Here is a 63,078-nt window from a genome sequence, read left to right as displayed (position 1 = left end):
AAAACTCTTCACAGAGAAAGTATGCCTATCTGTTCGGTAGATTGCTCACCTGGCTTACCCTATCTACCATGCATCATCAATATATTTGGTTTTTGATAAAATCGAAACCAAACCAAGTTTATGATTTTTATTAAATACCAAATCAAATTAATTAAACCAAATTTTATTTGAGATGACATAATTTAGGCATAACAGAATATATGATAAGATCTTAATTTTACTTGGCAGGGCGGGTTCCGGGTTTGGCCAAACTTGCCACGAACCCAACCCATTGTCATCCCTAGAGACAACACTAATAATAAGACACTCAACTCCACAGGCTCATAAGCATAACAACCTCGAACTATTGGCACCCAAGTAGGTGCAACCCTCATGTACACACATGGTTTAGGATGGGCAATGCATTGTCATATATATAAGGACAAAGTTGTGCTTTAACTAACATATATAGTTTATGACCTAGTGGTCAGCGGTCGATCATATATTTAGGTGTGGTTTAATTTGGTTTGGTCTTTTATTTGTACCATTAGGATTAAGCCCATTAAGTTAGAAGATTTGACGGTTTGAGATGAAGAAGTTGAGCAATGATCAACGATGAAGAAGTTGAGCCATGAAAAAGTGATTGTGGAAGATGAAAGTTGATATATGATTCACGACCAGTGATCGTGGACTATGATCAATCTACTCAGAAAAATGCGAACAAAAGCAAGTAGCGTGATAAGAAAGAGGGCTACACACCTCATCAAACAACAACTCAAACAAAATGTTCTCTGAAAATTTCATAACTTCTAGTTAAGTTCAGTTTGATTATTTTCAGTTTTGTGATGTTGATTTCCTTAGTTTCTAGGATATTACTTCAGATTTTATTTTCAATTCTAATTGTAAAAGATGATAATCTTAATTCTTATTAGCACAATGGATTTAGTTGTTGTTCATGAATTTTTTTCTTTCAGTTTCATAAGTTCAATTCCTAGTTTTTTTTTTGGCTTACAAATAGAAATATGACCGATTCGGAATTCACATTACTTGTTTTTTAAAAGTCTGATTTCACATTTGGCATGATTTTGTGCATGTCATGCCTACACAATTTATGGGAAAACAGATTTTGGTATGCTTAGTTAGATCAAGGATGCCACCAAAATGTACTGAGAAATATAAAGGGATTCCCCATCACAAGGGAAAGACTGTTGTTTAAAAGGAGAAGAGACCTATGAATCAACATTATCCTCAAGGATATTCTTATTTAAGACTGTGGCCATCCTAGAGATTATCACCAACCACAAGTGTAGCGTCCTATGGAAGAAATAAATATGGGAAATGAATATCAAAATTAATAGGCATGAGAACAATTTTTGTTGGAAAAAAATATTGCTGAGTATGATTATTTAGTCACTTTAATATATAGATGATATGGTGGCCAAATTATGGCCTTAATCCTTTGGTTTGTGTGTTTAATTTTGAATTTATTGTGTTTGATTGAGGTGGAGATAAATTTAATGCATTATAGTGTTTGAAATGTGATTTACATGTCATAAATTGCTACCGAAGATACTATATCATTTTAAAGATATCCTCATGATTTTGTTGTGGTTTAAATATAGGGATCAAGAGTAAGATGATTCAATAGGTTTGAATTTTTGAGTGGAGAAAATACGAGGTTTTACTGTTGGCCAATATTGTATGAAGTATGCTAACAACAATTTTGATTATTTTTGTCATTTTTGGTATATAAAATTTGATGGTGTATCAAAAAAGTCTATAAGAATGTGAAGAATAGGCGTGATAGGTCCTTCCTTATAAAATTTAATTGTAAATGATTATTAAGCACGTGTGAATAAATAAAATAGTTTTTATGTAATTTTTTGTTGTTATTGAATCTTGAGGGTGTATTTGGGTTTTTATTAGCCAAATTAGTGATATAAATGAGCATTGGTTGATGCAAGCTGTGAAACATCAGTAACTATTGTTAAATAATGTTGTGCGTGCTTGATAGTTTGTTGGGAAAATTATATAGTTTGTTTCATAGAATATTTACGTTTTTGATAGTGGTTGTGTAAGATAGTGTAAAATAGAATTTTAGGTCATTTTTAAGAAAATTTTGGTAGAGTTTCCTTTGAAATTGGTACATCTCGTAACATCAAAGCACAAGATATATCAAGAAGAAAACAAAATATTGACAACACAATTCAAAACATATTTCATAACAAAGCAGGCCTAAGGCCGCTATTATTCATTCACACGACCAATATGCTTGTACAAGAATACCAAATGAAATCTAACACCATTTAGAAGCTAACCCAACTAGTTTGCCCGCGGGCAAGGCCAAATTCTCTCTCAAAAAACACCATCAAAACTAGTTTGAGGATATAAAGAAAAACAAAAGATTGTGTATTAGCACAAATACTGTTCATAATCTAGGTTTTTAATTATTCCGAATGTGAGTGACACTGCTTAGGTATGTGCTCAGCCACTGACAAAGGTTCTATCTAGGATTAATAATTTCTTTGAAATTGGTTAGTGACAATTCTATGAGATAAGCTTATTCAATCTCATTGGTCTTCAAGGTATTTTTTTCAGCATTGACCTTTGATATGCTCAAGTCATTCCAGCAAAATAAATGAAAATAAGGGAATGACAACACATAGGCTCAAATATAGTGAAGCATACAAAAGTTAAAGAGAGACGACTATCAAGAAAGATGTAAGATACGTGAACCACTAAATGTGAAAAAAAATGAAGCATGGCCAAATAATGGCCTTTGAACTTCCAATATGTTTGGACAACTTACAAGTTCCCAACACTAGAGTTGAGAGGCTCTTGAGAGAAAGAAGAAAATACAGATTTCCATATATAACAGATATCAATGGAGGGATTGAGGTCTTTGATGAATTTGTTGGGTTGTGTTAATGTACTTGATGAGGTTGGGTAGACAACTCTTACTAAAGCCCTAGCTGAGAATAAGTGTATCCATGTTTTCTTGGATAAAATGACTGTTCACCAGTACTACAGTGGCTATTGCAACAACATATTATATCCTATGTTTCAACATTTTGGACGTCCATAAGAAGACCGTCTTGCAAAAACTCCGAGTTTTTAGTCGCAGTTTGCTGCATACAAGAAGGTAATCAAATGTTCTCTGATGTTGTTAACCAACACTATGAAAAAAGAGATATTGTTTGGTGCCACAATTGCCATCTCATGTTCATCCCAAAATGACTAAAATAACATAATAGCAAAATTAAAGTTAGGTGGTACCTACATACCCAATTTTCATCTTCTGAAATCCACCGGACTCTTCCATCCCGATCATAGCTACTTCATGCAATGCTAGCTGCTGATTTGGTTGGTTTCCATACATATGATTATGCTAGACATTTCGTTAGGGCTTGTATTCATATTCTTGGACTTGAAACTATTACAAAAGGTGTAGAAGATCGAGGAAGAGTAGCTCGAATGGTTGCATTCTCCATAGGCATTGATTCTGAATCAAAGGTTCATTTCTGCTTGTAAAGTTCCTAAAGTTCAGGATAAAATTAAAGAATTGAAATAAATATTTTAGGGAGAAAGTAATGCTTGGTGTGGATCACTTTGACATGATCGAATAAATCCCTAAAAATTTCTAGAATTTGAAATTTTTTCCCAAAAAAAACCATTTTGGAGGCACGAAGTAGTTTTGTTGCAAATTGTAGTGCCAACAAGAATGATGTTCCAAAATATTAAAATTTTACAATCCAAGTTCATGAGATAGTCAGGCGGATACATGATAGATTTGGAACTTTGATTGTCGTTCCAATTCATCATCTGTGTCACGCCCCGGGATGGGGGTTGGTTGACACCGGCGTTACTCTCAAATTTACATTCGAAAACAACAAGCCTCACAAGTACAAAATTCAGAAACCAGTCTTTTTATTCATAATACGAAATAATTCATTTTCTGATACAAACTCGAATCACTAATATTTTACAGCGGAAATGTAAAACAAACATAACATTGCTTCTACAGATGCAGCGGAAAAACATAATTTAAAACTGAGAATAACAGTCTTCTTCTTCACCATCCCCAAAACTGATTCTGCTCTTTTTCTTCTAACCTTTCTTCATCGTTCTTATCTGAGATGTTATGGTGGGTGAGTGATATGGTTGTCACTCAGTAAGAGGGGGGGAATAACTCCCAGTTTTCAAAACCATTTTTAACAGAAACAGTAATACGAATAATATACAAAATTCTTATTTTCAGAACGGAAATCGGTATTCAATATTCAGTAATCAGTAATCAATATTCAGTAATCAGAAATTTGACAAGTAAGCACTGAGCACGTTCGTGAATTTCATGGCTAAACTGATATCAGTCCCCTATATGTTCTTTTCTCTAAGGGGTGAGGCCAGAAATCAGTAATCAGTAATCAGTAATATTCAGAATATATATTCCTACCATTAGTTCACTAAGTTTCAGTGCTTCAAAATCAGATATCAGAAATCAGAATATACTTTGCTTTAAAACAGAAATCATCAAACGGGTTTCAAGATATTTATACATAAGCCCACTTACAAAAATTTGCTAGAGTTTCGGTTGAAGTCTACTGGAAATCTGGTTGCTCTCGCTACTGGATTTTATATCTCGAACAAGGCACTCTCTTAGCTCGAAAATTTAAGTAATAGTCTCACGATTTGTGTAACACCAATTCAGAGACTTGAGGGTATTATTTATAGGCAAAATTTTGACTGTTAGCCTCCCAATTAATGGCTATGATCTGCCATTAACAGCCTTTATTCCGTGTTAAATGCTTCAGTTACAAGTCATGGGCTGAATTAGTAACTATCTGCTGGAATTTCGTGCTGCTGCTGCTGGATTTTATCTGTTGTTTGTTGCTGGATTCTAATCTGCTGGAAAAATACCAGCTTCTGAAATATTAGCTTCTGCTGGAATTTTGCATTGCTGCTGGAATGCTGGAAATTCGGATTCTCACAATCTGGATCGATCACTTGACTTCTATGCTTTGTGTATGCTATATGATGTCACTAATGTGGCACTTGTCACTTCTTTGCGGATGAAATTAATCAATTTACTTATGAGTTTATGGCTTGCCGAAATTCCAGAAAAGTGTCCTCAACCTTAGTGAATTTGCTGGAGCTGCACAATCCCTTGGTGTTGGTGCAATTCTTATGAACACATGAAACATCTTAGAAGTTGCACAAGCTATAGGTTAAGCTCTGGATATGTATGCCGAGGAAGCCACTCCGTTGAGGTGCAAGAAGTGCGTATTACAAAAAGAGCCTCTATTGACAGAATACTGGGAGAGATTGTTCATAGTAAACCATTAAGAGATATGTGATATGCATGCTTCATTTGCACTCAGAAAAACCATCAAACACCTTAAATGCAAATGTAAGTGGAGTTTATCAAATTCCTGGAGTATATGAGGGAGATCAAATCTGGATATATGGAGAAGGCAATATCGCTTCACAACGAGTATGAGAAGTTTGATTCTTGCTGGACTTGTAGGTGAAACCATCATCGATTAATCAACAACTTTACAAGAGTGTGATGAAGAAAGATGGGCACTTGGGTTGAGAATAAAAAAAGTGCAAACATGAGATTTCTTGAAATAAAAAGGGAGTGAGTTTGAAAATAGGAGCAATTGGGAAATGAGACATGTGATGAAGAGTACATAACCAATCTTTCCATTTTGGATCTCTTTATAAATTGGAGAATACCTATTGACCAAATTGATTAGGGTATTTTTCAGGCCTAAATTATGTCACCCAAAATAAAATTAGGGCTCATTAGGATAAAGCCCATTAAATTAGAAGATTCGATGGTTTTAGAAGTCAGACCTCAACGCACGACGAAGAAGTCGAGCCATGACCCACGATGAAGAAAGTTGAGCCATGAATAAGTGCACGTGGAAGATTGAAGTTTAGCCAAGATCCACGATCAGTGATCGTGGAAGATAGGCCAAACTACTCAGAAAAATACGAACAAAAGCAAGCAGAGTGATCAGAGGTCTACACAACTCATCAATCAACAAATCAAGCAAAATGTTCAATGCAAATTTTAACAGTTTTTGTTAATTTTAATTCGCTTATATCCAGTTTTATGATCTTAATTCCCTTAGTTTTTAATATATTTCTATAGCTTTTATTTTAAATTATAGTTGCAAAAGATAATGATTTCAATTCATAATAGCACAATTGATTTGATTGTTGTTCATGGATTTTTTATTTCAATTTCTTAAGTGAAATCCTTAGTTTTTGTAGCTTACAAATGAAGTTATATAACTAATGAGTGATTCGGGATTTACATTGTTTGCTTGATTTAGAATTCGGATTTCATATTTAGAACGACTCCATACTTGTACGCCTACATATTTTTTGTATAAACATAGATTTAAACTCTAAGACCAATTTTTTCGATTTAGTTGAGTGTATAATTGTTCCAACCGGTCATAAACTAAGAACCGATTCGGTCAGTTTGGTTTGATGTGGATTGATTTATGATATGTTAGATTTGGGTTAGTTTCTTCTATTCCCGATCATATCGTTCGTATATGTAATTAGACCGAAACTGTGGGGTCCGTTGCAATTTACAAATAGGCGCCTCCGACATTGACTTCTATTTCTACTTCTAGAAGGGCGGTGACAGTTTCAAAAGAATTCTGGTGCTGCTCTCATTCGCCCACGCGCGCGCTGTACTCCAACTCCTCTGTTTTCAATTAAAAAGGGGCAGATCTACAAACTCTGCCTAAAACTCTCCGGAGGTATTGAAACGGAGAGATCATATGACGGCGGCGGCTGCGTCGGGGTCGCAGAGGACATGGGATTGCGTCTTGGACTTGACGAAGGCGGCTCAGGAGAGGGGCACAGACCCATTGATATGGGTCATGCAGCTGTCGTCGACTCTTAATGCCGCCGGCACGTCCTTGCCCTCTATCGAAGTGGCGGAGCTCCTTGTCTCTCACATTTGCTGGTCAAACAACGTCCCCATAGCATGGAAGTTCCTCGAGAAGGCTTTAACTATTCGTGTTGTTCCTCCCATGCTGGTTCTCGCCCTTCTCTCCACTAGGTATGAATTAATCTTGTTGATTGTTCACCCTCCACGGCTGTATGTCTCGCACTCACATGAATGCATGTTCACACCATGGTTAAATGCAGAATTGGGCCTGATTTTCTTGTTTTTGTATGGTTATCATACACATGGATGACTGCCACGTGCAGAAAATGCGTGTCTGTGCTATTCTTAAATCTTAACAAAGTCTAAAGTCTGAGCTCTGACTGTGTGCTACGAACATAGAAGCACAATTGAACCTAATATTTTCCTTGTACTTTGTGCAACATCTGTGATGTTCAATATCTTATTATGCAGGGTAATTCCGGGTAGGAGGTGGCATCCAGTCGCATATAGATTGTATATGGAGCTTCTTAAAAGATATTCTTTTTCACTGCCGTCCCTAATTAATGGTCCCAATTATCACAAGTATGAATCTGTTGATCTTCCCTTTATCTCGCTTTAAGTTCTCTCTCGTTGGGTCTTGATGTTCTGGAGATATGAGCTTTGTAAATTGCAACGCAAGTGTCAGACAGTTATCATGTTTTGTATGTTCCTTTACTGAATGGTGATATGTTGGTGTAAGAAAATCATGTTTTCTATGATGGATTTTCACTTAAAAATTATTGTTTTGAGTGGGTGGTGATTATATGGCATGTTGCCCAATATGATTGCACAATTTCCTGTCGTTCTGGAGTCTGGGCATTTAGTCAAGAACTGGGGTTTTTTTCCATTTCAATTATTCGACATTGCTATATAAGATGAACACCATCCACTTTGGCGTTAGAACAACTTTTCATTTTAGTAACAAAAATAACGTGAATGCATTATCCAATTTCAGGGTTATGGAATCCATAAACGAGGTCCTCCAATTTTATCAGATGTTTGGAGTGCAGTCATCTGAACCAGGGCTTCTTGTTGTTGAGTTTATATTTGCACTTGTATGGGAGCTTCTTGATGCATCTCTTGATGATGAAGGTCTGTTAGAACTCACTCCTGAAAAGAAATCTAGGTGGCCAATCAAGAGTCGAGATATGGAAATAGACTATGTTGATAGTTTTGATGGGAAGAGAAGGGAAAGTCAGGCAGCATTAAGTAAAATTAATACTGTTATGGCTGTTAAAATAATTGCTGACTTTTTTCGGAACAAAGTGACTTCCCAAATCCTTTTTTTGGCTCGTCGAAACATGTAAGAGTCTGTTTCTATATGCATTCTATGATGACGTTTCATTTCCCCGTGCCAAAGAAATTTGAGGTGTTGGACTGTTGATGGTTTTACTAAGCATTCATTCATATGTTTTCTTTTAGGCCAATGCATTGGGGATGCTTCGTTCAACATTTGAGACTGCTTGCTGCAAATTCATCGTCCTTAAGAAATTCAAAGATTATCTCTCCAGAGTCACTCCTGCAGTTAACATCTGATACACGTCAAATCTTGCTTCGTGAATGCCGAACAAACTCACGACAAAAGTTTCACACAGTTATGGCTAGGTCACCTTTGTGTTCTGCTAGCCTATCCCGTGGTACTGTTCAATCAGAACAGTGGCTTCCAATAGATCTTTATTTAGAAGATGCAATGGATGGAATTAAAGTGTTGACAACTAGTGCTGCTGAAACTCTTGCAGGTACATATTTCAAATCACGGTTCTAAACCTATTTACACAAGTATAGATCTGCTGACGTTTGGTATGACAGATTTAGTCAAGTCTCTCCAGGCTGTGAATCAGACCAGTTGGCAGGATACATTTCTGGGTTTATGGGTTGCGGCTTTACGGCTTGTTCAGAGAGTAAGAATTTAATGAAAATAGATGAAACATACAAGATGCCTTGTTCGAATCCGGAGTTTGGTCTATTTGTCTTTTGTTTATCGGCTCTAGCCAAGTAAAACTCTGTTGAATGATGCAAATATAAGTCCTGGAAATTCTTATGGTCACCGATCCCAGATTCTTGCTGTATTGCACAAAGTTGGCCGATACTTATTCACAAAATATTTATAGTGTCATCTTTTCTGATTTTGAGTGCAAGCGAGACATTATTTTGAAATGAATTATGATTTCCAGCCAAGTCTTGGGCAAAGAATCGGGATTCTATTTTAGTCTGTGAAGTAGTTATGGACATCCTTTTTCCCCCTAGTACACTATATTGTTGATCGATTTTTATGCTATTTGAAGACATTGTGTGAAGATTCTTGGGAATTTACCTTTTAATGAAAGTAATTTTAATTCATTGAAATGACTCAATTTTTGTGAGCATTGCTCGAGAAATTGTTTAGTATTTTGACATATCTCCTTTGGATCTGTTCAGGAGAGGAATCCAAGTGAGGGTCCTGTTCCTCGCCTTGACTCTTGTTTATGTATGCTATTGTCTGTCGTGGTACTTGCAGTTGTTCATATTGTTAAAGAGGATGAGATTATATTGGTTAGTGAGACTCAGCAAAGCTCCTACAATAAAAAAAAAGATGTACCGCCTGTGGGAAAGTATCATCAAGACTTGGTTTCCAGCCTTCAACGGTTGGATGATTTTGAAGGATTGTTGAGTCCTCCACCACTTATTAGTTCACTAGCTAATCAAGCTGCTGCAAAAGCATTGGTGTTCCTTTCTGGCCTTACAGTTGGCAGTGCAAATGTTGATTGCATTAGCTTGAATGACATTCCCTTGAATTTCCGTGAGTAATTTTTATTCTATCTACTCTTTCGTTACTTTATTTAACATCTTAACTTCGTAGCATTGCATGACGATCATCTTGAATTTACTTTTTGAAATATTTTTTACATTTATAAACGGAACTTTTTTTGATTCATTAATTCTTTTGTTTTCTCTCAACTGAGATAATTGAAATTGAATGAGATTATTGTGTGCAATTGATTTAACTCTTAGGAGCCTATAAATGATTGATACTTCATCAGTTATTGCTAAACGAGCATTCTTTTTCTTGCTTTTAAGCTGAGAAAATGAAAGTAATTACTCTCTCCCCTTCATTCCTTGTTATGCTTGTCCTTGTGTCCTTAGATTCCTCGTATTTTTTGTCCGTTGAAAGATGAGAAAGGGTTTTGGAGAGCACGAGGGATCTGTGGTGCAATGATGTACTTTATATAGTTGTCATCTGTCCTAGTTTATGTTTGTCATTTACGCCATGATGGTCCATCTGGTTTCTTTTAACTCCTCGCGATTGTTGCAGCTGGAGACCTTCGGCACCTCATTGTTGAGTCTTGCATTGCTAGAAATGTTTTGGACACATCAGCATACTTATGGCCTGGATATGTAAAAGGTCCTTGCAACCAAACTCCTCGAAGCGTTGCTGGTCAAATGCCTGCTTGGTCCTCATTAATGAAAGGGTCACCTTTAACTCCTATTATCGTAAACACATTGGTATCAACTCCTGCTACAAGGTTAGATGGCAGTTTTTTTAAAATCTGTTCTTTAATTTGGAGTCAAAATAACCTCAGAAGAGTTAGGCTCTTGTAGTTTCTAGCTTCAGCCAGATCTACTTGTTTAGATCATGGTCACATCAAGGCCCTTTTTCGATGAAAGTTGAAATTTATAGAACAAGGAATGCAAATAGCAAGGCACCAAAAGAAATCTTTATAAATATGGCTGTGGCAACCCTATTTGTTGCTTATTTTCTTTCTGGATTCTTTTGGTTGGGGGAAGGGAAAAATGAATTGGTAATGTGTGCAAATATTATAATTTGTTGAGGCCACAATTCATCACTTGTTATTGTTAAGATCATGGACATAGACCTAACTCCAACCCAAAAATTAGTTCAAGGAGGGAGTATTTTCGAAGTCCATGTATATAAATCCCAAGAACTTAATTCTGCTGGTGTGAGACATCTAACACTCCCCTCACGTCCGTGAATGAACAATTGAAGTGTGAAGTTTGAAAAACATTAGTGGCTGACCCATATAGGTAGTCTAACACATAACGATGAGTTTGAGATCATATACCATATCAAGATCTTGGACTTGAGCATAACTTACACCAAAAGCTAGCTTATTGGGAGGCGATTTTCTAATTCGTATGTACATCTCCCAAAAACTTAATCCAGCGTGGGACATCTAACAATCATCAATTTAGCTCAGGGTTGTCAGTCCACCAAAGCTCTAGTAAGTGTTTCCTGAGAATCAAAATCTGGATGATATAGCATCCAGTATAACCCTAAACTTTATTCTTTTATTATGGTAGTAGGACATTGCAGTCTCAGCAGTTGAATGATATCCCCTTTTGAATTTCACCATTGATAAGGCCACTGAATTAGAGTTTCTACGTTAACTAGTTCCTTCCAGTAGAGTTAAGTAAACTGAAATCAAGCTTATATTTTATATTAATTAAAGTAGTGGTACTAGCTCTTCCTTTTTATATATCCCAGTGGAAACTCAACTGATTTTGGGCTATTGGATATTATGGAAGCTTAGTAGAGCTTGAGAGATTGTACGAGATTGCTGTCAGCAGTTCAGATGACCAGAAGATTTCTGCTGCAAAAATATTCTGTGGGGCTTCCCTTAGTCGAGGTTGGAATGTACAGGTGATGGATTTGAAAGTTTGTGCTAAATTTGAACATATGTTTGTGCCTATTGTGTTAATCTTACTTGGATGTCCATTATTCATTTCACATTACAATCAACAAATGGACAATGACATGGGCCAGAAAAGGAGTTCGACGAGACAAGATATTCTTACATGTTTTTGTTCACAACTTTATGCACTTTTTCACTTACTTTTTTAACAATATTTACAGGAGCATACTGCCACTTTCATCACCAGATTGCTTTCACCTGCTGCTCCTACAGATTTTTCTGGAAGTGAGAGCGATTTGATAGGCTATGCTCCATTTCTGAACGTTCTTCTTGTAGGAATATCTTCTATCGATAGTGTCCAGATATTTTCCTTGCACGGCTTGGTAGGTCCAGTTCCATTTGTTAACTCTTCCTCTGTATACTTAATTTTCATAAAAATTTGACAAATTCAAAACCGTGAAACTTTACCATATAAACTCAACCCTTTTTGTTACATAAAGGATAGAGTTGGGACTGCTATTAAAGAACATTAGCACCTGTTTAGTAACTGCATTCTTATAATATTGTCGCTTGTGTTTTCTTTAATCGAGACTTTAAGATAAATATTGAATAGTATAAAGGTTCAATACAGTTAACTTATTGAAAGGAAAGGAAGAGAAATGTCAATTTGGTTCAGGTTCTTTGGGAACACGTTAAACTGAAATTTATATTTTAAGCACCTGTGCCCTTAAAATAAATATATCTCAACTTTTTCACAGGCTCCTCAGCTTGCTGCTTCGTTGATGCCAATCTGTGAGGTCTTTGGTTCATGTGCACCCAATATGTTGTGGACTCTAAATGCCGGCGAGGAAATTTCTTCCCATGCTGTATTTTCAAATGCATTTGCTCTGCTGTTGAGGTTGTGGAGATTTGATAGACCACCTCTGGATAATGTGATGGGAGATTTCACCCCAGTCAGATCCCATTTAAATCCCGAATATCTCTTATTGGTTCGCAATTCCCAGTTAGCATCATCGGAGAATCCACCGAATAATCATAATAAAACCAGTGGACTGTCAAGATTGTCATGTCCATCTTTGACCGAGCCCATAGTCATGGATTCTTTTCCAAAATTAAAGTGTTGGTACAGGCAGCATCAGGAATGTATTGCTTCTATTCTTTCTGCTCTGGTTCCTGGAAATTATGTTCATCAGATTGCTGAGGCTCTCTTAAACATGATGTTTAGAAAAATGTACAGAGGTGGTCAGCCACTTACTCCTCCAACTTCTGGAAGTAGCAGCTCATCTGCATCTGGAACTGATGATTCTTCTTTTTGTCTTAAATTACCTGCGTGGGATATTCTTGAGGCAGTTCCTTTTGTACTTGATGCCGCCCTTACTGCTTGTGCCCATCGGCAACTCTCCCCGCGTGACCTGACCACTGGTTTACAAAAATGCTTACTATTTAAATAATGTTTGCTTTTCTTTGTTCCTTGTTAAAGATATATGTCGACTTTTGGAAATATACTATTGTCTGCTTATCAACCCATCTACTTCCACGTGAAATGACATTTGTTTTGCTCACATGACTTCATTTTGTACCTCATGAAGATATAAATAAACAAGATCTCGTTGGCATAGCTATGTGTATTCTGGTTATAATTGAACGTATTCTTTTTTAGTTGAGAGATTGGCTGCTTCTAAATAGTTATCTACCTTCTATTTTACTCTAATTTGATGTAACTGAATATCTCATGTTTTTTTTCAGAAACTTCACATAAGATATCTATTGGAAACTGAATGTCTGTGCTTTTATGGCACACTTACTTTTGGTTATGATGTTATTTGTTCTTATCCAAATTATCGGTTTATTTTGGTATGTAGAACTAACCATCATATATCCATCTCAGGGCTCAAAGATCTTGCTGATTTTCTTCCTGCTTCTTTGGCGACAATCGTAAGTTACTTTTCAGCGGAAGTGACTCGGGGTCTTTGGAAGCCCGCTTTCATGAATGGATCAGACTGGCCGAGCCCTGCTGCAAATTTATCCATAATTGAAGAACGGATAAACAGAACTTTAGCTGCTACTGGAGTTAATGTCTCATGTCTTTCTGTAGGTGCGCATTTATTTGTTTGCAAATATCAAGTCCTTAAAGAAAGTCTCCTTGTGCATTTCTTGTGCACATGGTTTTGAGACTTTCGCTACTGTTTGAATTCTTCGGTTCTGTGATAAAGGTGGCTTTTCCCCACAATTTTCCTCCTAATTATCTCTTGTTTGCAGAGGAGAAGATTCTCTCAAATGGAATGATGATTGTTCTTTTTTAATTAAATATGATGCTGATTAGAGTTTTTCTTTAGGAGGAAGCTCTGCAGTGACTATTCCATTACCCCTGGCAGCACTCGTTAGCCTCACGATAACCTATAAACTTGACAAATCTACCGATCGTTTTCTAAACTTGGTTGGCCCAGCCTTGAACAATCTTGGCATATGTTGTCCGTGGCCATGTATGTCAATAATAGCTGCTTTATGGACTCAAAAAGTAAAGCGTTGGGCCGACTTTCTCGTCTTCTCTGCCTCAAAAGCTGTGTTCCACCACAATAGTGATGCTGCGGTTCAACTCCTAAAAGTCTGCTTCACAACTGCAGTTGGACTAAAGTCTTCACCTGTGGTGAGCAATGGTGGGGTTGGTGCTCTTCTGGGCCATGGCTTCGGTTCCCATGTTATCGGTGGCTTATCTGCTGTTGCCCCTGGATTACTCTACTTACGAGTTCATCCAGCTGTTAGAAATGTTATGTTTATGACAGAAGAAATTGTATGTATTCTGATGCACACAGTCGGAGACATTGCGAATAGTGGGGTCTCGGCAGAGAAAATGGAGGATCTGAAGAAAACCAAATACAGTATGAAATACGGCCAGGTATCTCTTGCTTCTGCAATGACAAAGATTAAAATCGCAGCTTCCCTGGCTGCTTCTTTGGTTTGGATTACAGGTGGTCTAAATTTGGTTCAATTGTTAATAAAAGAAATTCTTCCTTCTTGGTTGATATCATCAATCCACTCGTCTGAAAAGAGTGACAAGGAACAAGGAGGAGTGGTTGCGATGATGTGTGGTTATGCTCTTGCATACTTCACCTTATTCATTGGAACGTTTGCTTGGGGCGTGGATTTGGCATCACCTGCATCTAAGCGACGACCCAAGGTTCTTGAAAAACACCTGGAATTCCTAGCAAGTGCCCTGGATGGTAAAATATCTGTTGGCTGTAACAAAGCAACATGGAGGGCGTATGTAACAGGATACATAAGTTTGATGGTGTGCTGTACCCCTGCTTGGATGCTGGAAATTGATGTGGAAGTTTTGAAGAGAGTTAGCCAGGGACTTAAACAGTGGAAAGAGGAGGAACTGGCTGTGGCCCTTCTGGTAATCAGCGGGCCTCGTGCTATGGCTGCCGCTGCTGAAATGATCATAGAAACTGGATTCTGAAATCTGATAGAAAAACTTGTTCATCTGGTTTTTTTTTTCATTGACCGCGTTTAGTTTAGGTAGCGTATTGATTACGTATGGCATAGAGTCTGCAGATTACTCTTTTACCTCAACATTTTATAGTTTCTAATTCAAAGTTATTTTTTTCCCGTTGGAGGTAATAATGATAATTTTCACGTGTAGATTTCTCTAAAATTCGAATTGGTCGCCCAGTATATATCCATTGATCCTCATCCCAGCTTGTTATCTAATCCCCAAGCAGTCGGTGGATGGATATTCTTGTAAGCATCTGTTTGGCAAAGAAACAAAAAAGAAAGTTGGATCCATCGGTTCGGGAGTGTTTGCAGATGATAAGTGATTTTTTTTCCAGTGTTTAAATTAACAGATTATGAAAAAAGCGAAATAAAAAATAGAAGTAATTAATGCTTGAAAATTAAATTTTTTAAATGAGTGTATTTTGTAAAATACATTGAAGATGTGTTTGATCATGTATTATGACACACAACAAATATACCGCAATATGACAAAAATTTATGTGAGACGGTCTCACAGGTTATATTTTGTGAGACAGATCTCTTATTTGGGTCATCTATAAAAAAATATTACATTTTATGCTAAGAGTATTATTTTTTATTGTGAATATCGGTAGAGTTGACTTATCTCACAGAAAAAAATTTGTGAGACCGTCTCACAAAATTTTTTTTTCTTCCTCCAAAAATCACACTCATTTACCATGTTCGTATTTAAGAAATAAGAAATAAAAATAATTAATTTTAAAAATTAGTAAAATACACAAACCAAACCGTATTATATTTAATTAATTAATTATTCCCAAAAAGGATCAATCCTAAAACCCATCCAGCAAAAACCCTCAACGACCGATCACTCCACCGGCCGACCATTTCCCTGCCTTCTTACACTATATCCATCGCTTGGAACATCAAAATTCAGATTTTCGTGTGGAATTATCCGTCTTATAATCAATTTTATATCGTTTAATTATTTTTATTCGATCTCTTTTCCAGAGAAATGAATTCACCGTCTCCAGTCCACGATGAAGATCAGGGAGAAGAGGTTTTTATTGATGAAAGCGATATCATCAACGAGTATGATGTTGATGAAGAAGGTATGCTGTGAAAATTTCCTGTCGCGATTGACTTTTTACCAACTGATGGCTGTTCTAATATTTTCATGTTCTGACGAAATTTTTAGGTATGGGTGTTAAAAATTCCTTTGGTTTTAAATTATTTTTTTAAAAAAGGTTTATTTTTTAAGTGGGTGAATAATTTTCATATACAAACTGTGGATGTTGAATAGACATTTTTTTAAATTATCATATGTTGCCTTTTCTTTGAGGGCATCTTTTTTTTTTTTAGTACAGTATCACCTGTTCATCATGCCATCATGTGATTGTTCCTAAATTTGTACGTTATTTTGTGTGTAATTTGATTTCTTGCGATTTCAGAACTTCCAGATGCCGATGATGGAGGAGGCTCTGATGGAGAAGAAGGTTCTGGTGTGTAACTTTGGTTGCTAATGTTTACCTTGATTTGTTCGCAAAATGCATGCAAGATTTTAGTTATCTGTTAACGTGAACTTGTTTTTTAATTTATTGAGTGAATGAATGAGAACATTAGGTGGAATTAGAATTAGAAATATTGAAGAACTGTGTCTTTCCTACTTACGATGTCAATTCAATGATAATCAGTTTCAAACACTCGAAATTATAAAAAAACTGTAGAAATTTCTAGTGGGACTATAAAATCATTTGGTAAAACCACTTAACTTTAAATATTTCTGGTAAATAATGTGAAGGCACGAGACCACTCTTTGTTACAGTTATAGAGGTTTTTTCATAAATGAGTTTATATCTCAAAAATATTTCTATTATTTTGTACCTTACCCGTTTGTGAAATTCTGGTTGCAGATATTGTTGATGATTCAATACACATATTTACTGGCCATACAGGTGCACCATGCCTTTTCCTGTTTACCAATTATGTTCCATATTTCTTTTATTAGTTCTACATATTTACTTGTCATGCAGATGCATTTTGTTTTCTCGTTTTGAATACCATTTCGGTTAATGAAGCCAATGCAATATGTTAGTTTCTTTGTATTAATACTTCTAAGAAAGCTTAAATGATTGTTCTCTTGCTCTAGGTGAATTATACGTCGTTGCATGCAGTCCAACAGATCCTACATTGGTTGCAACTGGTGGCGGTGATGATAAAGGATTTTTCTGGAAAATCAATCAAGGAGACTGGACTTCCGCATTAGAAGGTAAGAAATCGAGAGTTTCTGAAATGAAGAAAGTAAAATAATGTTATGCCTCAGAACAGTAATATGCAATTATAATATAGAAGGAAGATCAATCACAAAGAAACGTAATATGTATTAAACTGAAATATGTGACCCAGAGTATAATTGCTCTGTACAATCTCTCCCTTGCAGAATGGCAGTAACTGACTCAACAAGAAATATAACTGAATGCCTTCTCTATGCGGTCCCTTTCATATTTTATTTCCTCCCTTCACCTGTTTTCCCCTTCCCCTTCCTAACATACACGTTTATAATCTTGGGCTTGGGCCTTTCATTCTGAATCTGGAATGACTGGACCCAATGGGTCTGGGTTCATAACACGTCTTGCCTCTTCAAAATCGCCTTGTCCTAAAGGTGAAAATCCGGAAACTGGGCTGCAAAATCTTCCGTGTTGTCCCAAGTAGCATCTTCCTTTGTTCTTTTCCAACACACAAGCAACTGTTTACGTGGATTCCCTTTTATCTGTTTAATGCGCCCTGCCAAAATGAAATCTGGTTCAAAAGTAAAAATAAATCAGCATCCAATTCACTAGGCAATTTTGTCTCAGCATAGTTTTGCACGCTGCTCATTTCAAACATGATACATGAAATACTGGGTGCACCATAGACCTCTCGGGCAACTGTACCCTATAAGTAATCTTCCCCACTTTCTTTAAAACTTTGAAAGATCCATAGTACTTGGCTGCAAGATTCTGAAATACCCTTGTACAAACTGAGTTTTGGGGTGTGGCCGCAACTTTAAATACACCATATCCCCCCTATTGGAAATGAACCTCGTTGCGACTTTTGTTAGCATACTTAATCATCTGCAGTTGAGCCCGCTCAAGATTTACTCGAGTTCGCTCAAAAGTTCATCTCTATCCAACAAGGTTTGCGAGACCACTGACACCACTGTTTCCCCAGATTAAGGTAGGCGGTTTTTTGCCAATACACCACCTCAAAAGGTGACATCCCCCCAGAAGTTTGATAGAAGGTGTTGTAACCAGTACTCGGCCCAATGTAGCCACTGGGCCCAATTTTTAGGTTGCTTATAACAGAAACAACGGAAATATGTCTCGACACACTTGTTCAAGGCTTCACTTTGGCCATCCGTTTCAGGTGGTGTGCTGCACTCATTTTTAGTCGGGTACCCTGCAGCCTAAAAAGTTCAGACCAGCAAAAACTCATAAACACATTATCTCTATCATTTATGATCTTCTTAGGAATTCCATGCAATTTAACCACATTTCTTGTAAAGGTTTCAGCCACTGAACTGGCTGTGTAAGGGTGTTTAAGTAGAAGGAAGTGCCCATATTTGGACAATATATCGATCACCGCTAAGATAACATCACAACCTTTCGACTTTGGCAGCCAGGTAATAAACTCCATAGCCAAATGTTCCCAAACTGCTGCTGGAATAGCAAATGGCTGCAGCAATCCCGCTGGTGCGGCAGCTTCGTACTTTTGTTTTTGACACGCTACACACTCAGCCACAAACTTAAACACATCTCTCTACATTCCCGCTTGCAAGCCTTTTATATGTCCTAAGAGCTCCCGAGTGTCCCCTCGCTGGAGTAGCATGAAATTCAATCAACTTTGAGATCCATGGCGATGCCCGAGGAACTACCAACCTTCCTTTATACAGAAAACACCCATTGACTAAAGAGTAACGATTGATCTTGCCATAAGTCATATCCAGTTTTTGTCTGACTTTTCGCAGCTCTGGATCATTATACACAGCCTCACTGATTTCGTCTATTTCCATCCACTCAGCTTTTGTTAATGCATTCAATCCTCCAGTTTTCTCCCTTTGTGATAACGTATTAGCCGTCCCCTTATCTGTCCCCGCCTTGTGTTTTATCTCAAATTCATAACCAAGTAATTTGCCAACCAATGTTGCTGGTCCGGAGTGGATATTCATTGTTGCAACAAATTCCTTAAGGGCTTGTGGTCAGTTATCACCAGAAACTTACGTCCCAAAAGGTAATGTCGCCAATGTTGGACTGCTAACACCACTGCCATTAACTCCCTTACATAAGTAGACTTGGCTAACGCTCGGTCGGCCAGTTCCTTACTATAATAAGCAATAGGCCTACCATCTTGGGATAACACTGCCCTAAGCCCACCCCTGATGCGTCACATTCTACCACAAATTCTTTGCCGAAGTCGGGCATTTCCAGAACTAGTGCAGTGCTAACTGCTAAGAGCTCGCTTTAACACCTCAAACGCCTCTTGGGCCTAAACATTCCAAGCAAAATTATTATTCTTCAGTTGTTCTGTTAAAGGAGGGCTATCTTGCCAAAGTCCTTAATAAATTCTCTATAACACCCTATCAACCCAAGGAACCCCCTCAACCCTTTTGTGTTTTGTGGCTGCGGCCAATGGACCACACTTTCAAATTTTATTGGATCTACTTCCACACCCTGAGCTGTAATAATATGTACCAAATATTCAACCTGGCCCAATCCAAACTGGCAGTTTTTCTTATTCAAGAGCAGCCTGTTAATCTGCAATATTTCCAACACCATTTCCACATGCATCACATGTTCCTCCCAAACCTTACCATAAATCAGAATATCGTAAAAGAACTTGAACAAATTTCCAAAAATAAAGGCGAAATACCCCATTCATTGTCGCTTGAAAAGTGGCAGGGACGTTTTAGCCCAAAAGGCATGACCAAGAACTGGCAGTGACCTTCATGCGTCCTGAACGTTGTTTTATGTATTTCATTGGCTTGGACTCGAATTTGGTGATATCCCGATTTAAAATCCAACTTGGTAAAATGTGTAGCCTCCTGCAACTCATCAAATAACTCGTTGACCACCGGAAATTGGATACTTATCTAAAACTGTAACGTCATTCAACGCTCGTACTCTACACAAAAAGCCAACTACCATATTTCTTTTTAACTAGTATAACAAGGCTTGAGTATGGGCTATTGTTGGCCTGTATCACATCGGATTTGAGCATTTCTTGTACGATACGTTCAATCTCATCTTTCTGATGGTTGGCGTAGCGATATGGCCTTACCGACACCAGGCCACATCCTTCTCTGATAATTATAGCATGATCTTGTCTCCTACTTGGGAGTAATTAACGAGGTTCTGGAAATATTCCCTCGTATTTGACAAGAATTCTTTTCATTGCCTCATCATGGTTCATTTTTATTACTTTTGACTTCTCTTCACTGTTATTCCACTTCAACAAAATAGCCCCACGAAATTCCACCTTACTCGCTTTAGCAATTGACTTGAGAGATACCGTTGACTTGCTAAGGGATGGATCCCTCGGTAAGATCACAGTTCGGCTCATTCCAACTAAATTTCATATGCATTTTTGCCCAATTCATTAATATGTCTCCCTAAGTACGAAGCCAATCAACCGCTAAAATGAGATCAATTCCGCCTAGCTCCAACAAATAACCCTCAATCTGAATTTGACATTGGCCCAAATCCACCTTCAACTCCTTGCACACTCCTGACACGATATGTGACACCCATCCCCAAGACTTACCCCAAAACACACACTCTCATCAATCATCTGTCCTAACTCGACTGACAAGCTTTTCGACACAAAATTGTGGCTTGCACCACTATCAACCATCGCCACTACCTCATGACTAGCCACCCTCGCCCCCACCTTCAAGGTTTGCGGTTGATTAATGCCACTAACAAGATACTCCGGCAGCTCTAGGGTGTCATATTCGGTTGCCACCAACTCTTTGGCTATGTTTACCGCCTACTTTATTTCATCATCCACTTTCACCGGTTCTCACTCGCCTCCTTCTTCGTCCTCCGTTAAAATTGTGATTTGAGACTTTCGTTGGCGCATCGGATGATATGGTTCCCCGCATTCAAAGCATAATCCCTTCTCCCGCCTGTGGTAAAAGTCTCGGTGAGAGACAATTCTAATATCTCGATTCTTTTTATTTGGAACCCTAGCCACTTCACCGCTCCTGTCTCCCCCATCACCTTCGTCTGGGTTAACTCCGACCTTCCACCGTAGGATATCAGTGTAAATGGTTTACAAATCGCTTGCTCCCCTGGACTCACTTCTTTTCGCACTAACATTTGATTGTAGGTAAATTTTGCTATGACCCAACCCCCACATTTGTGACGACTTTCTATTTAAAATTTAATTCCAACCTTGCTTTGTTTATACCCCGTTCCATCACCTTCCCATGCAACTCTATATCCAATCCCCACGCTAACATCATCGCTTGATCGTTCGGAGGCTATGTACGATCATCTTCTGGCGTATTTCTTCCCTCAATCCACTCATAAAATAAACCCAACACTAATCCTGCTGAAAATCTCCAATGTGCAACCAACATCTCAAAGTGTTCGATGTAGGCATCAATCGATTGCTTCAACGAAGCCATCAACTCAAATGGATTTGCATCTTACCCACTGTATCGCTTAATTAGCTCCTCAGCAAATGTATCCCAATTCATTTAAGAGACCTCACCTTCATCCATCGAAACCAATGTACAACGTACACGTATGTGATCATTTTTATTTTTTTATAAGAAACAATATTATATTGATTAATAGAAGTAGTTACAGAAAGCGAACCAGAGGTCCACATTAAACGAAATGAGATCCATAGTCAAAATAGAGTAACATAATACTGGACCCCAATTCCCACACAAACTGAGATCAAGAACGATTTGAACTCTACAATTCTCGAGCTCCAGCATGAAACCCTGAATTTAATCTTATCCTAGCACTCATCAATTGAATCTCTTGATCTTCAAAGATCTTCCTATTCATCTCCATCCACACGGACCTGCTCAAACAGTGAACCACCAAATTCCCAAAAATTCTGCCCCTCCTTCCCAAATCCCTGTCCGAGATCCGCATTGAATAAATCTGGAGTTGATCTTGGAGATACCCAAATCAAGCCGAACTCTGCCAAAGCTTTAAACCAAAGACTACGTGAAAAAAGACAATGGATGTTTAAATGGTCCTGAGTCTACACCTCTTGCCGACATAATCCACACCAATTTGGACAAATAGAACAACTGAATTTTTTTTTGCAATATCGCAATGGTAATTTTCCAAGCACTGCAATCCCGAGAATACTTGCACCTTGGATTGAATAGGCGCTTTCCAAATTGTTTGATAAAGAGAAAAAGAAGTATAACTAGATTACTATAATTTGAAAAAATGACTCGAAGAAAGATTTCACTTTAAACTTCCTTGAAAAATCCCAAACTCTTTACACCTCGATCAATCTGACTTCCTCAAAAGTCTCGATCAAAGAACCTAACTCAATTGGCTCCTTATCCTTGAGATCCCGTCGAAAATAAAAATTCTAAGAGAGAGTAGAAGGGTTGGACGAAGAATTGAATTGTGCAAAATAAGAAATATGATGATCATGGATTGTTGAAATCTGAAATGAAAGACGGGTAAAGATCCTGAAAGAGGAATTCCGCCACCATCTATCTTCACAAAACCTAATCTCATGTCCTCTCTTGACCACCACTTTCACCGACGGAAGAAAAACCAGTTAGATTCTGGATGTAAACTTCCCTGGACTTCTGAAGGTGACACTTCTTGCAATACCCGTGTCCGATCAGTTATTCTGTGTCCCCTATTTAATGACCACAATCTTTTTTTCCATAACAAATCTCATACAGTAGAAAATCTCAACCAACATTTCCCTAGTAAAGCTTTGTTTCTCATACAATTATTACCAATACACAAACCCCATAGCTCATTTGGTCTACAAACTTGATCCCAAGCCACCCCGTGACCGTGGTGATCCCCATCTGCTCCATCCCACAAAAAATCTCTCATAATCCCCATGTGTTAATTACAACTGCTCCATTTTGACCCTTGATCAACTGCTCCATCAACTTTTTCAAGTCTAATAAGTTCTCCACATACTATCGTTTCCTATAAAAAAAAAAAAAGTTCTCCAAGACTTATCTATCTTGTCCAGTCTGCCTTGCACGTGCACCATGTTTTCCTGCAACCACTAACAGATTTTTTCCGTGATATCCATCTTAGTTTCTGATCGTGTGTTGGTCATCGTATTCCGCCGTTCCTCGGATCTGGTAGGTCGGACCAAGTTTATGCCACAAAACAATAATATGCAATTAAAATATAGAAGGAAGATCAATCCTGAAGAAACGCAATATTGTGTTAAACTGAAATATGAAACCCATAGTATAATTGTTCTGAATAAGCTCACTCTCCCTAGCAGAATGGTAGCAACTCCTCTCATATTTTATATCCTCCCCTCACGTGTTTTTCCCTTCCCCTTCCTAACATACACGTCTATAATCTTGGACTTGGGCCTTTCGTTGTCATTAGTAATTGGGCCCACTGAACTAGATTGACTGAACCCAATGCGTCTGGGTTCATAACAAAGTATTCTTCATCATTTCTTGGTTCATGTTATCTTTCTAAAGTTGTTTGGGGTGTCAAACAATCTAACAAATGACTTCTTTTGAATTTCAAGGATTTGCAGTTTATCACTAAAAAATCCTTTGTTTGCAATTTGGAGTCTGATGAAGGCTTATGATAAACAGAACATTGAATGGAAAAACATGAGTAAGATTACCGTTTCTTGTAATATGAATGCAACAACTTCATTAGTGAAGAAGTTATAAAACTTAGAATCGAGAATGTAAACATCCTCTGTAGCATCAATCTTACTACATCTTTTAGCTCAACCCATCAATGCTAGCATGTTGACGATAAAAGAATAGAGTTCTAGTTTTAGTTCACAAGATGTGTTTTTCTCTAAAAAAATTCACGTATAGTAAGAAACTAAATTTGACGCCTTTCCTTCTCAACTTTTTTTGCTGTACATATGAGTTCATCGGTTATCATGACACCTATCAGTTGATGCCATCGTAATTACTTCTCTTTGATTTTTGAGATTCCCAAACGTCCTTGTGCAGGTCACCAGGATTCTGTATCTAGTTTGGCTTTCAGTGTGGATGGACATTTGCTTGCATCTGGAGGCTTGGATGGAGTTGTCAAAATATGGGACACAGCTAGCGGAGACTTAAAATGCACACTTGAAGGTCCTACAGGGAACATTGAGGTGATACTAATACTTATGCTTGTGAATTATATCCTGGTTTCTGTTGTCTAAACTGGAAATTGCAGTGGGTCAGGTGGCATCCAAAAGGACATCTGATCTTAGCTGGTTCTGATGATTCTTCTGTCTGGATGTGGAATGCTGACAAAGCTGCTTATCTGAACATTTTTACCGGTCATGGGAGTAGTGTAACCTGCGGTGATTTTACTCCTGATGGTACTGATCTTTAGAGGAAATTTTGAGTGTTTTCTTTTGGTGATTATTATTCTTGCAGAATCATTATTTATAACCGACTCTTAACTTTCTGAAGGTAAAATAATATGTAGCGGTTCTGACGATGCAACTATGAGAATATGGAACCCTAAAACAGGTGAAATCATCCATGTCGTCAGAGGTATGACGTGGAGTTTTTCTGTGCATATATTTCTATTATTATGTTTTATGCTGGTTACACATTGATTGAGCTTCATGCATGTTATAGTCACGATTTTATTCTTCCTTGATGTGTAATATTGCAAAAGGATCTGTGCATCACATTGAAATCATTTTGTTTTAGCTTGAAGCAAAATCTTAGTTTGCTTGGATTGATCAGTGAGGATGAGGTTTTTCAACTTGACATAGGTTTTTCAACTTGACATAACTCATTCTTGAATATTCCAAAAGTACTATACATAAGAATTCTGATTATAATGGCACTCTATTTCTGCTGTAGTCTCTCTCTTGTACAAATAATGTATCATAGAGCACTGAAACTAACATTGAAGTGTCAATTGCCAAAAAAAATTTGTTTATGCAAAGCCATGTCAAAATTAATCACTGCAGTTTTTTGTCTTTTTACTAGTAAAAATAAGAGAGGTGGCTTTTACGCACATGCGACTGATTTTTATGTTAAAGCAGCTACCAAACGACCTTTTGTGAGTTCCAACTTTTATCACATCATACCTTTTGTTCGTAAATGCTAAAAGAAATATAATGGAGAATAAAATTAAGCTGGTAGAGGACGATGCATAATTTTGCTTCAATAATGATGCTAACTCACAATGAGCACCGTGGCTAGAGGATTTGAGAAGAATGGGTGATCCCACACCTACATTGGGAGAATTTAGATTTCCTTATATTTCGAGCTTGCCTGCCACTCTACGTACTTCTCACTCTATCCGGCTAAACTTTGTGCTCCAACAATGATGATTAGTATTAGAAATTACAGCTAATCACATCCCTGCAATACAAAAGTCTAAATGTCATGCTCCTCTATCATTGCATTGCGTTGTTATGTTTATTAGTTTTGTCCTTGGATGTGTTTTGGCCTCAGTATTTGTTGGTAATACTGATTAATGTATATTGTATTGTGAAGGTCATCCTTATCACACTGAAGGACTCACATGCTTGACGATCAACTCTGACTCTAGTCTTGTCCTCACGGGTTCAACCGATGGTTCAGTTCATCTTGTCAACATATCAACTGGGAAGGTGATTTTGCTTTGTTTTGTTTCATTTCAATTTTCAATGCTACCATTATGCTATGGAGTTGTTCCAGTGCTAACAATTGGCAGTTTTTGGCTTATTTTATTGATTGATCTTGCAATTTCCAAATCATCAGGTGGTAAGTTCTTTAAGTGCTCATTCTGAATCAATCGAGTGTGCGGCATTCGAAGTGAGGTGTGATTTGCTATTTTGTCCTCTTCATCCTGTATAATTAGAAGAAATAGAAATAGATACTTATATCTAACTTAATTAAACTGTACTGGGCATTTGTGAATTTTGTTATGTGATGTTTTGTGTGGCAGAATGTATATGTTTTAAATTTCTTTCACCAGAAATGATTCCTTAAAAACTTTTTGGCATAAATTTACTTGAAGCTCTCGGGGAGCTTATTCAATGGTTGCGACAGGAGGCATGGATAGAAAGCTTGTGATCTGGGATCTACGACATTCATCACCTAGGTGCACATGTGAGCATGAGGTTTGTTGAATTCCTTTCTTTTCATGAGATTTTCTTAATTATTTTTAGTTGGTTGTGGGAGAGAGAAACATCAACATTGGAGGATGGAGGATGTAGTTTGGGCTTAAAATCCAAATAGCTTAAGAAGTTTCAATTCTTAAAGGCCATAGTTGTCAAAAGTGCAAGCTTCTATGCACTTTTTGCGCCACTGAGAGAAAATAACTTTTTTTAAAAAAAAAACTGACTGAGAAGAATGTCATTTCTCTTCTGTTTATTAAACAAAAAGAGCAGAGGAAACCCTAACATCACATTACCTTTATGGCGCGTCGCCTCTGCGCTTTGGCCTCGCATTTTAATATTTGATATTTGGAAAATGAAGATGATTTCAGTTATGGATATCTCAAGTTTGTATTTTTAAAAAAATTGTTTTTATTTATTTATATTATGTTGGAAATTTAGACTTAATGAATTGAAATTAAGCAAAGATGACAAATAAAACTCGAAATGTAAGCACAGGAGGAAAAACCCGCGCTCCAAAAGTTACCTGAGAACTTTCAAAGCATCAGGAGAGGCGCTGGGGTGTCCCAAGAGCTGCCTGGAAATTCCAAGCAGTAGAGAGTGCCCCAACCCGCGCTCCAAAAGTTACCTGAGAACTTCCCAAGCATCAGGAGAGGCGCTGGGGTGTCCCAAGAGCTGCCTGGATATTCCAGGCAGTAGAGAGGGCGTTGGGGCACCCAAAAGGAGGTGCCTCAGCGCTGGTGGAGGCGCTCGGAAAGTGGCGCCTAGGCGTCTGCAATGCTGTTTTGTGAACTATTGTGGACTTTCTACGATTTTTTCTGCTACCATTTCATCCAAATGATGTCTTTTGGTGTTGTCTTAAGATCTTTGAATCAAGAGACACCTCATATATTGAAACATTTCCCTACAAAAAAACAACATTAAAATAGGATATCAAATATCATTTTTTAATATTATATTCATATTTTGACATTCATATTTTGCATTCATATCGAGCGTCTTCTTCTTCCTTCAAACAAAGAATTTATATCATTTATGCTTGTGGAATTGTATGATAAATTGTGTTATTTTCATAAGTTAAAGTTATTGTATTTTGGGAAAAGATTGTCGGTTTCCGTCAACACCAAGAGTGAGACAATATATTCTTAATGAAATAATATTCAACACTAGCCTCAAATTTACTGTTCTTCTTCATTGTCATCTTCAAATCTTCTTCAAATTCCATACCAACAATCTTCGGAAGATTTTTTGAAAATTTTGAAGATGACTTCCTCATCAACAAGTAATACTTTATTGGCACAAGGAGAAACATCGGAAAAGTTCAATGGTTTGCACTTCAAAAGATGACAACAAAAACGTTGTTCTATCTAAGAACTCTGAGACTGGAAAGGTTTCTGAAAGAAGATCATCCCCCATACCCAAAGGTGAAGTTGATCCTCGCAGGAGAGGGCTGCAGTGGATGCATGGAATCAAAGTGACTTCCTATGCAAAAACTACATTCTAAATGGATCTGCATTATACAATGTATATTATCAAGTCAGAACCACAAAAGATCTACGGAACTTGCTTGTAAAGAAGTACAAGGCGGAAGATGCAGACCTTAAAAAAATTCATAGTTAGAGGTTATTGGATTTCAAAATGGTAGACTCCAAATCCGTGGTGAGTCAAGTGCAAGAAATACAAGTGCTATTGCACGAGATTCAGGCGAAATGGATGAATCTAAGCGTGTTATTTCAAGTTGCTGCTTTGATCGAGAAATTCTTTCTTTTGTGGAAAGATTTCAAAAATTACTTGAAGCACAAGAGGAAGGAAATGAGACTCAAGATTTGATTGTGAGACTGATGATCGAAGAAAAAAACTGTGATACGGAGGTCAAAACAAATAAGATAGCTACAAAAGTAAACGTTTTGGAATCCAACAATAAAGACAAGAAAATAAAAATCATCGGTGAAGAACAACAAAAGATTCTGAAAATTTTCAAAGGAAATACTACAACTGCGGGAAACCGAACCACATGGCAAAATGCTTCAAACGCCTAAAGAAAGATAATGAACAAGCAAACATGATTCAACAAAGGTCGGTACTTTTTGATTTTTCTGAACTTGATTTAACTGCAATTGTTTTTACAACAAACATGGTGGACAACCCAAATGAATGGTGGGTTGATACGGGTGCTACCCGACACATATGCTCCGACAAAGAGATGTTCTCCACATTTAAGTGACTCTTGTTGATGTGCTTCATGTTCCTGAAATAAGGAAGAATTTGGTGTCTTGGTTGTCGTTGGTGAAACATGGGTTTAGGCTTGTATTGAGTTTAACAAATTTGTATTGACAAAGAATGATCATCTTGTTGGGAAGACGTATCTTGATGAGAGTCTCTTCAATTTAAATGTAACAACGGTTCATGGCGAAATTGATAATAAAATTAACAATTTTATTTCGTTGCTTGATTGTTTTGATTTATGACATGTTCGTTTAGAGCATGTGACATTTATTGAATTTAGATTTATTGACTAATTATAATATTGATCAAGTACATAAATGCAAGATACGTGTTAAAAAAAAAATGACCAAAACGTCTTTACATTCTATTGAAAGATGTACAACTCTTCTAAAGCTAATTCACACTGATATTGGTGATTTTGCACAAAGAGCAGGGAATAAGTATTGTGGGGACACGGACGCTAATCATGTTCTTAATCATCATTTGGACTAATTAATCAATTATAAAACAAGGTCTAAATTTTTTTTTTTAAATGCGGAACGTGGTGAAATAAAACGTATATACATCTCAGTATAAAAGTACAAGTCCTGTACCACATACATTTATTCAACTAAGGTTTAACAGCTAATATCATGTGTCTAACCCTATCTCTAATCCAAGTCCGGAGCCTCCACTCTAATCACAATCTCTTCATCTTCTCAACCCTGAACCTGTCCCACCTGTTGTCATGCACACATACAAAACAAGACAACAGCCGGATAACTCCGGTGAGAATAAATCCCAGTATAAACAATGTAAACATGCAATCATATAAAAACGTATACAAAAGCATATAACAAATATCATTCACATGCAGCCAATCAACAAACATGTATGATATCAAAACTATAAATCAACTAGTCATCACAGACTCGACTCAAACAACGCGTCGTCTCAGACTCGACTCAACTCTAACCTAGGGATCCCAATGTCTGGATATTGATAATTATATCGAATCTCAGTCGATAGGAATGAATCAACCCTAAACGGCATCGATATAATTCATATATCCAGTGTCTGGGCGAAACAGCCGCAGAATTGACGAATCAGTCAAGAATTAAGCGAATCAACCAATAACTAGACGAATCAGCCAGTGATTAAGCGAATCAGCCAAAATTTAGACGAATCAGTCGATAACTAGACGAATCAGCCAATAACCAGACGAATCAGCCGGTGACTAGGCGAATCAGCCAATGACTAAACAATCAGTAGTCAATACATGCAGTGGCTATAAATCAATAGACTACAAACATCAATCTCATCAATTACAAATATCAATGCAATAAACTAAGTATGTGATTTAGGGAAACTCGAGTCAAACTTCACTCGAGTTGTGCAATCCCAACTCAACATTAATTTATACCTTTCTTTCTGATACTCTGACTCTGTCGAAGTCTCGAACTCAAAGCCTGTCAATACTCAGTCTGACAATAACAATATCGAGGGTACGGTATCAATACACCACTCAAACAACACTGGATATAATCAGAATTCAATCAAATTCTGTTTCAACAATATAACGTCATAGTCTCAATATATCCAGTAATATCGTCTCAGTCAGATATCAATTCTAACATCTCATAATCGGTAATAATTCAATTCTGATATCAAATCGATTCCAAAACAACCCCGAAAATCATAACAATTCCATATGGTATTTATTCTTCAGTCCGGTTTCGATTATACGATGTCTAACATGACAAGAACATCATATAAGAATCATATCAGATTCTGACACTACCATAATTTCAAATCATATCAAAATGTAGCAAAACTTACGTCCAGTTGTAGCCTACGTCGATAGGAACACAGTACTGAAGTCGGATTCAAAATCAGATAGACGGATTGCTCACAAAAGGCGTAAGGATTTTCTACAACCTTACTAAAAATTTTCTCGATTCCTTCGTTTCCTTTTCCTCTCTTCTGAAGAAATATGCATGTTTATATATATATATATATATATACCACGCATGCAGCAAGGCAAGTGGCTTACTACCTCGAGTAACACGTTTGGCACATATGCGCGAGACCTTAAGTCTCGGCGCGTGTCTTCCCAACTGCTGGCGCATATGCGCGACAATCGCGCATATGCGCCCAACTCTCTGGACTCGGCATTCCTGAATACACCTGCTCGCGCATATGCGTGTCATGTCTCGCGCATATGCGCGAGACTTACTGTCTCGGCAATCACCCCAAATACTTGCCTCGCGCATATGCGCGCCCCTTCTCGCGCATATGCGCGAGGTGTTCTGTCCTCGCGAAGGATCTTTCGCTTGTACAGGCTCGCGTATATGCGCGACTCACTTCGCGCATATGCGCGAGATCCTCTGCCCACGTCGCGCATATGCGCGCATCTGTGCCGCGCATATGCGCGAGGGCTACTGTTCCTTGCACATTTTCATGCATTATCTCGTCTTTCCCGGTCCGATCCTTTCCGTCTAAAATCATATCAATTATCCCCAAATCATTTCAGATTAATAGGATAAAATTCTCGGGCCTTACAAGTATCATGTACAAAGTACTGTTATGTATATCTTTTGAGAAGTAAAGATAAAACACTTGAAGCGATCAAAAAATACAAAACTGCAGTTGAAAATCAACTGGTAAGCTTATAAAAAGTATTTGCAGTGATAGATGAGAAGAATATGGGTCACCATTTGATGAGTTTTGTCGTCTTTGGGTATTATATATCAAATTGCTCCATACTTGCATCAATCAAAAGGGATTGCCGAAAAGAAAAATCTAACTGCGAAATAAATGATGAACATCATGTTGATAAGTTTGGGCTTACCTCAAAACTTGTGGGAGGAAGCTATGTTATCGGCTTACCACATATTAAACAAGATTCCTCACAAGAAAATGATAAAACGTTATATAAATTGTGGAAATGTCATAAACCTTCCTACAACTACCTGAAAGTGTGAGAGTGTTTGGCTAAGTTTGAAATATCAAAGCCAAAACAAGTTAAAATTGAACCAAAGACGGTCAACTGCTTATTTATTGGATATGCACATAGTAGAAGTGCGTATAAATTTAGTGCACAAATTTGCAAATTCTGATATGAATGAAGGCATAAAAGTTGAGTAAGAATTCTGTGTTCATTGGATATGCACATAGTAAAAGTGCGTATAGATTAAGTGAACAAATTTGCAAATTCTGAAATGAATGAAGGCATAAAAATTGAGTAAGAATTCTGTGTTATTTGAAAATATATTTCATTGTAAAGAAAGAAATGGAGAAAGTTAACGAAAAATAGCTTTAGAAATGGTGAGTGAATGTTCTGCACAACAAGAGGAACCTATACGAAGTAAAAAAGCTAGAACCTGAAGTTATTTGGTCCAGATTTAGGACCAAAAACTTTACAAGACGCATTGTTTAGTCCTTAAGCGCCATATTGGAAAGAAGCCATCAATACTGAAATGGATTTCACTATACAAAATGACATTTGGGAGTTGGTGGATCTTCCACCAGGTACCAAATCGTTGGATGCAAATGGGTCCTCAAAGAAATTATAAAGTTGATGGAATAGTCGAAACATACAATACTAGATTGTTGGCTAAATGATATAGACGAACCGGGGAGGACAGAGATTTTAACGAGAACAATGCTATTGACTCTCAAGAAGATACTGATTACAGCGACATGGATACTCATATTTCCGCAAGCTCGGACGAGACGACACACACAAGCTTGGGATTGGAGGACTTAGGTACTCTCTTTGTTTCACCTTCGGATAAGGTACTCAGAAAAAATCTTCATTCACTTAATCACTCTTCCATTCCATCTTTATCTTTTCCTAAACTTTTCGATCATCAAAAATCTGGGGAGGGGAGGGTTTCTCATCTTGGGGGTGATACAGTGTTTGGTGATAAGTCGGGTAAGTCTGGGATCAAGATTCACGAACAAAATTCGGATTGTGAAGGGAAGAGGATATCATCTGATTATGATAGTGGTAACGGATGTATGGAGATGATGGGAGTACATACGGTTGAATTGGGGGATGTGTTGAAAAAGAAAGAACAGAGTGCAAGGGGTGATAAGGTGTTTTTATGAAGATCATTTCTTGGAATATTAGAGGAGGAGGAACATCATCCAGGAGGGGTTTCATTCACGAAATGCTACGGAAGGAGAAACCTGACTTAGTACTTCTACAAGAAACAAAAAAGGAAGTGGTCGACAGAAGCTTTATAGCCTCAGTGTGGAAATCAAGGTTTGTTGAATGGGTTTTTTTACCATCTATCGGTAGATCAGGGGGCATATTGGTCATGTGGGATCCAAGAGTGGTGTCCATCAAGGAGAATATGATTGGGGAATTTACCGTTTCTGTTCGTATTGAAAATGTCAACGAACAAGACAGCTGGTGGTTTACTGCAGTTTATGGGCCTTGCACAGCTAGATTGCGAAATAAGTTTTGGGATGAATTGGCTGGTTTGAGAGTCTTGTGTGGGGATAGGTGGTGTTTAGGCGAGGATTTTAATGTTGTTAGGAACTTGTCTGAGAAAATAAATAGTCATTCAAACACAACAAGTATGGCTTGTTTTGATAAGTTGATACAAGAATTGGAATTGTACGATCCACCATTACTTAATGCGAAATTTACATGGTCAAATTTAAGAACAACCCCAATCTGTAGCAGATTAGACATATTTTTGTTTTTGGGAGGATGGGTGGAGTTATTTCCGCATCACAGGCAATCGGTGTTGCCTCGCATTACATCAGACCATTTCCCAATCGTGTTGGACACACAGAAATGTAAATGGGGGCCTTGTCCTTTCAGATTTGAGAACATGTGGCTGCAACATAAAAATTTTAAGAATATATTTTCAGGTTGGTGGAATAGATCACAACTTCAAGGGTGGGAGGGTTGTAAATTCATGAAAAAATTGAGGTTCATTAAGAATGACATTAAATTATGGAATGAGGAAGAGTTTGGGAAGGTTGAGACGAGGGAGGCATAATTAAAAAACAGAATTGTAAGATTGGACGAAATGGAAAGTGAAGGGAGGGAAAATGCAGCAGGGGCGGCTGAAAAAAAAGAAATAAAATGTGAGTTGGAAGAGTTGATGTGTAGACGACAAAGAATGTTATTTCAAAAAGCGAAAACAAAATGGTTCAAAGAAGGAGATCAAAATACAAAATTCTTCCACTCTTTACTTAATCACAGAAAAAGCAAGGCAATGATTATTAAACTGGAAATTGATGATGGTTCGGTGGTAGATGATGAGGATCAAATTGTTAAAACAATTGTTGATTACTTCCAGCAATTGTACAGTAAACGAGATGGGAGGAGCTTTGGGATTGAAGGAGTGGATTGGAGACCTATTGGTGATGACATGAGGTTTGAGCTTGTGAAACCGTTCTTGGAAGAAGAAGTTAAGAAGGCTGTGTTCAAGTGTGATAGATGCAAAGCGCCAGGGCCCGATGGTTACACTATGGCACTTTATCAGGATTGTTGGGATATTGTCAAAGGTGATTTGATGAATGTTTTGGTGGAATTTTACGAAGGGGGAGTCATAAATGGTTTGACTAATGAATCGTATATTTGTTTGATCCCAAAGAAAAATGATTCATTAAAGGTAAAAGATTTTAGACCCATTAGTCTCATCACGAGTTTATATAAGATTATTGCAAAAGTGTTGGCTACAAGAATGAAAAAGGTTTTGTCTCATACATTATCGGAATCTCAAAATGCATTTATTGAGGCGAGACAAATTTTGGATTGTTGCTTGATTGCGAATGAATTGGTGGAGGAAGGAAAAAAATCGAATAAAAATGGTTGGGTATTGAAAATTGACTTTGAGAAAGCATATGACAATGTCGACTGGAATTTTTTGGATTTCGTATTACGAAAAAAAGGTTTTGGGGATAGGTGGAGAGGTTGGATGAGAGGTTGTGTATCTAATGTATCGTTTTCCATCATGATCAACGGGAGACCGAGAGGGAAATTTAATGCATATAGGGGGATTAGACAGGGAGATCCTTTATCACCTTTTCTTTTCAATATGGTAGTGGATGTGTTGGGAAGTTTGATCGATAAAGCAAAAGAGACATTTAATCAGTGGGCTTGAGGTGGGACGAGAAAAGGTGGAAGTCTCACATATACAGTTTGCGGATGATACCTTGTTTTTTGTTAAAACTGAGGAACACATTAGTGTTTTGGTGCAAGTGGTCAAGCTATTTTGTGACATGTCAGGTTTAAGGATCAATTGGGATAAGAGTGCTTTATTGGGTTTAAATCAAGATGAAGCACTTGAGGTCGACGTAGCACACAAGATTGGTTGTCGTAGGGAACAATGGCCGATAAAATACTTGGGAGTTCCTCTAGGGGGCAATCCACTTAAAGCATCTTTTTGGGAACCTATTACGGTTAAAATAACCAGAAAATTGGCAACTTGGAAAAAGGCTTTCTTGTCCAAGGGAGGGAGATTAACATTAATCGCTGCAGTACTAAATGCTTTGCCAATTTATTTCTTGTCTCTTTTCAAAGTACCAAAAGGAGTGGCAACGGGGTGGGAGAAAACAATGCGTGATTTTTTGTGGGATGGACATGAGGGCGAAACACACTGTCATATGTTGGATGGAAAAAGGTTTGTAGACCGAAAGAACGTGGTGGGTTAGGTGTAGGGAACATTTGTTTGAGAAATATTGCTTTATTGGGAAAATGGTGGTGGAGGTTTAGTGTTGAAAATGACACGTTGTGGAGAAGAATAATTAGGAGTAAGTATGGACTACAAGAAAACGGTTGGGATGCGGGGTTGGCGAAAAATGTCACGTTCAGATGTCCGTGGAAATTCATCTCTAGATCTTACCCGATTTATCACCGACTTTTGCGATTAGAGGTTCAAGGGGGGACTAAAATCAGATTTTGGGAGGACATTTGGTGGGGGGAATCATCTTTCCGGGACATGTTTCCTTCATTATATCTCATATCACGGGGTTGTAACTTACCTATATCTTATTTTGTCTCTTTTCATAACTCGTCAATTGCTCTATCATGGAATCTACATTTTCGTAGATCACTTCGAGATGATGAGATCAATCAATTGTCTTCTAGGTATTTTGGACAGGGTAATAATGGTGGAAGGGGTTGATGATTTCCGGGTATGGGAGGGGGATCCGTCGGGGAAGTTTTCAGTCAAATCTATGTTCAAATCTTTCTTCATCGTTAATAATTCTGCACTACAATTCAGTTTCTTCGATATCATTTGGAAGACACCTATTCCAACAAAAATTCAAATCTTCTCTTGGACGGCAATTCTAGGCAAATTACCAACATCGGAGGTGATTCAAAAAAATGGCCTACTTGTGCTCTTTCTCCAAACTGGTGTGTGTTGTGTCGTAAGGATGCGGAAACACAAGATCATTTGTTTGTTCATTGCAAATTCAGTAGTGCACTGTGGGGTAGGGCTTTGGAAGAACTGAGACTGGTTTGGGTTACTCCGAAAACATCAAAGGACTTGTTTGCTACGAACCTTGGACAGTTGCTTGGCAAAAAAGGAAAAATCTTTTGGAGAGTGGTGATACACGGAATATGTTGGGCAATATGGCTAGAGAGAAATAGAAGAATCTTTCAAGAGACCGAAGGAACAGAAGAAGATTGTTGGGAGAAAATCAAGATCAACATAGCAAACTGGATTCGATCAGACAAAGAATTCGAGGGCTATTCGATTTCTGACTTATTTCGAGATTGGTCTTACATCTATTGTTAGACGTTTTAGTTTCTTTTCATTAGTAGTGGACTTCTAGTCCACTTCCTGTAATGGACATTAAAAAAAAAAATATAGACAAACCGAAGGTATTTGACTTTTTCGGCACATATGCACTAGTCTAAATAATAATATCCAATTGTGTCCCCATGCAATTGTAGCATTGCATAACCTTGAGATACACCAAGTGGATGTCAATGCAACATTCTTGAATTGTGAATTGGAATAAGAGACTTATATAGATCAACCCGAAAGATACCCATGAAAGGGAAGTGTATCGACATTAGGCTAAGCGTCAAAGCAATGACATGATAAATTTGACAAAACTATGTTGTAAAATTGATTTAAGATTAACCAGTGTGATAAATGTGTTTACATTAGGGACAAACGAGATTCCTATGTAATAATATTATTTCTATGTCGATGATATGCTCATAATGGGAAGTAATCAAGACATAATAAATGTTATAAAGAAAATGTTAACAAAACATTTTGATATGAAGGATTTGGGCATCTCAAATGTCATACTTGAGATTAAAATATCTAGAAATTAATAGGCAATCGTTCTATCTCAATTTCATTATGTTGAATCTGCCTTGAAGAAGTTTAATGCATATGATTGTTAGTCAGTAAAGACGCCTATGTACGTGAGTGTCCATTGAGTAATAATCATGGAGAACTAATTTCCCAATTAGAATACTCTAGAATTATTGGAAGCCTTATGTACATCACGAACTATACTCGACCGGACATCTCTTGTGCGATAAGTAAGTTGAGTCGATTCACGAGTAATCCAAATGAGATTCATTAGAAGGCTTTGACAAGAGTACTTAAATATCTAAGATACACATTAAAATATGGATTGCGCTATCATAAATTTCTCGCGGTGCTAGATTAATAAAATGTTGCAATTTAAATGATAAACATATAAGATACGCGTTAGAGTATGTTTTTAACATTGGTGGTGGCGCAATCTCCTGAAGGTCATCTGAATAAACTTGCATTGCTAGATCCACTGTAATATGAATTCATAGCACTTGATAAAGCTGTAGAAGAAACAAGATGACTTCACAATTTCTGGAGGATATTTCTTGTCGGTCGCAACCCGTGTATGCAATTATGATACATTGTGACAGTCAATCGACAATTTCAAAAGAATATAATAGTATGTATAATGATAAGTCTAGACATATTCGTCGAACACATAATACCATGCGACAGTGGATCTCAAATGGAGTTATCACAATTGATTATGTCAAATCAAAGGATAACTTGACGGATATGCTTACGAAAACGTTGAATATAGATCAAGTGTATAGTTTGTTAAAAGGAATGAACTTAAAATCTACAAAATAAAGTTTTTATAACAATATCCCAACCATGTTGATTGAAGATTCCAAGATATTAGTTCAATGAGACAATTAAATTATGAGAACTTTAGCAGACAATTAAATTATAAGAACTTGAGCTAACACTCGGGAATCATTAATTTTTTATTCCTAGGACGAAAAGTGTTGTAGTATCCCAATGTAATGAGGTTAATTAATGTACTTTTAATGGTTTGTTTCCTTGGAAAAACCGGAGTATGGTAGGATACTCTTAAAAGAATATCACATATGTAAGTGTGAGGACCGGTCGCCTCAACGAAACACGTGTAAATCCAAGAGGTGTTCCATGGCCAAAACGGACTCAATCGAAAAACAAAAAAGAATGAGAGGGAAGTTATCATGTAGGTACCGTTTTCTAGTTTTACACAAACTGCCGAGAAGATCGAAACATCATGTTCACTTCGTGATGTAATAAATCTAATAATATTCTACTAAGCAAGGTTCAAAGCGAAAAACTACATTTCTTGATTCACTAGCTTTCAAACTCTCTTTCGACATCACGTGCATTCATTCGTTAATTTCAATAATGTGGGGTATTGTTGAAAATCTAGGCATAGTGTATGAAAATTAAACAAAAAAAGACAAGAAAAATTTGAAATTGATGTATGGGAGGAAATACCCGCTCTCCAAAAGCTGTCTGGGAACTTCCCAAGCAGCAGGAGAGGCGTTGGGGCGCCAGCGCTAGTGCATCTGTTTGGGCATTTGCGTAGGCATGCAGGAGATGCTTAAGCGCTCAGAAAGTGGCGCCTAATGTTGTTTCGCGAACTAGTGTGAACTTTCTACTAGTTTTCGCTACCATTTCATCCAATTTGTGTCTTTTGATGTTGCCTAAAGATCTTTTGAACCAAGAGCCAACTCATATGTGAAACATATCCCACAGAAAAACAATATTAAAATAGAAGATCAAATAAATTTTTTTAATATTCTATTCAGATTTTGACATTCATATTCTGCATTCATGTTGAACGTCTTCTTCTTTCAAACAAAGGTAGTTGATATCATTTTTGGCTGTGAAACTTGTGATAAATTGTGCTATTTTCCCAAGTGAGAGTTACATCTTGGGAGAAAATCGTCGGTTTTCGTCAGCACCAAGAGCGGGGAAAAATCTTTTAAGAAAATAGTATTCAACACTATCTTCAACTTTATTGATATTCTTTATTGTCATCTTCGAATCTTCTTCAAATTCCATACAACATTTTAGAATATTTTGTTTATTGCTCTTTATTTCTGTAAAACATGCGCTTCGCTTTGCGCTTAAAGTCGTAGGACACTTGAGCGATTTAATGCACCTCATGCTTATAAATACTATGACATTACTAGCGATGACAGTACTCCAAAATCCACAACATTACTGACGCCTTACCATGTGAGTTTGAATCATTATTCATTAGCCTATTTTTTAAGTGAGAAGATTCATTTTCTCATAAGTCAAGTAATTTCGAGGAGTTGGACTTGTGAGCGTACAAAAGTCGGGGTGTTGATGGGAGGCAATTAAGAATTACGAAGTGAATTCGAATTCTCTCTCAAATAAGGTGGTCAATTTGGTTGTTTCGGGTTCCTCGGGTGATTTTTTTTCAGAATCGTGTAGCATGTAGTTGCAGGTTGGCTTCTCAGGTTGATACTCTCAAAGAGAAGAAAGTCTCGGTAAAAAGTCCTTTTCTTGGTGGTGATGCTTTTACTAAATGAATGTTTAAGTGGGTGGATTTTCGGTATTGTTTATATTTGGAGTGGGTTTTTTTTGAGATGGCTTCGAGCAGTGAAATTTAGTCCATCCAGTCTTGATCCCATCTATCTTTAACAAGCTATATATTTACTTGCATATCAATATCACCGCCTATATGTTTGGACCATATCATCGCACTGGTACTTAGGTTCTTCTTTGGGTGGTCGTTACAAGTGCTTGTCTTCGTCCTGTTTGGCAGGATGGGGTCACTTGCTTGCTTTGGCCAGCTGGTTCTAGATATATTGCCACAGGCTGTGTCGATGGGAAAGTACGGATATGGGATAGTCTCTTAGGAGATTGTGCAAAAATATTCTGCGGACATGCAGGTCCGATTCAGTCGATTGACGCATCTTCTAATGGAGAATTCTTGGTATCTGTTTCAGTCGATGGAACTGCTAGAGTGTTTGAGATTGCTGAATTCAGATAGACATCCGAATCAGGTTGGCGAAAGTTGATTTTTGGACAAAAATTTCTTGTGCTTTTATTCGACGCTCACCAAATATATTGACCTTTAGGTGATAATATATGTATTTTAGTTTATGCTTCATTGTGATTTGAATTCTCTCCATATTACAAAATAAATACTGTCTGACAAACTCCTTCATGCTGTGTTTAAATCGTGTCATTTGGATAGTATCGGTATCATAAGATTTCAAATTTACCCTCTACATTTAAACTCGTACATGGATATTTGTAATAAATGTTAAAATATTTATATCACGAAATAGCAATTTCATACATCGACTTTGGTTTTAGGCTACCTCTTTTTATTCAATACCTAATCTAAACAGAAATTTTTCAAATGTGATTTTTCCCATTTATCTTATCAAATTCTGAAAAAAACCTGATTTTTTTCGATGATACCTAATGGGTAATACTCCACAACCCATTTAGTCTGACCAATCCGGTTTTCCCCAAATGCTCCCTGTGAGGCCAACGTGTTGATAACTGGTGTTATGGCTGCCGCTGTTAAGATGATCGTAGAACTAGTTTGTCTGGGATTTATGTATTCCAGAGACTTGATGTAGCATAACTTAAAATGGAAAAGAAAATCAGATGGGGTACTGTACACCGATCCATTTCTCACATTGAGCATACATATGAGACGAGATTCTTGTTCATAACTGGCAAAAACCTATGCCTGCTTCTTGAAAGGAAACATGCTGAAAATGGTTCATAAATCTATTGGAACATCGGGTCCGTTACTCACAAAGTTATAAATATGGTTCTCTTCATCGTCACATGATCCATCTGTCTCGCGATCATCTTCTGTATTCTCATCTCCTGACGTCAATGGAACCAACCAGCAAGTGCCGTGCAGGTGCCCATTCAAGCACACAAAGTACTCCACTCCACCTTCATTCGAGCCAAGCCGTCGCGCCACGCTCCTCCTCTGAATCAGACGCGCCGCCGTCATGCTCCACACGCGCATCCCACAGTACGGACACCTCGACCCAGCTTCCAAATCCACCCGCCTCCTTATCAAGAACTCCCGCGTCCTCGACTTGGTGAAGTCCCGGAAAACTCCCCTGTATATTCCGACGTCGTCTTGCTCCCCCCGAGTCGGGTGCTCACACGGGTCACTCACGAACAGCACGTCTCCTCTGCACTTCTTCGACAGGAAGCTTCGGCCCGAGGTCTTGGAAAACCGCGACGATTTCACGAAATGGCCACGCGAGGGTTGAATCACTTCGAAATTCGGAGTGGACACACACCCGCCGCAGAAGAAGAGAAGCTTCGCCAGCGGGTGCCACCCTCCTATAATCCTGCTATTCGGCATGCCCCCCGTCAGCGTGTAAACCATACGAGGCGCTCTGTACAGGCAAAATTCCCGCCACAGCACCCGTTTCGCCAACCCACGAAACCTGCGATTCACAGATGCCATGACGCATAGGACGCGGATATCCCACTTCAAAGACTCGAATACAAGAACAAGAATCCTCTCGTTCAGAATCCCCGACTCCGACGAGTCAACAAAATCCGCGATTTTCAATCTTTGATTCGGTTTCTCGCACATTCTTTTCAAACCCACCTCCACCCAAGATCTTCTTTCAATTCTGTGGAAAAATGCTGTCAACCGCAACTTTAACAAAATTAAAAAAAAAAATGCCCACCGGAGGAAATGATTTGAAGCTTAGAGATATATGTGTCGTCTTCTCATTGGACAAGAAAATAATATTACCAAAAACAAAAATCTTTGATAATTTATTCGGATGCCGCGTTGTGATCCCAAAAATATCTTTTCCATGGTTACAAGTGGAGAAACAGTGGCTACGTGGCCAATTTAGGACATTCGGCACTAAATATCTCCCAAGTATGACCTGGCGACTTATCACGTGCTGCCACGTTTTCAAGAATCGCCTGATTAAAATAAAGGACAATAATTTTTAAATAACCACTTTGCAAAAAAAGACAAATTTTCATGATCTTATTTACAGGAACATTACTTTCACTTCATTTCAACGAGTAAGATCTTATCGCACATACAATTTAAAAAAAAATGGATCTTATATATGCATGGGTAAATTTTAGCCATCCATCCTATCATGGGGCAATGTCTAAGTATGATGAAATAAACCATCAGACCACGTGTAATGTTCTAATTTAATTCGAACGGTTATCAAGTCTCTGTCTTAAAAATAATATCCAATGTTTTTGTTTTATATTAAAAATAATATTTCATATTTTACGTGATATCCAACAATCATATTTAATTTGTTTTTATGTTCCAAAAATTTCTCACACGTGAGATCTTTTGAATCAAATGTCTAATCATTTAGTGATACTTTCATAGTTGTGCTGAAAATCTAAATTTGTGAGGGATTTGAGTTCTAAGATCGGCAGACATATTAATAAAAATGTTTGATGTTTCGATTTGATTGATCGTCTGTTATGTTTTTCACCAAAATTTAATATGATCCAACATATGATAACATGATCAAAACTCGAGTATGTATTTGTGAGACGGTATCACGAATATTTATATATGAGACGGGTCAATTCTACTGATATTCACAATAAAAAATAATATTCTTAGCATAAAAAGTAATAATTTTTCATGGATGACCCAAATAAGATATCCATTTCACAAATACAACCTGTGAGACCGTCTCACACAAGTTTTTGTCCCAAAACTCAATATATTGATTGACTAAATAAAATAAAAACTAAAAGATTACTTTTTTACATTTAATCTAAGCTTAAATTTGCTCAAACTTGTAAAATATGAAACAATAGATGTTTTTATAACTTTGGTTAAAACATTACTACATTCTATGTATTTTATTATTATTTTTTGGAAAGGAAAGACTACTGATACCCCAGGGATGAACCTTTCAAGATCCGGCTCAAACTTTCGGCCCATATCTAAGGCCCGCAGGTTAATGGCCCATGACAAGCCCATGTATTCTCCTATAAATACCAGGTTTGAGCGTATAATTAGGGATTCACTATATTGTTTTCAGCAGCGCCCTTAGCTGCTCCCCCCATACATCCTCAGTCACTGACTTGAGCGTCGGAGGGGCTACGCCGGGACACCCTCCTGGCCCCCTCCTAACGGTCTTATTTGTGATTTCAGGCCCAGGGTAATTTTGAAGCCCGTGTCTGGATTAGTGACGCTTGCGTGGATCGGACCCTAAATTTCCCGTGAGTATCACTTGGCGCCGTCTGTGGGAAACATTTGAGTTGAGACGTAGAGATGGTAGGGAAAAGAGGGAGTAGAAGAGCTACCTCAGCATCATCGCGTCCTCAGAGGGGACCCGAACAGTCTCATGCTGAGGCAAGGCAGGAACAACCCCATCAGGAGGCGAGAACAGAACAACCTCGTCAAGAGAACATGGTCGAGCAACCCCGTCCTAATGAAAATGTGGGGAACTTGACCCTGGAGCAGTTGGGCCACTTTATCACTCGGACAGTGGATGAGGCTATGAAAAGGAACCAAGAATCTATGTTTGCTGAAGAGCAAGCCACTCGCCAAGAGCAAGAGGAAAATGCTGAGGGCCACCAGAGCAGGGTTGAAGAGACACAGCCCCACCAAAGTGGGGAGATTGGTGAGATGAGAGAAATGTGGAAGGAAATACAGATGTTGAGGCAGCAGTTGGGAAGCAGAGCGCCGACACCCAAGAGAGGAAGTCCCTTTTCACTAGCCATTTTAGAAGAAGGACTTCCTCCAAATTTTCGACAGTCGAATGTGGGAGAGTACGATGGACATACTGACCCCGAAGAACACTTGGGGAGATTTGAGAATGCGGCCCTATTACATCAATATTCAGATGGGGTCAGGTGCAGGGTGTTTTTGGGCACGTTGGTGAGGTCAGCTCGGCAATGGTTTAACACCTTGCAGCCCAACTCTATACGATCTTTCGAGGATTTTTCAGCTGCTTTCTTGCACAGGTTCGCTAGCAGCAAAAAACACCAAAAAAACTATTTGAGCCTGTTTGTGGTGAAACAACAAGAAGCTGAAACTTTGCGAGAGTTTGTTCAGCGTTTCAACAACGCAACGTTAGCGATACCAGCGGCCACTCCTGACATCATGATAAGTGCCTTTACCCAGGGACTTAGAGGAGGAGAGTTCTTTAAATCGTTAGTGAAGAAACCTCTATCAAGTTATGATGATCTGTTATCTCGAGCGGAAAAATATGTAAATCTCGAAGATGCCCAGCTGCATAAGAGGATGGAGCAGCGATTTGGGCGAAGTAGAGTTGAGGGAACGGAAAGAGGGAGTAGGAAGAGAGGCGCGGGCGAGAGAAGGGAAGACAGAACTAGTAGTAGAAGACAATTCTCATCCCATGTTCCCCTAGATAGGAGTCGGGACGAGATGATGGAGGTGAGGGAGCCCGCGAGGAGGTGGGAGAAGTCGCGAAGGGTTGGATGCAGTGCTAGATTGCCTTCACGGGATAGACGAGAAGGATCCTCATTCAGGAGTCGACAAAGGTCTAGCTCGCCCCCTAGGCGTGGTCAAGGCCCTCCATGGATAAATCAGAGGATGGGTGAGCAGAGAGGGGAAGGTCAATGTCAAGATGTCCCTCAGGAGCTCGTCGAACCGAGGAGGGGAATGAATGAGGATAACCACCCTACGAGAGGAATGATTAATATGATCTCGGGGGGTGCTACTGATGGAGACTCTGGGCGAGCTCGGAAGGCACATGGGAGAAGGTTGGAGAACTTTGAGATATCTAGGGGTGCAGACTTACCACAAGACCCCGTCATCAGCTTTGGGCCAGAAGACCTTCGAGGCGTTGTGACTCCACATAACGATGCCTTGGTGGTAACGGCCACCATTGCCAATTATGATGCGGCGAGAATATTTATTGATAATGGAAGCTCCGTGAACGTCTTGTTCAAGAGCACGTTAGATCAAATGAAAATGGGAGGATTTGAGTTTGAGCCGGTATCCACCACGCTGTATGGGTTTGCAGGACACGTCATCCCGCCTTTGGGTCAGATTGTTCTTCCCCTATCCTTGGGGACTGATCCTCGGCGGGTAACAAAGATGATAGCCTTCACTGTGGTAGATACCCCATCAGCATATAATGGAATCATAGGGCGGCCATCCCTGAAGGATTTCAGAGCCGTAGCTTCCACTTATCATCAGAAGCTTAAGTTTCCTGTGTGAAAAGGAGTTGGAGTCTTGTGCGGGGACCAAAAAGTCGCACGTCGTTGTAATGAAAGAATCGTGAAGGAAGAAGAAAAGAGAGGTCGCGAGCATTCGCATGGAAGCTTGAGCTCAGTCTTACATTTGTAGAGTCATTCGCAGAAGCTTTTAAGTGAGTGACTTTGTCCCAGGAAGGTATAAGAGGAGCATAAAAGTTGGAGAAAGCGCAGGGCAAGGCTTCAAAGAGACCCTGAAATGCTTACCACCTCAGAAAATATTACTCTTGAATTTATTATTGATGTATTTCATCTTTGCATTTTCCCATGTAATTATTTGGAATTCAATAAAATCAAGTTCTTATTTTCAGTTCATGAATGGTGGTGTATTATGAAAGTGAGAAAAATTAAATTTTCCTGCTAAGGCATCGCCTAGCAGAGGAGCAGAGTTGGGGTGGAGAAAAATTAAATTTTCCTACTATGGCATTGCCTAGTAGAGGAGCAGAGTGCAGGGGAGAAATTAAATTTTCCTGCTAAGGCATCGCCTAGCAGAGGAGTAGAGTTGGGGTGGAGAAAAATTAAATTTTCCTACTAAGGCATCGCCTAGTAGAGGAGCAGAGCGCAGGAGAAAAATTAAATTTTCCTACTATGGCATCGCCTAGTAGAGGAGCAGAGTGCATGGGAGAAATTAAATTTTCATACTAAGGCATCGCCTAGTAGAGGAGTTAGAGGGTGGGGGTGATGAATTTTATTTTCCTGCTAAGGCCCGACCTAGTAGAGGAGCAGAGTGCAGGGGAGAAATTAAATTTTCCTACTAAGGCATCGCCTAGTAGAGGAGTTAGAGGGTGGGGGTGGTGAATTTTATTTTCCCGCTAAGGTCCGACCTAGCAGAGGAGTTAGAGTGTGGAGGTGTTGAATTTTTATTTTCCTGCTAAGGCCCGACCTAGCAGAGGAGTTAGAGGGTGGAGGTGGTGAATTTTATTTTCCTGCTAAGGCCCGACCTAGCAGAGGAGTTAGAGTGTGGAGGTGTTGAATTTTTATTTTCCTGCTAAGGCCCGGCATAGCAGAGGAGTTAGAGGGTGGAGGTGGTGAATTTTATTTTCCTGCTAAGGTCCGACCTAGCAGAGGAGTTAGAGGGTGGGGGTGGTGAATTTTTATTTTCCTGCTAAGGCCCGACCTAGCAGTGGAGTTAGAGTGTGTGGGTGTTGAATTTTTATTTTCCTGCTAAGGCCCGACCTAGCAGAGGAGTTAGAGTGTGTGGGTGTTGAATTTTTATTTTCCTGCTAAGGCCCGGCCTAGCAGAGGAGTTAGAGGGTGAATGTGTTGATTTTACTTTCCTGCTAAGGCCCGGCTTAGCAGAGGAGTTATGAGATGATGAAGTGAGAGTTTGATTTTTCCTGCTAAGGCCCGGCTTGGCAGAGGAGTTAGAGGGTGGAGGTGTTGATTTTATTTTCCTGCTAAGGCATCGCCTAGCAGAGGAGTTAGAGGGTGGGCGCATTGAATTTTATTTTCCTGCTAAGGCCCGGCTTAGCAAAGGAGTTAGAGGGTGGAGGTGTTGATTTTATTTTCCTGCTAAGGCATCGCCTAGCAGAGGAGTTAGAGGGTGGGCGCATTGAATTTTATTTTCCTGCTAAGGCATCGCCTAGCAGAGGAGTTAGAGGGTGGAGGTGTTGAATTTTATTTTCCTGCTAAGGTGTCCCCTAGCAGAGGAGTTAGAGGGTAGGGTGGAGATGTTGAATTTTTATTTTCTGCTAAGGCCCGGCTTAGCGGAGGAGTCAGAGGGTGGAGGTGTTGAATTTTTATTTTTCTGCTAAGGTATCACCTAGCAGAGGAGTTAGAGGGTGGAGGTGGTGAGTTTTTACTTTCCTGCTAAGGTATCACCTAGCAGAGTAGTTAGGGGGTGGAGGTGTTGAATTTTATTTTCCTGCTAAGACATTGCCTAGCAGAGGAGTTAGAGGGTTAGAGTGAAGAATTTTTATTTTTCCTGCTAAGGTCCGGCTTAGCAGAGGAGTTATGAGATGCTGAGGTGAGAGTTTGATTTTTCCTGTTAAGGCCCGATTTAGCAGAGGAGTTAGAGGGTGAGGAGGTTGAAGTTTTTATTTTTCCTGCTAAGGACTATTTTAGCAGAGGATTCAAGGGCGAGCTGCTGTGGGCGAGCGTGGCAGACGAGGCAGGCGCACGGTGGGCGAGCTGCCGTGGGCGAGCGTGGCAGACGGGGCAGGCGCATGGTGGGCGAGCTGGGGGTGAGGGCGAGCTGCTGTGGGCGAGCGTGGCAGACGGGGCAGGCGCAAGGTGGGCGAGCTGCTGTGGGCGAACGAGGCGCGCTCGGCAGGGGCGTCCGGCAGGAGTGCTCGGCGAGGACGAGCGTGCGCGCGGCTGCGCGTGCATGGCAGGAGGGTGAAAGGCGCTTGGCGAGGGTGGAGCAGCGTGCTGGCGAGGCTGGCGGTTGAGGCGAGGGCACCGTCGCGTCGGTGCGACTCGGCGAGGGGCGAGCGTGCGGCAGTGACGAACGGCTGGAAGAAAATGCACAACTCGCACCCGGTAGACCGAGAACAACGCAATTAATCGAACTTTGAATCTACGATTCAGTTCGACTTGGGAGGGGGAGACTGGTGATACCCCAGGGATGAACCTTTCAAGATCCGGCTCAAACTTCCGGCCCATATCTAAGGCCCGCAGGTTAATGGCCCATGACAAGTCCATGTATTCTCCTATAAATACCAGGTTTGAGCGTATAATTAGGGATTCACTATATTGTTTTCAGCAGCGCCCTTAGCTGCTCCCCCCATACATCCTCAGTCACTGACTTGAGCGTCGGAGGGGCTACGCCGGGACACCCTCCTGGCTCCCTCCTAACGGTCTTATTTGTGATTTCAGGCCCAGGGTAATTTTGAAGCCCGTGTCTGGATTAGTGACGCTTGCATGGATCAGACCCTAAATTTTCCGTGAGTATCAACTACATTTTTTTTTTTGATGGTCTTCTTGGATGTAAATTTAAACTAATATTTTATATACACACGCACACGATGGTAGTATTTATGGGTTATTTACTTCACGAGTCTGCGGTGATAGTTTACAATTATTCAATATTTTACTATTTATGGTAAAATTTTATGAGAAAATATCTAACCTCAAAGCATTAAATAAATAGAATCACATGCAGCAGCAGCTGATCCTAGCAAAAAAACACCAATTAATTCCAGAAAGTACTAAAGAAAAGAACTGCCAAATGCCGGTCATTTCAATTTTTAACATTCACACTCACAATGAGTGTGAATGTTAAAATGAATGTGAGAGAATAGATGTGTTAATGTAATGTGTATGTGGCATGTGGACCCCACGATTTTTGATGAGGTGGTGGGTGTTATAACACCCACCAATACGGATGCTCTAAACTGACGGAAAAAAAAAAATCTACAAAACACGCCACGATTTTACATAGTATTGGCTTGTTCACGTGCATGCACGTGTACTTTCCTGTCTAGCAGTTGTACTTTCTTGGAGCTTACCATAGTCTCTTGATATCTTAATTTACAGAAAATTCCTTGCTAGTTTCATGACCGTGTGTACAATGCCGGAGCCAGAAACATGGTTTCGTCCGAATTAAAATTTTAAACTCTATAATTTTTTAATATCTTAAATTGATCTATCTTGACTAATATTATATTATTCCAAAATTATATAAAATTTACATATAATATTTTTTTTAAAATAAATTGGGTCAGGGCTAAAGCCCGGGTATAGGAGCCTTTTGCTCCGCCCCTGCTTGTATAGGCTGAATAGGTGATGATGTCACAAAAAAAATTATAATTTTGACATATAATAAAAAATAATATTTTTTCATGAATGACTTAAATAAAATATCGTTCACAAAACTTATCTTTAAAATCGTCTCACATTGAATTTCTGCGATGTGAGTTTTAGTAAAAAAAAAAATCAATAGGACATCTTATGACAAATATCCAGTTTCGATGTATTATTGAAAGCAAAGCCTGAATATACTATTAAACCAGACAGGATGGAGAAGTCCAAATCAAAACGATAAAATAAGTTATCTTGAGCACGTGATATCACTGGGGAGCTGACAATCAGATAAAACGATAAGGTTAGGAACCTTGATCTGCTCGAATTTAATGGACATAGGGTACCACGTGGAATTGGGCCCAGGCCCAGTCAGCTTTCCCCACAATGTTGGGTCAGAACCGAAAACGTGTCAACCACATGGGTCACATTTGAGGCCCATCCAACTTCCCCAATACACGGAGAAAAGGAAAAATCCATCCAAAGCATTTAAAAATGACTTGGAGATTGGGGTTTGTCACGCACGGCAATCATGGTTTGGTATTGGTTGTCGGAAGAAAGATATAATGGTCATGTGACCAACTGATCTTTTAAATGAACATTGATAGTTCCTTGTCAATCTCATGGGGTCACCATTACATTAATCTATTAAATTAGTCAAAAGTTTGTGTGAGACAGTCTGACGATTATATTTTGTGAGACGAATCTCTTATTTGGATCATCCATGAAAAAATATTACTTTTTATTATGAATATCGGTAGGTTTGACCCGTCTCACAAATAAAGATTCGTGAGACCATCTCACAAGAGACATACTCATTAAATTAAGAGAATTTTTACTTAACACAATGTTTAGCCATTGCCTACTTAGTTTGAAGAGATAACAACAGAAAGGATTGCATTATTCCATTTATTGTAAAACTCGAGTCGAACAATTAATGCTTTATCAAATGATGGCTATGGTAACAACAACAAATCAAGAAAGGTGATTAGGACTTCCAACTTGATTCTTATCTCATGATCTTTAATCGATAAAAGACTGAACGGTATGCATCTTTTAGAATTTACTTATTTAGTCGTTTCAAGAAAATGTTGGAGAATTTAAATGGATCTTAAATTTCACCTATTTGGATAGGTAGTATGTTGAGCATAATCTAAATTTCAAGAAGCATATAGATTATCAGGCTTAATGCAAATACTTTAAAACAAGATTTTTTTAATCTTGAAGTATAGGATTCAAACCAAGACTATGTCACTTACGTTAATGCTTGTGTAGAAAAAACAATGTTGGCCCTAAAAAGAAGAACTTGATTAAAATTCATTATCTAGTAGGGTAGGGTGAGGAGACAATGCAACAAGTTTGGCAATGTCAAACTCATCTTGATGTCAAATTCAGTGTTGGCCCACAATGAATTTACTTGGCACCACGAATTCCTATTTCCATATCTCCACACCCTCCCCTTTCTTACTATATATATACACACACACAATAGCATATAGATCTTATGTCCAACACAATCATATATACCAACTCCACAGAGTCTAAAGAAATTGTTAAGTAAATCCAAAACCCGATTGCTGGTAAACATGGAAACAAGCTCAGTTTTCTCTGTAAGAAGTTTGAAACTCGGGTTGATTCGACGCCTCTCTAAGCAAATTAGGCAGCAAAGGACTCGACTTTACATCATCTGGAGATGTACAATTCTGCTTCTGAGTTGTGATGATTGAGAAGTCAACTTTCTCACTACTGATGTATTAACTAACACACAGAGGGATCAAGCGAAGGGGCAAACTCAGCCATGATTGAGCAACATAGTTTTTTCTTCCACGCTAATGAAGATAGCAAAGTCCCTCTAAAGTAGACTGGTCAGCCGTTCTTCTGGCCTTCAGTGTAAGCTTGGGTCTCGTAGTTCTTGTTTAGCATGAAACATCTTACTTTTCGTGTATATACGTCTGGTGGATCGTCTTGTATAGTGTAGGGAACTGATGGAAGTTTTGTGAAAAATACATACCATATAAACCGAGCTTTCTTATTTCTTTAGTCCTTTGGTCCTTTTAATCGTTCAGGCAAGCAAAACCATGTCATGTAAATCGATTCACAAGAGAAATCCAAGCAATGAAATTCACCCATCCTAAGCGCAATTTCAATCCAAGAGGTATTTTGCTTATGCTCACATATAAGTGTAAAAAACCAGGCACATTTTGATTTCTAGCACAAGAATCATAACAAATTGGACGCAGCAAAACATGTACTAAAACACGTATATTAACCCTTGTGTGCTGGGATCATTTGATCCAGGTTGATCATGGACCTGTAACCATTTCTTGGCAAACAAGAACTGCCCATTTCATTCTTTATCTGTTCTACAAATTCAAAGCTGAAAAACAATGAACATCCAATGAAACAAAAATCTTAATTGTTTACAATGAAAGACTTATACTATTTCTATTATTATTATTTTTCATATCAAACGGTAGTACAGATAACTGAATCAATCCAGAATCCGTTAATTCCAAACACAAAACGACTAATGGAAAGATCTGACAAGCTAGAAATATTACACAATCCAGATACACAAATATAATACAACAGAACAAGCTAATACCTTAGGAATGAGCATGTCACTTCAAGATGTTTTCCTTGCTGACCTATGCTTCTAATTTAATCATCTGCTAATTCCGAAAGCCAAAGAAGATCCCAAGCCTCTTCAAGATCTGACTTACGATCCTTTTTAGAGACCTGGGTAGCTGGATCTAAGTTCTGTGGAGTCTCAATTAAATCATCTTGGTCCGCCACTATATCTGGAATAGCTTTTGGATGATGAACTAGAAGAAGCTAAAATGAAACTACTCTGGGCGGAAGAAAGTGATTTGCTCAATGGAACTCGCTGGTTTAACTTCTCCTTCAGCCGCCGCTTCACATCTTGATAGATAACAGCAATTTCTCCTCTGAAAGAAGATGAGGGGAACAAATACACTCTTGTCAGCATAAGCTTTTTAACACTCTAGCACAAAAGAAATCAAATGGCTGTTTCTCTAAAACAGACGAAGAAGAAATGCAAAAAGAGACGTTAACAAATTAACCCATTACGAAAGGGCCGTAGGTGTAGTGTTCAATTCCATACAAAATGTGAACGAGATAGTAAGTTTGACTCACAGAAGAAAAGAAGAATCGGTAGAAGAAATGTGAAAAACTTACTGTAACTTATCTACAACACAGCCCCGGATAAATCGACGTTGCGGGCAACATAAATCGATCAATCAAATTTATTTTAATTCTATCGGTTCAAATGCCCCAGATAATGTTACAGGATGAGATCCACAACAAAAAGAGGATCCCACCACCTTGGCATTTTCTTCTGCCTGCTGTTTCAGGATGTTTGCCTCTCTAGCACTTTTTTCATATCCATTTCATGCTCAGCAAGTGTTTTCTGTGCAAATTTCTGCTTTTCTATTTTTTCTTGCTCTGCAGATTTAATTTCATCCTCAGCTGCAGCTAATCGCACCTCTAATATTTGATGCTTCTGCAGGAAAATGATCGATAAGAATGAGAGTGAATGTGGTAGTTAATACTAGAAGCTCTTGCATTCGTTTTGAGCACTTTCAAATATTTTAGCATGGGATAAACTTATCTGGTTCAATTCATCAAGCAAAAAGAGTGTATGTATGATATAAAGAATGGGATGGCAAACAAAATAATAGCATATAGAATTAAAAATGATCGAGAAGAAAATCACAAAAAACCTTAGGGAAGAACATTGTACAATACATTGTCACTCCAATAAAATGAATATTGGTAAGTGATTTAGATTTAAGAAGCATTACAGGAGGTACATGAATCTAATATAATATAACTACAAGTAGAAGCACACATGTATTGTGCACGGATAGCATGCATATGTTACTTCAAAACAAAATAAACAGGAAAAAATGCAGCCATGGAAAATGAGCAACAACGAGGCCAAGTACTATTGAAGCAATATCCATGAAACTCAGCAATTACTACCTAGCAATATCTATTAAAAAACTGAAACTTTTCATTTCCACTGTTTTTTTAATTTCCTTCGAAAAGATAAACCAGAAAGTAAATACAGAAGTGAGATTGAGGGAATAAATATCAAACTAAAGCCAATCTTTTCAAAAAATAGTTTATCAACAAAGTATATCAGTGCCACAAATCAAAATACTTTCAGATGAGGCATGCCAAGCAGACCACCAACTTGAATGTGCTAAAAAATCATACTCGAGGAATTTTATACCAATGATGTTGCAACAGAATGGGCCAAAGACAAGTAAAAAGCCACCTGATCAAGAATTGCAAGAGATTTATCTTTTTCATCTGAAAGAAGAGCAATTGAGTTGTTATATCTCTACCAACTCTCCTTTTTTCAAGTCTAACCGGGTTGTGGTGCAACTCAAACGTCGGTGAATCTCAATATCGTTCATCTGCAAAAGGTTGAAATTTTTCTCATACATTGTTAGGTACTCAGACATGTTGTACCATGGCTACACAAGTTTTGTGGGATCTAACGAGTGTCATTAAACGGTGCAAACAGCATGATTGGGATTCCAAAAACCGTTCATTTATCACATGAACAATCGGTGGTTGATAATTTCATCACCAACTTATCTTGGTCACAACTTGGTCTTCTTCTAGTGACAACCGTGTAAGAAATATGACACATGTTAAAAGAAATATCGTGTAGGAATTGACGACGGACATTGCCTATATATTTTGAAGAAACTTGCGTACGCAACCTCAACTTTAAAAAATTGAGATGCATACACGTTTCTTCTTTTGATATTCAAACTCCCGATTTTTCTCGTTGATGGTTGAGATGCTTATAAATAGAGACGATTGAGGTCCCTAAATACACACACCTCATAAGAAATATACATCATCTATCGAGAGGGTGGAGTGCTTAGAAGGCATCAATCGAAGGAAAAGCAAAGAAATCAAAAATTTTCAATGGCCGGAGGTAATTCTCGATCCGCTTCCGCATATAATATATCATGTTTATATATACGTGAAAACATGATTTTTGAGAAAAATTCTGACATTTGGTATCAGAGCAACTAAATACCTCTGCTTTGAAAAATTGTTTTCATATCATGAAATTTTGAAAATTTTTCTTTCTGAAATTTACGTAAGAAACTTGAAGATCGGATAAAATAACTTACCTGAGAATTTGTTCTCGGTTGCACCTTGAAGTCTTGAGATGAAAATATTCAGTTTTCTGATTTTTTGAAAAACTTGTTGAGAACAGAAAATTTCATTACGAAAGTTTTTGAAATTTTTTTTAACGAGAGGATGAAGAAGACTTTGAAAGTTTACAAATTGTGGCAATTGAATTCATGCATTTCACGTATCTTATGAATTCAATTATTCAGAAGACAGCATTCAATTGCAATGAGACCCACAATCAATTGCAGTGAGACCTACAATTTGACAATTGAAATTGGAAGTGTCGGTCTCAATTATTATTATTATTATTATTATTAAAATAATAATAATTAATGTGATATATATGTGTATATATATTGTTGGTATCAATTCATTTTGATTGAGACTTTTCGTAGTAAAATTCATTTGTTTATTATTATTTTTTATAATAATAAATAAATAAATAATGATTAATGTGTAATTAAGTTATATGTATAATTTTGTATACATATAGCATTTGGTTAAATAATTTGTACACATTAAAATAATTTCAAGTTCGACGTAATTTCTAATACATGTTTAGAAATTATTTTTGCATGTTATATATAATGTCAAATATTATGGATAAGTGTTTAATGTGTACATGCAAATTTAATATTATGTTTGGATTTATTCTTGAAATTTAAAATGCAAATAATATTGAAAAATAATTGGTACATCAATATTCACATTATGTTCATATTAAATTATATTAAATTGTTAATAATTTAAAATGAACATATCAAGTAAGATGTAATATAAGATTATAAAATATTTCAGATGTTCACAAATGAACAAATAATCCTCACTTTATCACTACTCTGATAAAAGAGAAAAACTGATGAGGAGCTCACATTTTCATGTAAATGTGATCCTCACTTTATCAGTACTCTGATTGAAGAGAAAAACTGATGAGGAAAATATTTGTTCATATTAAGTAAAATGTGAATATAAAGTTATTTAATGAAAAATTTTGGCTTATACAGATTCATATAAATGTGGATAATTAAGTTGAATAATAATTATAAGGTGACGTGAGAAAACATGATCTGAGAGGGTTCTTCATAGATCGATTTAAATTGTCTTGACTAGCCACTGGTCTCCCTGAGGAATGTTGCTCTGACTAGGAGTTAGGTATTTAAAGGGCCTTAGCACTACTTATCTTTCCTGGGAGCACTCTTGAAAAATGTTGATTATGTTACTAAATAATTATTATATAAAATATTAGATTAAAGCCAAAATTTTTTCCATAGAACCGTATAATTTTAAATAATTGAGAAATAGCCACAACATCCTTAATTATGGAAAATTATGCATTAAGTGGATTTGGATCACATAATGGACATCAATTGTAATTAATTATATAAACAGAATAAATTTACCCCACAGAGATTTTTATTATATTTATATAACTAATTAGGTTAAAATATCAAATTATATTTTTCTTAATTTACCCAGAGGAGTTAAGGAAAATACATTTTGATATTTTTATCAAAAAGTTACAAAAAAATCTTATTGAATTAAAATTTTAGCCCACAAGTAAATTTTATGTCACTAGATTTTTAAAACATGAATTACATTGGTAAAACATGATATTGTCTCAAAATTTTAAGCATATGATATTTTGTGCAGTTATGTAACCTGCGAGTTTTTCTGATATGAAATGTGACATTCCCGAACTAAAGGGCGACAACTATAAAATATGGAAAGAAAGAATTCTTCTTCAATTGGGGTGGATGGATATTGATTATGCTATACGGAAAGACGAACCATCTGCTACTACTGAAAACAGCATTCCGGATGATGTTGATCTTTATGAAAAATGGGAGCGATCTAATCGACTCTGTGTAATGTTCATAAAGACCAAAATCTCTGCTGGTATGCGTAGTTCTGTCGATCAGCATAATAATGTCAGAGAATTACTGAAGGCTATTGATGAACAATTTTAGTCTCAGATAAGGCACTTGCTAGCACCCTAATTATGAAATTCTCTTCATTAAGGCTCACTAGTGTGAGAGGTGTGCTAGAGCACATCATGAAAATGCGGGACATAGCGGCTCGGCTCAAGACACTTGAAGTGAAAATGTATGACACTTTTCTTGTGCACTATATTTTATGCACTCTTCCACAGCAATATGGACCCTTCAAAATTTCCTACAATAAACATAAGGATAAATGGTCGATTAATGAATTAATGACCATGTGTGTTCAAGAGGAAGGAAGGTTGTTGATGGAAACAAGTGATAATGTATTTATGACTACACAAGGAAAGTATAAGAAGCAAGCCAAAGTCAAGGGAAAAGGGAAATGAATAATTCCACCCCAACCTGATATCAAGAAAGAATCCAAGTGTTTCTTCTGTAAAAAGACGGGACACATTAAGAAGGATTGCAATAAATTTAAGGACTGGCTTGAAAAGAAAGATATTCCTACTTCATTTGTCTGTTATGAATCAATATGGTTGATATAATTTATAACACATGGTGGATTGATTCTGGTTCTACAATCCATGTTACAAATACCTTGCAGGGTATGCAAAACCTAAGGAAACCAATAGAAAATGAGCGGAGCATCTATTCAGGAAACAAGATGTCTTCGCATGTGGAGGCTATTGGGACTTGCTGCCTAGAATTGAATAGTGGTTATATTTTAAAATTGGAAAAGACCTTTTATGTTCCTAGTTTTTCTAGGAATTTATTTTCAGTTTCAAAACTTGTACCCCTTGGTTATTCATTTCAATTTTTGGATAAATCAATAAATTTGTTTTATAAATCAAATCTTATTGGAAATGGTATAATGGTTGATGGTCTTTTCTCTATTTCTTTACAAAATAATAACACCACTATGCATGTTCAAGGAGGTATTAAAAGATGTGTTATAAATGAAGATTCCTCTATATTGTGACACATGAGATTGAGACATATCTCCATTGAGAGGATTAAAAGATTAGTGAATGATGGAGTACTTAGTACTTTAGATTTTACTGATTTGAGACTTGTATGGACTGCATTAAGGGAAAGCAGACCAATAAGTCTAAAAAAGGTGCCAAGAGAGGTACAGAAATATTAGAAATCATACATTCAGATATTTGTTGTCCAGATATGGACATGCAAAGTCCGAAATACTTCATCTCTTTCATTGATGATTACTCACGCTACATGTATATCTACATGCTTCATAATAAAAACGAAGCACTTGAAGCCTTTAAGGTTTTTAAGGCTGAAGTGGAGAAGCAATGTGGAAAACATATTAAGATTGTGAGAACATATAGAGGTAGAGAATATTACGGTAGATACACTGAGAATGGACAGGCACCTAGTCCGTTTGCGAAAGACTCATTAGGCAACATTGAAAGATATAAAGCAAGATTCGTAGCTAAAGGATTCACTCAGCAGGAAGGAATCGACTACAAGGAAACTTTTTCTCCTGTATCCAAGAAAGATTCTCTCCGTATCATTCTAGCATTAGTTGCACATTTTGACTTAGATTTACAACAAATGGATGTGAAAACAGCTTTTCTCAATGGAGAACTAGAGGAAGAGGTTTATATGAAACAACCTGAAGGATTCTTCTCTAGTAATGGTGAGCAATTGGTTTGTAAGCTTAAGAAATCTATATATGGATTGAAACAAGCTTCCCGTCAATGGTATTTAAAATTTTGTGATGTTATCTCTTCATTCGAATTCGTTGAGAACCCCATGGAACAATATATATACCAGAAGGTCAGTGGGAGCAAAATTTGTTTTCTTATTCTATATGTGGATGATATATTACTTGCAACCAATGATAAGGATATGTTATATGAGGTGAAACAATTCATCTTTAAAAACTTTGATATGAAAGATATGGGCGATGCATCTTATGTCATTGGCATTAAGATACATAGAGACAGAATTCGAGATATTCTAGGTCTGTCTCAAGAAACCTATATCAACAAAGTTTTAGAGAGATATCAGATGAAAGATTGTTCACCAAGTATAGCTCCCGTTGTGAAAGACGATAAATTCAATATGAGCCAATGCCCCAAATGAAAAACATTCCTTATGCTTTTGGTATCCGAAGTTTGATGTATGCTCAGGTTTGCACTAGATCTGACATTGCATTTGTTGTTGGGATGTTGAGAAGATATCAGAGTAATCCAGGTTTAGATTACTGGAAAGCTGCAAAAAAAGTCATGAGGTACCTTCAAGGGACCAAAGATTATATGCTTATGTTCAGACGAACTGAGAATTTGAAAATAATTGGCTACTCTGATTCAGACTACGCTGGCTGCATTGATTCACTAAAATCCACTTCCGGATATATTTTTATGCTAGCTGGTGGAGCTGTATCTTGGAGAAGTGCAAAGCAGACATTGACTGCTACTTCCACTATGGAAGCTGAGTTCGTAGCTTGTCTTGAGGCAACCTCACATGGTGTATGGTTGAAGAGTTTCATTTCAGGGCTTAGAATTATGGATTATATATCTAAGCCATTAAGAATATATTGTGACAATTCAGCTGCTGTTTTTATGGCTAAAAATAACAAAAGTGGTAGTCGAAGCAAGCACATCGATATTAAGTATTTAGCCATACGAGAACGTGTTAAAGATAAAAAGTTACTTATCGAGCACATTAGCACTGAATTGATGATTGCAGATCCTTTGACTAAAGGCATGCCACCATTGAAATTTAAGGATCATACAGAAAGAATGGGAATTGGTTCCTTTATGTAATTTTGTTGTAAGAACAAAGTTAATGAAACTATGATGTGATATTTTCTCATATTTATTGTGCACACATTTATTGATTTGAGAAATATCAATAAAGTTGGACCTCAAATAAAAATATGGTTTATTCATTAAGTTATTTGAGAAATATAATACATTGTGATACATGGAAGATAATAATCATTTTTTAGATGACATATCGCCATGATTCATGTATTTTATTTTCTCCTATGGTAAAGGAGATATATGTGTCAAGTGGGAGAATGTAAGAAATATGACACATGTTAAAAGAAATATCGTGTAGGAATTGACGACGGTCATTGCCTACATATTTTGACGAAACTTGCGTACGCAACCTCAACTTTAGAAAATTGAGATGCGTACACATTTCTTCTTTTGATATTCAGACTCCCGATTTTTCTCGTTGATTGTATGAGATGCTTATAAATAGAGACGATTGAGGTCCCTAAAGACACACACCTCATAAGAAATATACACCATCTATCGAAAGGGTGGAGTGCTTAGAAGACATCAATCGAAAGAAAAGCAAAGAAATCAAAAATTTTCAATGGCCGGAGGTAATTCTCGATCCGCTTCCGCATATTATATATCATGTTTATATATACGTGAAAACATGATTTTTGAGAAAAATTCTGACAAATCGAAGTAGTTTTCTCTCGTAAATTAATCATATTTGACAACACAATGTTCACTAGATTTTCTCACTCGTTCCTCATACTTACAACATGCATAATCTGACCATAGTTGATTTTTTTGAATCATACGACTACCTCTTGTCACATGTTCAATGAAGTATTGTATGCACCTCCGAAAGGTCAAAAGTCTACGAGCTCTAATTAACACTATTTAAACACTCTGATATATTGGTTGTCATCACCGCATGACGTCAACCAACGTCATGGGTCATACTCCATTTCTCTTTCGTAATTCTAGCCAACTATGTGTGCGCCAAAATGTTTTTGTTCTTGATTGCATCTATTGTTGCGTCAAATTTACAAATTTGATGTTGTGTGTCCGCCTCTCAGGATAAATTTTTCAAATGCACATTTTTGAATTTAACATTAAAATTTGAGCGCAAATGTCTCCAATAAAAACGATGCAGACCACGAGGAGTTTGAAAATATGGTAGATCCTCATCTGCTCGTACATTTCTTTATGTATATCGGAAATTAGGCACACCATTTGCACACAAACATGTTGGCCAAGATTCCAAGAACAATTTCCAAGAATCGGATGTTTCTTCATCCACAATGGAAAATGCTAGCTGTAAAACCTGATTGTTTGCATCCAGAATTACAATGACCAACATTTTATGCTTGTATTTTGTATATAAATGTGTATCATCGATACTAATAATTTTTTGACAGTGCCGAAGCCCATCTATGCACGGCTTGAATGCCCAGAAACATAATTCAACGTCTTTATCTCTTCTTTGTTTGATCTGAGATGCTTCCACTCCACAGTTGTTCCCTCATTATATTTGGGCAGAGCACACATATATTTTGGAAGTAGTTGCACGAAGCTCTCCCATGTACTATAAGCAATTTACATTGCATGTTTCAAACTTCTCCATACTTTCGTATACGAGATTTGATATTCATATTTATCTTTCACATTTTCTATGAAATATTTAATCTCATATGAAGGATCACATCGTACAACTCTCAATAGAGTTTGTGTCACCATATCACAGTTCAACACTTGTGATGGTCTATGCTGATATTAGTAGATATACATGTGTGAGGCATGCCATATTTTGTTATTTTTTTAATAACCTGTTTTTGACTTGAAAGAAGCTCGAAGACACATTGACATATGACCATAGAAGAATCATTTTTTCATCTCAATTTCCACAAATTGCGTGTACTATCCATGTCATGATACTCAAGCCTGAAAACTCTAATAAAATAATCCTTCACATACGCAATTATATATTCTTATCCTTAAAATCATATTTACGTATATCTCCTCTCTCCAGATTATAATAGCTTGTTCACATTCCAGAAGGTACACTGATAAAATCAGGAGGCTCTTCCTCGAAAACTTTATTGAAAAATGGTGTCATTTCAGAAGTGCTCGAAAGAAATGATACGAGTTACCTTTGTAACTTTTCACGAGGTAGATGATGTCCTCTCATCAGGATTTGCATGTGTATTCACATTTTCGTCGGCATTCACTTCTTCTTCTTCTTTAGACTCACTATGTGACATCTCTGGTTCAGTATCACTCTTATAAACGTCATCGTTAGTGGCTAGATCCGGACAACAAGACCTCGTACCTAAGCCAGCATTATTTGGTGCACAATTATGTCTTTCTGGATTCCAACATTTACGTACCAACCTAGTGTCGTCTTCGAACAACGTGCAACATGATTTGGTTCAAACGAAACGGTTATATATTGATCCAACGATCCACTTTCATGCTCAAAATATATATTGCTTAGTCCTTCAATGACCTGTGCAATATATGATTTTGGCTCATGAAAACCCCTATATGTAGAAGTACCAGGTTGGTTATTAAACCTTGAATCGGAATTGTGTGGAAAGTATGATTCATGTTCATCAAAACTAACATGACAATCAATTGGATTTGTTCCAACGTACAAATGCAATATATGCATATTGAGGCATTGCATTATAAACTCTAAAGCGTCGTCATCAACGAGATTGACTTGAACTTCATGCCAAAATGATCTCTCAATGAATGAATATTTTGTTGACAACTTGATAGTAAGCTTCTTTGGATCGATTAATCATAACATTTTATGCATAACTTGAACCAACTCCAACAAAGTAATAGATCGCAATACTCATATTGATCTAATATATGGAATCCTATATTCGACCAATCCATTCCCGACAATAACATGACAACCAAAATATAAGACCACATTGATACTAGACATTTCGAAAAAGAAATTTCGCATGTCAGAAAATTTAAACAAATTGATAGAAGAATTTTAGACTAAAGAAGTGAGAAAGAAACAAATGCAAGCAAAGTTAGATTTAGAAATTGTGAGGAAAAATGCTTTGAATTCACAAAGTTATATATAGATTTTAAAAGTTCACGGGCGCAACTTTAACACATGAATCATTCATATTCAATGCAAGAATCAAACTGAAAACGAAGCAGCCTTTGCAGGAATCGCGACTTTAAGTGCAGGGGACCGGGGGATGCTACGACATTAACAGCGTGCAGCGTCCGCTGTCACATGGACAATGTCCTTAGCTACTGTAAGCAGACGCTTTTTGCTGTGTCCACTAATATTGCTAGTGGCATTTTGCATTACTCTTGTACCACACCAGCCAAAAAAAAAAAATATCAGATTAAAATCCTGAAATGTGTCCCAAGATGTGAAAAACCCAATGGTATCTAACCAAATCACACAAAATGGATGCCACATTCTTAACTATTCCAAGCCTAATAAAACAATCATCACACAAGCTATCCATTTGCTTCGTCTTCTATAGTTTCTTTATCAACCTTCAACTCACCTAATTGTAGAAGCACGAGAATCTTATGAATGGAAAACAACTGTATAAGTAGTGGGAAGGCATTTCGTCAACATCAACTACGTTTGTTGTTCATCAACTAACCAGGGGAAACATGGATACCGCCTCCATCAATCTCAAGTTACTAATGTTCCTTATCCTTCTGACGCTTCACCCAAACGCAGAGAGCCAATGGGTTCCGCTTCCCCCGAAGACATCACCGTCTACAGATGCCGCCCCTTCACCGCTCTGCGCATCTCAGTTGGCGTTGGTGAGCCACGCCTGCACGTTGGTGGTTTATACACCGTCTTCCCCGCCATCCGTGGACACGTTACGGCACCACCACGAACACAGATACTCGAGGCGTCGACCCGTGGAGGACGTGCCGGCTGAGACGAAGTGCTGCCGGTGGCTAAAGGAGGTGGATGATGTGTGCGTGTGTGACCTGCTGGTGCACTTGCCTCCGTTCTTGACGAATCCAGTGCACAGTTACACCATTGTTATAGATGATACGTGTGATGTTACTTTTAATTGCGGGTCAAAATTTGTGCATGCATGATTCATAATACATGTCTGAATCCTAGTTTGCGTTTTCGAATTCATCTTCTTTTTTTTTTAATTAATGAATGGATACAACCGAGAATCGACTTTGTTCGTAAATTATTAATTTGAAGAAAAAAAAATCAAATGTATGTGTCCCTGAATTAATCAACCAGAAATTTCTTTGGATTGTTAATTCTTATAATCGGTCCTGATTTGATTTATCTTGAAACTTTCCAAGAAATTAAGAATATGTCTATTGTGAGACGAGACGGGTCAATCCTACCGATATTCACAATAAAAACTA

General features: G+C 37.8%; 4 protein-coding genes, 1 long non-coding RNA gene and 1 pseudogene across 7 annotated transcripts; 4 read left to right on the top strand and 2 right to left on the bottom strand.

The window, feature by feature from the left end:
* Positions 1 to 2,863: 2,863 nt before the first annotated feature.
* LOC142511076 (alpha,alpha-trehalose-phosphate synthase [UDP-forming] 1-like) lies at positions 2,864 to 5,631 on the top strand (annotated as a pseudogene).
* A 985-nt stretch (positions 5,632 to 6,616) lies between these two features.
* On the top strand, positions 6,617 to 15,171 carry LOC142545682 (mediator of RNA polymerase II transcription subunit 33A-like). The gene is made up of 12 exons (XM_075653020.1): positions 6,617 to 7,063; positions 7,364 to 7,474; positions 7,887 to 8,234; positions 8,354 to 8,670; positions 8,741 to 8,832; positions 9,350 to 9,710; positions 10,224 to 10,434; positions 11,456 to 11,570; positions 11,784 to 11,945; positions 12,321 to 12,984; positions 13,451 to 13,657; positions 13,899 to 15,171. Exons 1-12 carry the CDS (start codon positions 6,780 to 6,782, stop codon positions 15,020 to 15,022), a joined length of 3,996 nt encoding a protein of 1,331 aa, XP_075509135.1. The 5' UTR covers positions 6,617 to 6,779; the 3' UTR covers positions 15,023 to 15,171.
* Positions 15,172 to 15,853: 682 nt separating this feature from the next.
* Positions 15,854 to 40,052, top strand: LOC142545662 (uncharacterized). Of its 2 annotated transcripts, none has more exons than XM_075652994.1 (11): positions 15,854 to 16,148; positions 16,488 to 16,532; positions 16,950 to 16,991; positions 17,186 to 17,305; positions 24,236 to 24,381; positions 24,447 to 24,594; positions 24,689 to 24,772; positions 25,733 to 25,848; positions 25,979 to 26,037; positions 26,238 to 26,340; positions 39,619 to 40,052. In XM_075652994.1, the coding sequence occupies exons 1-11, from the start codon at positions 16,052 to 16,054 to the stop codon at positions 39,844 to 39,846; spliced, it is 1,188 nt and encodes a 395-aa protein (XP_075509109.1). In that variant the 5' UTR covers positions 15,854 to 16,051; the 3' UTR covers positions 39,847 to 40,052. The 2 variants fall into 2 exon arrangements, with proteins under 2 accessions (XP_075509109.1, XP_075509102.1); XM_075652987.1 differs by having other exon boundaries at positions 15,855 to 16,148; positions 16,488 to 16,538.
* Positions 40,053 to 40,444: 392 nt separating this feature from the next.
* Positions 40,445 to 41,523, bottom strand: LOC142545677 (EID1-like F-box protein 3). Its single transcript, XM_075653006.1, has one exon. The coding sequence runs from the start codon at positions 41,434 to 41,436 to the stop codon at positions 40,594 to 40,596; it is 843 nt and encodes a 280-aa protein (XP_075509121.1). The 5' UTR covers positions 41,437 to 41,523; the 3' UTR covers positions 40,445 to 40,593.
* Positions 41,524 to 50,280: 8,757 nt separating this feature from the next.
* LOC142545654 (uncharacterized) lies at positions 50,281 to 53,230 on the bottom strand. 2 transcript variants are annotated; one of them, XR_012820312.1, is made up of 4 exons: positions 53,113 to 53,230; positions 52,008 to 52,332; positions 51,415 to 51,757; positions 50,281 to 50,940 (listed from the first exon to the last, which is right to left on the bottom strand). It is a non-coding gene; the product is annotated as an uncharacterized LOC142545654 (long non-coding RNA). The 2 variants fall into 2 exon arrangements; XR_012820311.1 differs by lacking the exons at positions 50,281 to 50,940; positions 53,113 to 53,230 and having other exon boundaries at positions 51,513 to 51,757; positions 52,008 to 53,075.
* Positions 53,231 to 62,346: 9,116 nt separating this feature from the next.
* Positions 62,347 to 62,790, top strand: LOC142511060 (uncharacterized). The gene has a single exon (XM_075619635.1). The coding sequence runs from the start codon at positions 62,347 to 62,349 to the stop codon at positions 62,788 to 62,790; it is 444 nt and encodes a 147-aa protein (XP_075475750.1).
* The last annotated feature ends 288 nt before the right edge of the window (positions 62,791 to 63,078 follow it).

This window comes from Primulina tabacum, chromosome 1 (genome assembly GCF_025594145.1).
Source record: "Primulina tabacum isolate GXHZ01 chromosome 1, ASM2559414v2, whole genome shotgun sequence".
Lineage (NCBI taxonomy): Eukaryota > Viridiplantae > Streptophyta > Magnoliopsida > Lamiales > Gesneriaceae > Primulina > Primulina tabacum.
This window is presented reverse-complemented; position numbering and strand designations above follow the sequence as displayed.

Coding starts and splice junctions, on each gene's coding strand:
- LOC142545682 (XM_075653020.1), top strand. CDS start 6,780: ATGACGGCGGCGGCTGCGTCGGGGTCGCAGAGGACATGGGATTGCGTC. Junction 7,064..7,363: donor CTCGCCCTTCTCTCCACTAG/GTATGAATTAAT, acceptor CTTATTATGCAG/GGTAATTCCGGGTAGGAGGT. Junction 11,571..11,783: donor GTCGAGGTTGGAATGTACAG/GTGATGGATTTG, acceptor CAATATTTACAG/GAGCATACTGCCACTTTCAT.
- LOC142545662 (XM_075652987.1), top strand. CDS start 16,052: ATGAATTCACCGTCTCCAGTCCACGATGAAGATCAGGGAGAAGAGGTT. Junction 25,849..25,978: donor TCAACATATCAACTGGGAAG/GTGATTTTGCTT, acceptor CCAAATCATCAG/GTGGTAAGTTCTTTAAGTGC. Junction 26,038..26,237: donor TGTGCGGCATTCGAAGTGAG/GTGTGATTTGCT, acceptor ATTTACTTGAAG/CTCTCGGGGAGCTTATTCAA.
- LOC142545677 (XM_075653006.1), bottom strand. CDS start 41,436: ATGTGCGAGAAACCGAATCAAAGATTGAAAATCGCGGATTTTGTTGAC.
- LOC142511060 (XM_075619635.1), top strand. CDS start 62,347: ATGGATACCGCCTCCATCAATCTCAAGTTACTAATGTTCCTTATCCTT.